This window comes from Electrophorus electricus, chromosome 13, assembly GCF_013358815.1.
Source record: "Electrophorus electricus isolate fEleEle1 chromosome 13, fEleEle1.pri, whole genome shotgun sequence".
In the NCBI taxonomy this organism is placed as follows: Eukaryota; Metazoa; Chordata; class Actinopteri; order Gymnotiformes; family Gymnotidae; genus Electrophorus; species Electrophorus electricus.
The window spans coordinates 19478659-19549668 of record NC_049547.1 but is presented as its reverse complement, the minus strand read 5'-3'; the positions used below and the strand labels follow the sequence as shown (position 1 = coordinate 19549668).

Genomic DNA, 71010 nt, shown 5'->3' with positions numbered 1-71010 from the left:
TAGCCACGAAGGGGAGTGGTTGTTCAGAGAGAGACTGGCTGTAATACGTATGGGTACGGGTCAAATGGAGCCACAATAGAGCAACACGGGCCCGCTAAAAAAACTCTGCTATATAAAAATAAAAGGAATATGATGGCTGTGAATAGTATTTGTGGATCGACGCGTCGGGGTGACTTTGAAACGCCTCAGTGAAAGAGCCACGTGATGATGCCATGGCTGAGAAATTAATGTGCGCCTTTTTTTGGGGGCGGAGGGGTCACGTGATTCGGCTACACTTAGACGTCAGTTGATGGAAAAATACAAGATTTTGTGTAGGCAAACTAGTGTAGCCGAACAAAGGATCAAATCGTCTTGCCCCCATCACAGCAAACACTAATCACTTCAGCTTATGCTGCACCTTCAATAAAAAGGCAGGACACATTACAAGTGACGAGGGATGAAATATTGTTCATGCATTTCAGGTGCCCGTGTGTAATATGCAAGTGTGTATTGCGAAGCACAAATCAGAGTTGGCACGCAGGAAGATATATCTTAAGTAAACTGCATGTGCATAGGCCTACTTGAAAATTTTGTGAAGTAACTTTAGAAGTGATGAAAGGTTCCCCTTTTCTTTTGCAGCTGATTTGGTGTCAGTGAGACTATGGCTCTATGGGTGTACAGGCAGGGTCTGTTTTTGGTGTGTCTGCTCTGTCCTCTTTGGAGACAGCATGAGCGCAATAAAGCAGTAATAACAGAGATATGAGCGAGAGGTTGTAATAGCTTGTTCACATTGACATTGCCTGGACTGGAATTTCTTGTTTACCTCTTCATTGGGCAAATTTTCCCTGTTAATGTTAGTGCCAGAGGGCATCTGTTCTTCTAGGAACTCAAAGGTCTGTTTCCCTGAAAATCAAATATTTCAAGGATTGAGGAATCTGACAGATGAGTTTGAATTTCAGCAATAATTCTAGATCTTCTGGGGCTGTTATTATGCTGGGACTGGTATTAGAAGCATTGACTGAATGGTTAGAAATAGAAGTCAGATTATTTGAAGTTGTGTTGAATATGTTGCCGTTTATATGTAGAATAAAAGTGGACTGGGTTATATCTGACTACATCATAAACACATTTTTCTTTATTCATATCAGACATTATCACTTGTGTACCAACCATATGTAACAAACACCTCAAATCTAAACTTTTAAATGCTAGAGCGAAGAGTTAAGTGAACAATGAGCCTGTTTGCATTGGGGTTGTGTGTGTGTGTGGGTGTGTGAAGAGGTAGGTTGAAACAGCCAGGCAGGATTTGGATTTGGTGCTCAGACTTTAGCCCAGAAGACTACTGAATCGGTGCTCTGCTAAGTCTGTTCTGCTGAATCATTTCTCTGCTTTGCTGAGTCTGTGTTCTGATGAATCCTTTCTCTGCTGAGTCTCTGCTCTCCTGAGTCTGTGTTCTAATGAATCATTTCTCTGCTGAGGTTCTGCTCTGCTGAGTCTGTTCTGATGAATCCTTTCTCTGCTGAGTCTCTGCTTTGCTGAGTCTGTTTTCTGCAAAATCACTGCTCTGCTGAGTCTGTGTTCCAATGGCCATTTTGAGCTACCTTGTGTTGCTGTACTCTGGACTGGCTATATACTGATCCATAGGATTGCCGTGTTGTTGCAACACTGAGGCTTGTTTGAAGTAGGCACTTTAACTGTCTAGCCAGAATTCTGAGCAGCCAGAATTTGATCTAACTCATTTTGGTCTGGTTCGCAAGATTGTATTGAGAAGCAAATTAAAATTATTCAGTCTGACTAATTAAGCACTTCTGGGGATTTTTGAACACTACTGAAAAGTTGTGTTTACTCAAAAAACTACACGTTTGCATAAATTAGCAAACATAACGGGACTTATCAAAACAGTTAAGTGATCCTATCTTATCTGAAGGCAGATAAGCGAGTTATTTTTCAAACTCAAACTGTTTACAAACACTGTGGTATTTATTCTTGGAGCAGTTGAGATGCGAAGTGTCAACACAGCGATTAGAACAGTAAGAGTTTCTTAAACCTCCTCCACGCTTTTGAAGCCTCATTGCAGTGTTTTTGTTTTTTAGCGAAGAGGTTGAAGTTCTGATCACACAGCCTGGAGCTGTTAGAGCACCCTAGCACTGCAGTGTAAACTGTTGCGTGTATGTGTGTGTGTATGTGTGAGTGAGTGTGTGTGTGTGTGTGTGTGTGTGTGTGTGCGCGCGTGTGAGAGAGAGAGAGAGAGAGAGAGAGAGAGAGAGAGGATGGGGTGGAGCACCAAGTTCAGGATTTGGCCAATCTCAACTCGATCTGGCTGGCCCTGCCCACCTGTTTACATACATTATCATGGCATCAGGTCAGTGAGCCACACTTGGCATGGCACCCTGGTTTGGCTCAGTTCTGGACTGCAGGAGAACGCACTACTATGCTATCATTGTGTTACATGTATGGTAATAATTTCACTACCATGCTAGTTATTAATGGGTATTTTACTCCTGGTATGCAATAGCCAGCCTTAGAGCTTGGAATAGTAGGAATGGCAAATCTCTGGACATGAGAATAGCATAAACAGAAAATTATGATAAACATATTTGAAGTCTTTGTTTTGCCACAGTGACCTGCATCATAATTCTCACATATTTTGAATCATACAAAGTCCAAAAATGCATAATGCATCTGTAGAAATCTGTGTGTGTTTATAGTCTATGGCGTTAGCCTACTATAAATAGTGGTGCCCTTTTCTTGGAGGTGAACTTTAAAAGCAAGAATACAAACAATGAGGAGGAGTCAATTCTTTGCAGGATCACCGAATGTACGTATAGGATTGAAGAGCTCCCTCTCGTGGCTAACGTCCATCATCTCAAGCGCAGAATTTCTTGACTTGGAAGCCTGTCACATCTGTTAAATTGTTTGTGGGAATTTAATATGCATTAAGCTATCAATGCCCTGCTGCACCAGTGGTAAACTTACTACAAAAGGAACAATTAGATTACCTGTAAAGACATGGAGAACATGGTAAAACCCAGTTTGGTTACTGGAGCGTGTTATTTACGCCCTCAGGGCTCTGTGCTGTTGATTATAATGACAGTGAGAAGAGAAGAAGCTTTCACTGCCAGGAACAATAAACAAAGGAGCAGCCAATGATATGACCTATGACCCTTCACATGGAGAATGCAACCACTGTTTACCTTTCACTTGTGGCCGTGTGTGCGCGTGTGTGAGTGAAGCATGTGTGTATATACAGCTTTGTTCTGCTACACAAACAACCACTATTTTGCTCCTGTCCCAGTGTCCATTGAATGTCAACTTTAAACACACGGTTCTACAAATATCTTTGTTCAGCATGTTCAGGATGGTATAGATTCCCAATTTGCCAGTTATAACTCTGAATAGAGAATACAAATGAAGACTCAAGAATTAGTTGAAGAGAATAGCAGGTCCCATTCTCTATTGCAGGTTAACCGTAACGTGCATTTGAGGTAACCTCTGGAGAATGTCTGAGTTACACACACTCATTTTTATAGTTTTCAGGTGCAATGAAGTAATTTTTTACATTCTAAGTTTTGAAGTTACCAGCAATATTTATTATGCAAATTGAAAATGGACACTATTATATCCCAGTGAAAGGTTTTCCCTTTAAAAAAAAGATTTTGCCCACCCACAGTTGATAAGATTGTTTCCTGTAACACCTGTCACCTGATGCTATAATAAACCAGAATAATCCACTTTGCTCCTGCACAGTGGCCTTGAAGCTATGTGCACCGTGTCCCCAGATGCCCAGAAAGGCATTATTAAAGGTTTTAATTAAATAAACAAATCTTTATGCCTTCAAACACGCTTCTGTATCACTGTGCACCTGGTAGGCCCACAGAGACTGAAATTTCAGAGGCCATTACACTGAGGTCACCGATCACTTTATGAGCATAATACAGGATAATAAACAGTACTTTTAAATTTTTCCTAAAAACATTACCTCAATGTTCTAAACTCTCTAATGTAAAGTTCACATTCATTTGTTCAAATAGTTTTAGTGTTGCATGTACTGAATATGTAGAAACTGTTTTTGAAATGGTTCATTATTTGTGAAAAGAAACACTTTTGAATATTTTACTTGTGTAAGCTGTCAGACATGTTTCAAATCTAAATCTATTCTATGTAGTTTTGTAAGACCCCAGCCCAATTGCTGAGCAGTGTTTTGTAAGACCCCAGCCCACAGCCTGTGAGTAGTATTTTGTAAGAACCAAGCCCACAGCCTGTGAGCAGTGTTTTGTAAGACCCCAGCCCACAGCCTGTGAGCAGTGTTTTGTAAGAACCAAGCCCACAGCCTGTGAGTAGTATTTTGTAAGAACCAAGCCCACAGCCTGTGAGCAGTGTTTTGTAAGAACCAAGCCCACAGCCTGTGAGCAGTGTTTTGTAAGAACCAAGCCCACAGCCTGTGAGCAGTGTTTTGTAAGACCCCAGCCCACAGCCTGTGAGTAGTATTTTGTAAGAACCAAGCCCAACGCCTGTAAGTAACGCGAAAAGTGACACCAGGTCTGTGGTTGCTAATCTTTGGAAAGAGTACTCAACTTTCTGTCAGCTGTAAAGAGAGAGTTGTATTCCTGTAAGAGAAAAAAAGAGAAGTTCAAAATGTCACAAATGTGAGAGACCAATGTTAGCTTGACAAATAAAAAGACGATAGAGAAAGATAAAGACGTGAGTGTAACATGAACACACACACACAGAGAGAGAGAGAGAATTTTGCGTGATGTGGCTCTGGTTTCTGTTGTCACTGAGGATATTAACAAGCTCATTTTAGCTGGAAAATGGCAGAAGCTCCACTGCTGTAGCATAAACAGCCCGAGCTCAGCCAAACAGTGACTGTCCCATCAACCCCCAGCAATGATAGCCAATCCCCATCACATTCCAAAAATGTGAGTTACAGCCAAAAGCCTGTAACTCACAGTCACACCATTAGCTTAGTCACTCACAACATGTATCACCCAATCAGCAGACATATCTCATCACTTCCTTCTAGAATGGTATGAAAATTTCTCATCATTATCGCAATGACCAAAATGTTCCATTTATTGGAATTCTATAATTATTGTTAACATGAATATGGTAAAAAAAAAAAAAAACACTTTAAATAAACCTTAAAACAAGAAGTGTGTTAACACATTGTAAGCAAAATTTCCAAATGTCTTTTTTTTAAATTTTATTTATTTCGACTTGTCCTCCAACTCATGAGTGCCAATACCTCTCATTGCCATGGTTTCCATCACCATCGCCATCCGCATCGCCAAACTACCTCAACCCCCACCAACATGCCCAAACTACCCCAAATCCCAATGTCATCCTAAAACTACTCCATACCCCATAATCATCAAATTACCCCAACCCCACCATCCTGTAGAAACTACCCCAAACCCCACTATTATCTCTAAACTACCCCAAACAATTTTCTAATGTACTATGAAACAGGACTGGTTACCAGCTGAGCTGATGTTCGCTGCCACGGCCTTGTCTATAACTACAGCCGCTAGCCAGCAGACTGAGTTCAGCCTCGTGTTAAGGTTCAGGAAAGTGAAGCGCACACTCCTGCAAGCTCCGCTCCATTCTTTATTCTAGATTGAGTGCGCCAGGTTAGTAAGACAAGCCCGCTTCTCGGAGCCAACGCTGGCTGCAAGTTTAATGCTCACCAGCAGGGGTTGGTGTGTTAGGACAGCACAAAGTGCAGGTTACTACAGGGGCATTGGGAGGGGTGCGGTTACATCAGGTTTATGAGCATGTGAAATATAACAGGAGATGAAAGAATCAAAAAGAGCAAAGAAGCGGCAAAAAAGATCACAGGGAGAGAGAAAGACAACATCCGTGAGGCTAGTAGCACCGCTAGCAATGGGGAAGACTGATTCAAATGTTCATCACTGCTCGTTGTCCTCTGGTGGTTCAGACAATGGGATACGGGTGAAGGAGAGATGGAGCGTCTCTCATCTGTCTGAGCAGTCTCAGGAGTCTTCCTTTCACACACCGCTCAGGTCATCTTTCATTCCTCTTCTACGTTGGCCTAGATGGCCCGGAGCGGGTCTTCAGCCTACAGAAAGAAGCGGTCGATTAGTAGATGCTGTGTGTAGTAGATAATGTTGTCCATCTCTTCACACGGAAAACCAAGTAATCGTCAAGATGAAAAAACAGCAGTCAGATTAATGTATGAATAGAACATATGCGCGAGGCTGTAGTAGTGTGTGTGTGTGTGTGTGTGACTATGGCAGTGTGTAGTCATTACACTGTTGAGTTGTGGGGTGTGTACCAAACAGCTTGTGCATCTAAATGCTGGTGTGCAGCGCACACTTGTGCTTTACATGCTGTAGCATGTGTGCGTCATACCGGAGTGTTTTGTCTGAGCTGTTATGTTTGCCACTTGACTGAGTACAGCTCTTAAACTGGGCCTCTAGTCTGGAGTAGATACCTCCTGCAAGCTTGACACACATCAAAGAACATAATAGTCACTTACACAATATTATACATCATATATGTATGTAATATGTATATATTACATAACATGTGATTTACATGTTATATGAATAATATGTATTATACGTACACACATACAACAGTGAAGGTGGTTCTTCTCTACCTCTTTAGTGTCTTTTGACTTGATCTGTTCCAAGTCACCAAAGCGCATTTTGGTAAGATGATCAATTACCTCCACCATTCTCCTCTGGTCTGTAGGGAGCCAAGGCAGACACAACAAGTTATTTACATATACACATAGCAGGTCACACACACACACACACACACACACACACACACACACACACACACACACACACATATATATATTCATTCCCCATTCCTTCACCAGACGGTCTTTTTCTTTCAAGCTTGGTGCCTGTGAGTTTGCCTGTGAGTCCTGCGTGGTATCTTAGCTGTTCCCCGGACTGCACTCTTCTGGACGGAGACTTTGGATGTTCCTTGTATCATGCTGGAGCCACTCTCCCAGTTTGGGAGCTAGAGCTTCTATCCTTCTTTTTACCAGAGGAACCGATGTTGCCTTCATCTTCCGCATCTTTCCTAGCTCTTCTAGCGATACTAACCCACTATCTGCCGGTGCTACATACCATGCAGGGTTTTATCATCCCGTTATCATTTCTGCTCCTCTTTATTCCCAACCTCCTCGGGTTTCTGCTCTCTGAGGTACTCACCGAGCGCTTCACCAGTTCGGGCTACCATCCTGGCATACTCCTGGATTTTTGATGTTTCATCCTGGATAGTGGCACTCATGCAACCTAATCCTTGGCCCCCCTCCTCCCTCTTAGTGCAGAATGCTGGATTCGGGATGAAACCCTACATGCACTGAGAGGAGTTTCCTTGTCTTGAGGTCAGTGGCCTTTATCACCTCCTTTGGCCAGGTAGAGCGTAGGTGTTGAGAGCCCGGATCTTGTTCCTCCCATTCAGCTGACTTCTCAGGACTTGCTTCACCTTTTAGGTATTTGTCTGTAGCTGCTTCCCTTGTGGTCTCTTCATGATTCCCATTTGCCTGTGGGATTCCAGGGTACTTGTAGCCACCCTAAACATCTGCTATGTCGCCTTCCGTTAGTGCGACCCATTCAGTTCTTGTTACCTTCTCTCTCCTTCTAACCATCTGATGACACTTATCCAGTCTGAATGACATTCCAGTGTCGTTGCTGTATATACTGGTGAGATGGATTAGTGAGCTGTCTTGTTCACTTCCATGGGAGGAGTTGGTTGATGGTTACTCCTTTTCATATCTGGTACTTGATGGTGCTGTTGGCCTCTAGGGTTGTTTTCCACAGTCCCACTGAGTTCTTGATGAAGGCTCTTCGAATCCTGTTGATGTTGCATAGCCTCAAGCTTTCCAGGATCCATTTGTGGGGCACTGAATCATAATCAATCCAGGTGGTGCATAGATTGGTCTGTCTTGTCTTACAGTCTCAAGTGAGTTTTTAAATCCACCAGTAGATGGTGCTTGGCTCCTCTGGTGTTCTTGCTGATGCCTTTCTGTGTCCCGCTCAAGTACGGAGCCATGTGCCTCTACACATCTCAGATGCAATGATGTTGTGCAGAGGCAGGTTGTCAGCTGGTAATGGGATGGAACCGTCCTCTTCCTGGGGGTCCTTTAGGATCAGTACTGTCTGGCCTTCAGTTGACCATTCACGGCGGGTTCCATCTGTTAGTGGGTGAACTCTTAATGTGCTGCCAGGTGCTCATGGAGTGCAGTTAGCTTCTTCAGCCAGAAGCAGTTAGCTTCTGCAGCCTGAACTATTATTGTTTACTTACTGTTCTTTAATCATGTAGCCAAGCATCTCAAGTATTACTGTTGCTGTGGCACACACTTCGGATAGCTTGTGGGAGAACATCCTGTTTATTCTCCTGGCTTCCTCTTCAGCCAGGGCTGTTAGTCTTTGCTTAGCAAGGTCTCAGATCTCCAAGGTCTCAGGCATGGACAGCTTGTTGTATTTCTCAGATACCTTCATCACACCATTCTAACTTCTCTCCATGTTGCTCCTCTCTTGGCTTCCAAACTCGTTCTCCACGAAGGATACTGTTTCTCGATGATGTTCATCTTTTAGCCAAGCATCTTGAGTATCGCCTTTGCTGTGGTGTGTATCAGGTGGTTGGTCTTAGTGATGGTAGTAGTGGTGAATGTTTGTCTTGCTACATTCAAATCTTCCAGCAGCCTTCAGGTACTTCACTTGGTCTTGGTAGTCTGCTATGACTGGGGTCCAGCTTAGTCATGATCTTTAATCTCAAATCATGATCTTTAATCTCAGCAGCTCTGGTGTTGAGCTTGGTACACGGGTTGATGATGATGATGATGATGATGAGGAGGAGGAGGATGATGATGATGATGATGATGATGATATCGCCCCTCTGACCTGTTGTCCTGGCTCCCCCTTGCCGTAGCATTCGCATGGTTCCTCTTCAATTTCCAGTTGTAACAGCAGTTGCAGCTTGTGGAACCAAAGTGAATGGGGCAGGCTGTGTGGGGATAGGGGAGTGGTCTGGGGGGATAGGGGAGTGGTCAGTGGGATAGGGGAGTGGTCAGTGAGATAGGGGAGTGGTATATGGGAGGAGTTGAGGTTTTAGGGCTTAGGCCAGACAGCTGGGTTAGAAAAGAACTTCAAACTCTTAGTGTGTACCTTCCTCCCTCTGAGCGTCCTGGTTAAACCTCAATGAGCGAGTGCTGTCCCATTTACTCATCTGCATGCTTACTCTGAGTAGAGACAGAGACAAATCAGACGAAACAAAGAAATGAAAGACTACAATTTAAGGATTCCAGGGAACTGAACTAAAAATGTGATTTTTGTCAGGTAATTGATCCAGTTGTGATCCACATGTGATTACCGTAATACGAATTTGAATATTACGTGGCTATAAACAATAAAAGGAGCTATAAACACTTCTGGAAGAGACAGCAGAAAGACGTACGTGAACGGGGTTGAGTCCCGTGAAGGAACCTTTAAAAGGATTAAGAAAACAGTGAGTTTGAGGCTGACTGCAGAAGTAAATGAAGGGATAAAGAGTTAGGGACGGTAAACATTTGACTCACCTTGTCTACAGGCTTCTCTCTGTGCTGTATGCTGGGTGAGACCACTTGTCTTTTCAAAGGCTTGCCTGGTTTTTGTGCTTTCTTTGCCACTGTGCAAAAAGAACTAAATGTCCGTCTTTAAAGGCTGTTGTTCAAGAGCATTCACTTTTAACAGTAATTAGCTGCCACCTTCAGGCCAAAAGCAATCACTACATTCTAAAGTTTCTAATAAAGTTCCTAAAGTTCCTAATAGTTTTATTAGAGGTCATTACTACAGACTCAGTCAACCTTGTTTCTTGGAAGCGTCTTCTTCATCCCCAACCTCATCCTCTGTAACTTCTGACCCTGTGGTATATTCCTCATCCTCAGACAGGAGAGATTGCTGTCTCTGAGAAAAGTCAAAGGGCACTGAAAATGAGAAGACCAGTGCATGCACTACAGTCCCTGCACTAAAATGTTTGATTTGAGGGCATGAGAAAGAGTGTGTTGAGTGTGAACGTGTATCGGTGTGGTTGTACGACTTCTGCATATGCGTGCGTGTGCATCCTTCTGCGTACGTGTGTGTGTGTGTGTGTGTGTGTGTGTGTGTTCTCACCAGCTGAAGACTCCAGTTCTTTAACAGCGAGAACTGAAACAGATGGGGACACATTAATGGAGACATTTTTAGATCCCAGAACTCTTTTTTTCATTGCAGGATATTTCTGAACTTGAATGTTTTGTTCATCTGAAGCACACAAACTAAAACCATAAAAATATATCAGTGGTGAAATGCAGCCTCCCGCAACCATCCAGAAATCTGTGAGCATTTCGCTCTGACTTTAGTCTGGAACCGTGCGCCGCTGTGAAATTGTGTGTGGGCCGGTGTTGCCCCCGGATGGGATCAGCTGTACATGCTCTGGCCCATAGCACGGGCATGTTATCTTGTAATTATCACCCAAACAGGATCCATAATTCATCAGACGATGCAGAGGGTACAGACAAGCTATCAGAAACTGCAGGAAATCTCTGTGAGGCTCACAGCAAGTAACCTTTTGAAACAACAGACTAACTGTGTGTGAGATCAGTGTTTATACTGGAATGGCGTAGCGGGTTAGACTGACGGCGGTGATTTCTCTGCCACTCTGAACATTTAGAACTCCAGGCTCTGGCATAATGTTGCAGTCCTGCACACGCACGTCCCCAGCAGGCGACTCCACAGAGCTGCATCAAAACCACAAGCCATCACAGCACAGTCAAATCCAGCAAGGAGTTAAAACTCAAAATGAAATGTCAAAATGAAACACATCCTTGTTAAGGAAGTCACACACAGGTGAACATTGGTGAACATTGATGCTGACCTCTCAGACACCGGAGGGCTGCTCACACACACAACGTCTCGATGCAGGAGCAGGTCATTCAGAATTCTGGTCTGGACGGATTTCATATTGTCCAAACAGTCCTCACTATCCACTGTACACACTACATGGTCCCTGAGCTTACAACCCTGCAGTTACACATACACACACACACACACACACACACACACACACACACACACACACACACACACACACACACACACACACACACACAGAAAGTCTCCCATGTGATTACAAGCAGAACCCCTAGCCAGCATAGCTCTAGGTCACCCTGGGCAGGATACAGAGTTCTAGGCAATTCTATCTTACGTGGGGCATGGCGGCGGGGTCGAACCGAAGAGCCCTCCGGTTGCAGCAGGGATAGAACCCAGTACCATGCCAGCTGCGCTCTGCACCCACACCGGGGAACACCACAGGCTGAGGGTGGTACCTGCACTGGGCCAGCTCATAGCAGAGGAACACCTGTAACAGAGCAGCACCTCTATAACAGTGGAACACCTCTATAACAGTGGAAACATCTCAATAACAGAGGAAACATCTCAAAGGTCAATTGGATTGAGACCTGGTAGCTGTGGAGGCCATTTCAGTACAGTGAACACACTGTTATGTTCAAGAAACCAGTTTGAGGTGATTTAAGCTTTGTGACATGGCACGTTATCCTGCTAGAAGTAGCCATTAGAAGATGGATACGCTGTGGTCATAAAGGGATGGACATGGTCAGCAACAATACTCAGGTAGGCTGTAGCATTTAAACAATGCTCAACTGGTACTAATGGGCCTGGCACCATTATCCAACCACTATCAGCCTGAACCACTGACACAAGGCAGGATGGATCCATGCTTTCCTGTTGTTTACGCCAAATTCTGACTTGACCATCCGAATGTCACAGCAGACATTTATCAGATCAGGCAATGTTTTTTCAATCTTGTCCAATTTTAGTGAGTCGATGTGAACCGCAGTCTCGGTTGCCTGTCCTTAGTTGACGGGAGTGGCACCGGTGTGGACTTCTACTGCTGTAGCCCGTCTGCTTCAAAATTAGACATGTTGTGCTCTTCGGCACACCCGTTGTAACGGATGGTTATTTGAGTGATTGTTTCCTTTCTGTCAGCTCGAACCAGTCTGCCACTCACTGGATGTTTTCTCTTTTTTGGACCGTTCTCTGTAAGCCCTAGAAATGGTTGTGCGTGAAAATCCCAGTAGATCAGCAGTTTCTGAAATACTCAGACCAGTCCGTCTGGCACCAACAACCAGGCCACGTTCAAAGTCATTTAATCACCTATCATCCCCATTCTGATGCTCAGTTTTACTTCAGCAGGTCATCTTGACCATATCTACATGCCTAAATGCACTGAGCTGCTGCCATGTGATTGGCCGGTTTGTTATTTGCATTAACGAGCAGTTGACCAGGTGTACCTAAGAAAGTGGCCAGTAAGTGTATATGCCGTTACTATCCTAATTATATGTCACTTTCTTTTCTGTTCATAGCCCAGACAAGCCCGACAAGATGACTTCTCAATAGGCCTGCTCACACTTTGCCTTAACATGTATTTACATTTATGTTTACGGCATTTGGCAGACGCTCTTATCCAGATCGACTTACAAAAGTTCCTCTTCATCAACTCAGAGAAAGCATCCTAGCCAGCGCAATAGGTTAGAGTCCAAGATACCATTGAACTAAGATACTGCTAGATACAGGAGTCAATGCTAATACCTAGAAAGAATTACTGAATGAGCACAAATGCCATACCAAACAACAACAAGCAGTGCCAAGACCTGGGAAGAAGAAACACAGCAGTGCAGTTCAGGATGTTACAAGAGGTTATTGTTCCAAGTCCAGATTGTATCTGAATGTACTTTGGCCAGCTTTCACTCACACTTCTCACTAAAATGTCTGTCGTGTGGCCAGATAAGCTCCGACTTACAGAGAGACTTACACTCTCTTGTACAGAAAGCACAACATGTCATTTCTGTTTTATTTCCTACTGTAAATGTGGTTTCTCACCCACTGCTACCAGTGCCTTGGAAGAAGCTACATAAAGCTGACAGCAAGTCGTCTGCCTCGGTGGAGGGGAAGGTTTGGTCTTGCAGCTGCTGAGGGGTCAAAGTCAAACAGCACTTTTAACAAGGGCCATTGTTACAGAGCAGCTTTACAGATTTTCTGCCATGGTCAGCGCCACTTCTGTCTGGAACACCCACACACTGTGAAAACAACTAAAATGAACAACAGAACTAAACAAAGTCTAACAATTGTGGTACCGGTTATAGTAATAATATAAAAAGCAATTCTTTATTCACATGCATTCACAAGTGAATTCACACACACACAGTCTTGCTGTGTATCAAAATCTAACTTGCAAAGTGGCAAACAACAGCTACACTGGAGCTGTATTTGATTTTCATTGGTACCTTGTTTCTAGTTCTCATTAAGTTTATCTTGGAAGTACTAGAAGTCCATCCAAGTGAACATGTTATGAACTGAAACATTTTCACTACTACAAACCCTGTAAGTAGCCCGTGTACTGACGTAGTTTCAGCGGTGCCCGTACAATATCATGGTTTAACCGTCTGCTGCAAAAGACAGTTGTGTAAATAAGTTACCGGATGTCTAGTAGTTTAAATATTGTACACTAGTTCTGTAAGCTCCAGTAATGAACTGCACGGTAAAGTATGCGTCTACTGCCACTAACTGGGTTTGTTAAATTAGTGGAGTAAAAGAGTAGTATGCATTTAATACAGCATGTATTATGCATGCATTTACATATCTTAGTATTATATTAATCTACATGTAGCATTTATATCTTGAATACTGTAGGTCTAAGTAACTAAGATGTATTGAAAATGAAAAGAAAGACGGAAACTTGGACAATGGAAGTTCTATAACGTGGAAAAACTCTGGAATTCTATCCTATATTCACCAGCGCTCTCCCCACCCCTAGTATGGCTGGGATCTAGAGCTTAAATATGTCATCATAAATGATCCCCCTCCCCAATTCTCCCACTCTGAAAACCACTGCCTTATACAACAGAAATCAGAATATTTTCAGACTGGGTTATCGTTAACAATACGAGCAGACAAGCGTGTGCTGGTCTTTTTACTGTAGGTATGGACCTGTTCCATCTTTAAAGTATGAGCAGATTAGGGTGTGTGTACCTCTTTTAATACAAGTGAGGATGTGTTTACCTGTTTAGAGTCTAAGCAGGTCTGACTGTGTTTACCTGTGCACAGGGTGAGCAGGTGTGTTTACCTGTTTACAGAATGAGTAGGTGTGTGTTTACCTGTTTACAGCATCGGCAGGTGTGTGATCACCTGTTTACAGCATCAGCAGGTGTGGGTTTACCTGTTTACAGCATCAGCAGGTGTGTGATCACCTGTTTACAGCATCAGCAGGTGTGTGATCACCTGTTTACAGCATCAGCAGGTGTGTGTTTACCTGTTTACAGCATCAGCGGGTGTGTGTTTACCTGTTTACAGCATCAGCAGGTGTGTGTTTACCTGTTTACAGCATCAGCGGGTGTGTGTTTACCTGTTTACAGCATCAGCGGGTGTGTGTTTACCTGTTTACAGCATCAGCGGGTGTGTGTTTACCTGTTTACAGCATCAGCGGGTGTGTGTTTACCTGTTTACAGCATCAGCGGGTGTGTGTTTACCTGTTTACAGCATCAGCGGGTGTGTGTTTACCTGTTTACAGCATCAGCGGGTGTGTGTTTACCTGTTTACAGCATCAGCGGGTGTGTGTTTACCTGTTTACAGCATCAGCGGGTGTGTGTTTACCTGTTTACAGCATCAGCAGGTGTGTGATCACCTGTTTACAGCATCAGCGGGTGTGTGTTTACCTGTTTACAGCATCAGCAGGTGTGTGATCACCTGTTTACAGCATCAGCAGGTGTGGGTTTACCTGTTTACAGCATCAGCGGGTGTGTGTTTACCTGTTTACAGCATCAGCAGGTGTGGGTTTACCTGTTTACAGCATCAGCGGGTGTGTGTTTACCTGTTTACAGCATCAGCGGGTGTGTGTTTACCTGTTTACAGCATCAGCGGGTGTGTGTTTACCTGTTTACAGCATCAGCGGGTGTGTGTTTACCTGTTTACAGCATCAGCAGGTGTGGGTTTACCTGTTTACAGCATCAGCGGGTGTGTGTTTACCTGTTTACAGCATCAGCAGGTGTGTGATCACCTGTTTACAGCATCAGCGGGTGTGTGTTTACCTGTTTACAGCATCAGCAGGTGTGTGTTTACCTGTTTACAGCATCAGCAGGTGTGTGTTTACCTGTTTACAGCATCAGCAGGTGTGTGTTTACCTGTTTACAGCATGAACAGGTGAGGAAGTTGATGGTACCCCAGATCCTCCAGTAAACCAGCACCCAGGATTTCAGTTCCTCATACAAGCTATTCAGATACTCATGTACATCCCAACCTTTATGCCTAAGGGGAGAATAACCAGCAAAAACCAAAACAAAAAATATATATTTGTATTATATATAAATATATTCAAAGAAAGCTCTGCCTTAGATCAGAAACTTAACCTACTGTCTGCAGATGATGATCAAACACTCAACAACTCAATACGAAGACAATGATCAGACACTCAACCTGCTGTGTGCGTAGACGATATTCCCATGAGAGTCCACATTGAGTTTGCCTGGGACACACGGAATCTTCCTTTCAGTGTCTTTGGTTAAAAGCTTCTGACAAAGACTACACCTGGAGGGAGACAGGGGGCGATGTATTAAAATACTTATTAAATATTAAAATACTTATTAAATATTAAAAATATTAAAAATATCAAGGCGTGTGTGTGCGCGCGCGTGTGTGTGTGTGTGTGTGTGTGTGTGTCCTGCGTTGTGCTGTGGCACCTGTATAGCGTAGCAGCACATCCGGGAGAGTCCTGATTCTCACCATCAGGATTGAACAACTTCTCAATCTTCTTCTGGAACAACTTACTGAGGGTAAACACACATGCAATTATTTTTTTAAATACTTCAAAAACACAGACAAAAAATTTCAAATACGAATATATAAACAAGTCAAAAATGATTGGGAAGAAAGGTGCATCAGCCATACGAGTTCCTCTGAGAACTGATGTAAAATTGACGTAAATTTGCGCTCACCTTTTAAACTTGTCCTTCTTGTCTTTGATGTCGTGGGCCTGGTTGTGCGTGAAGAGCTGGGTGATGCGCGATACCAGCATGCTGCTGATACAGCTCATGTTACACTGTGTTGCCACGACAGCACTCATGTGCTTATGGCAGAACTGGATACACTCCTCCACCTGCGGGGAAGGACGCCAGAATTTAAACGTTCGGCCACACACACACACTGACACACAGAACTGGATACACTCCTCCACCTGCGTTGGAAGGAGTTAACTCCCCCCAACAGGCGTACGAGAGCACAGAGTGGCCGATGAGGAGGCCAGCAGGCCACGGTTCAACCCATAAATCCACAAACCAGAGTCCACGCATTGCGACGTTCACACAGCAGGTTATAAAAAGCCAAATCCAGATCTTTTTCTACATATGCGAGACAGATTTGTCATTTGGATGGCAGTGGGAACAGAAAAAATCTGTCATTTTCAATTCCAACACTTCCATATGCGTTACTGACATCTGATCCTTATCCAATACGTGGCAAAGCGACTCAGTCTGAACAGCCAGATTGAAATTCCTGTAACTGCTATGTCAAGCCCACCTGACATTCGTCATAATTTTGCGCTGCTGAGAAGGAAAGATGGACGATAACAGTGGGCTCAGGTTTCACATCCAGATATTCTTCACCAGTGAAGGAGCTATTGTGACATCACAGAGCTCCATCATTCAAATCTTGGCCATCTTTCACCTCCTCGCGCTCAGGATAATATGTTTCTGAATTTGGAGCCTCCGTTTCAGATTAGCAGAGCACTAACTTTAGGCTAGTAGCCGTTACTGTTGACTCCATTTAGATTTACCTCTGGAGGTACGTGACACGTGAAGCTCTTTGCACATGTGTGTCACTTTAGGAGCATGATCTTTAATAAGATTTTAATACATTTTTAATAAAATACAGCTTCTGTGCACTTTACCTTTGTGTTACATGAAGTCTTTAAGTACGTGAACTAAAATGTTACCAGTTTTGAAAGCTATAGGTATTTGCATATACCTGGTCATGCTCTGAACACTCACCACACTACATTAGTTCACACTTGTTCACACTTACTATCTGTGTAAGTATTTATTATGTATTTATAGTCACTGAAAATTTCACACTTACTAAAGTATCCATCTTCAAGAATTCGGATGAGATCAGGATGGAGATGACATTGCTGGGTTCTGAAAGCAAACACCATGCACCATAACCAAACCACATCACAAACACATAAAACACCAACCCCACACCATTAAACACCACACAGCATGACCAAGCACAAAATAAACACCAAACCCACACCATTCATCACCACACACTACGACCAACCGCCAACCCCACAGAAACAAAACCATGACCAGACCACATCACAAACACAAACCCCACACCATTAAACACTGCACAGCATAACCAAGCACAACACAAACACCAAACCCACACCATTCAACCCCACACACCATGACTAGACCACATCACAAAACACCAACCCCATACCATTCAACACAATGCACTATAACCAAATCATATCACAAACATGCAAATATCAACCCTGCACCATTCAACACCACACACAATGTCTAAACCACATCTCACACACACACCAATCCCACAACATCACATACCATGACCAGACCACATCACAAACACCGCAACACCAACCCCACATCATTCAACACCACACACCTTGACCAACCCCATCACAAACACCAACCCCACACTAACCACACCATGACCATACCACATCACAAACAGCCAAATAACAGCTCCACACAATTCACTGCGGCACATATAGTATATAGAAAATGCTTGTCACACACATTCTCTCAGAACCCCAGTCATTGTAATGAGTGCTAATCTTATTAGCTCACACTCACACACACACACACACACACACACACATACACTGACCCAGCTTGGGCCTTTCGATGTACTTCTCAGATTCAGGTTCCTCGCAGTTCCTCTTCACGTAACTCATTAGCCAGTCGAAGATCTGGATGTCACAGTGCACGGAGATGTCCACCTCCTCCCACCGCTGGACATCCATGGACAAGTACTCTGAGAAGTAGCGCATCTCTTTCACCAGCAGGTGGCGTGGACATTCAAAATCCTGCTTCAGGTTCTTTGCTTCATCACACACGTGGATCACCATGGTAGGGCTGAGATGAAAGACCCAAGATGAGCAACTTAACCAGTGATATGACCAATAACATAAACCAGTAATATTACCTATGACATAAACCAGTGTTATTACCAGTGAAATAAACTGGTGATACTGCCAGTGAAATTAACCTGCAATATTACTAGTGACATCAACCAGTGATATTACCTGTGATATTACCAGTGATATAAACCAGTGATATTACCTGTGAAATAAACCAGTGGTATTACCAGTGACACAAAGCAGTGATATCACCAGTGATATAAACCAGTTATATTACCAAAACACTGTAATGAATAGCACATGGTACAATTATGCTGATTTATATGCTGATTTACCCAGCTCTGATACTGGAGGTCCACTAGCAATGTACATCTCCAAGTTCTCCAACAGTGGGGGTTGAGCTAAACTCTGCTTGGTGGCAGATCTCCAGGAGCAGGGCTGAAGCTAAACTCTGCAGGGTGGTAGATCTCCAGGAGCAGGGTTAGGTCTAAACTCTGTAGGTGGTAGATCTCCAGGTGCAGAGTTAGTGCTAAACTCTACAGGGTGATAGATCTCCAGGAACAGGGTTAGTGCTAAACTCTGTAGGTGGTAGATCTCTTGGAGCAGGGTTAGTGCTAAACTCTGCTGGGTGGTAGATCTCCAGGAGCAGGGTTAGTGCTAAACTCTGATGGGTGGTAGATCTCCAGGAGCAGGGTTAGTGCTAAACTCTGCTGGGTGGCAGATCTCCAGGAGCAAGGTTAGTTCTAAACTCTGCAGGGTGGTAGATCTCCAGGAGCAGGGTTAGTGCTAAGCTCTGCTGGGTGGTAGATCTCCAGGAGCAGGGTTAGTGCTAAACTCTGCTGGGTGGTAGCTCTCTTGGAGCGGGGTTGGTGTTAAACTTTGCAGCGCAGGGCAGATATGGCTAACACTCCAGGGTGAGTGAGGTTCTACCTTTTCCCACCATCTTCGTTCTCTCTATCCTCTGTAGCCGATGTGATCTCATTCTCAGCTCTGCATCCTCTCTCTGCAGGGGTCACGCTCAGTCCTGAAGAGAATCAGAGGCACCCAGTACTGAAACCTATCTGGGCCACTTCACTGACAGCAGTTATCACACCGGAATCTGTCCCCTTGCTCCCAATTTCTGTGGGGTCTAATTTTTTTTCGGTAACATGGCCCTACAGCACTCAGGAAACACGACACACAGGAAGGTTGACCTTCAGCAGGAGAACAAACTTTCAAATCACTCCCCATATTAGTTTCCTTGTATGTTGTGAATTAAAGAAGAGTGTGGTACCCTAATCCCACTCTACCGACTTACCGGATACAGAAAGTACGCTCTGATTGGTCCGTGGCTCTGCCGTGTCTCCGGTGAGGTCCAAGAGTGTGGACCTGATGTAAGCGGAGAGTGGTTCAGACGGAGAGCCGCTAGTCACGGTCAGCATGTTACAATGATCATCCACTAGAGGAAGACTCCCGGTGCTCTTCAGCTCATCGAACCTGCGTGCGCACTGACCACACACACATGACATTAACAGCTCCAACATTTCCACTTTTTAGACAGTGATTCATTCTCTCGAGAGCCATGTAAGGGTCATGTTTTTATCAGGCGGTCACACACCAGTCCTGCGGGGGCAATGCTATGAGCAGCTTAGCGGCGATGAACGCTATGACATACTCAATTTGTGAAATAATCATAACAAAATTTACAAAATAGAAAATCCTCAGCTATTCACAATGCCAATTCTTATGACTATGAGAGTTCACAAAGTGATACTCTGCCACCTTACACACACACACACAAATGCTCGTGCTCTCGCAACTGTAGAGTGACACTCGTGTTCCCAATACTCAGAGTGACAGTACTGGAGACCTGACACACTTTCTCCAAAAATGAAGGAGGACTTCCAGTGTAATGGGACACCTATAATGAGCCACACTCAGAAACCAAAGCAAAAGCAACATGTGGCACAGGTACACAGCTGGTTTGACGCTGGTTCTCTTTAAGGTTGAGCACTTGTGCCCATATATTGTTACTTGGACTTTTTATATGCAGAAAACGGGAACATATAAGAGGCTTGTGGTCATATCGTGGGCCTCTGAGGACAAATATACTGTACTGTACTTCTGCAGCCTGTAAACAGCGGATTACATACAATAACAGAGTAAAAGTCCTGTGGAGAACTGGGGGAATTATTTGCTAACGCACAAAACATTAGAGTTTATGAAATCCCATAAAAAATAAAACTGTATTAAAATAAGAGACCATCGTTGGCTTTAACCCCACATAGGAGGTGATCTATGAACAGTTCAAACTAGCAAAGTCCTAAACTTAAATCATAGGAGCAATATTAGAGCAGATCTAAGCATCAGTAAGCTCAGCTTTACCTCTTTTGGGGTAAAGCCAGGAACGAGCCTGGCAACGTTCTCCCAGTTGACTGGCTGTGGCACCGCCCAGAGAGAGCTCAGAACCATGTCCAGGACCAGGAGGTTGTTATCGCATGGGACGTTATTGTTGACAGAACAAAGGCGATTCATTATCTGAAACCAGAAACGAAGTGAATGTGCAGGCAGACGTCGTTTAACATGCGAATTAAAACGGTGCGACCGGTTTTAGGAAGGACAATGCACGTTTTGGAACAGAAAAAAACCCCCCAATCTGCACAGGTTCGCCTGCCCGCAGTATTTTCATAAATATGATCTTGTTAATATCTGTAACCATTTATTTGATCCACTGTGCAGTTGTCTGTAGCTGAATACAGGATCCATATTGTGTTAAGCCGAATAACCCTCGCAGCGTACAGGGTTCCGTCCCAATATGCCTACGGCGCATTGCTGAACAATACACTGTGAACAGGAATAATTAGATTAACTGTCAACAGAGCTCACCTACATTCGTCTTTTTGGCTGTCTCCTGGCGTACTGGTGCTGTTGTGTGCCGGTAACCGAGATAAAGCTCCTGGGTACCTCCGGAACAGATCTGCCCAGCGATGCTGCGGCCGGCGATGCTGGACGTTTGCTGACCTACCCAGGCAACCGGTCGACAACGTCTCGTCTATCTCCAGCGTCTAGCCAAGCGGCTACAGGACTAAACGCATTGTTTAGTTGCGGCTGTATACATACACGTGTTTTCTGTCCTTTTCCCCAGTTTAAAATATCCGGATTCGTTCCCCTTCCGAGAGGAAGAAAAGGCTCGCTAGTGATGGGAGTTATCGCGTCCAGCGATGCGGCAGCTCCTCGGCGCCTCCCATCCGTAAACGGCCGTGTATGTGAGTGGCGGCTGAGGAACACGACCAGCCCGGGCCAGATGACTAGGCCGTGAAGAAACGTGTTCAGTGTTAACCGACGATAGTTGGCAGGTCGCTCCGTTTCGTAGCGGTCAGCTGCTTATTTGGGTTTGTGCTCTTCCGGTGCCGCAGTGCAGCAGGTGCACGAGGGCGTCTCCGTTGCTTGGTGACAGCGGCTCCTTTTTTTCCCCGTCGTTATCGTTACCAAATGCCAGGCCGCCATTATACGTTAATGGCTTAGATTAACGTATTTTACTAACTATTAATAAACCACGGCGTATTTTATTAACTATTAATAGTACTTGAAAGGTAAAGACCATTTTACAAACTAAAAAGCAGCGTCCAGTGTTTATGCCCAGAAGCGACTGCAAAATGAACATACATGAATTACAGATATAGCTACATAATTCTTCAACTTCCTAAACTGACTAGGAATACGATTGATTTTTTGAACAAAAAAGATAAAGGATATCAGTTTGTGAAAAATATTTTAATGTGAAATTTCTTTCTATATTTACACAACTGCACGTGTTAATGATTATACAATAACAATCAGAGGGTACAAACAAACCCATAGCACAAGACAGTTAAGAAATAGACACAAGTTTACCATTTGCCCAAAGATATTGCACTCACACAACCTGTTTCTGCGCAGAAGATTAGACTGGGCACAGCTATGCAAGGCCAATGGAACATTCCCCTTAGGCTAGCTGCTTGTTCACAATAATACGTCTCAATAAAACATAACGCTGCAGATCTAACGTTTTAAATATATCTACATGATTCTGTCAATTTTAAACAGAGATGAAGTCAATTAAACCCAATAAAGGAACAGATTTCTTAATTACTATGCTTTTTAACTCTAGTCTGATGTTGATCAAAAGGACCCGAGGAAACAAAAGCATTATTTAAAATAACAGCAGTTCAAAAGCAAGGTCAACAAACATGTAACAATAATATTTGCCCTTCAAGGTTTTGAACTGTTATTTTTAATTTTTTTGGAAGAAGGACAGATATTGGAACAAACAATCACATGGATTTAGCAAACAGACAAAATGTGTTCTGTGGGGAAAGATCGATTGATTCAAGGTAAACCCTGCCTATGGTACATTCTGTTGCTTTTATAGCCATAATCAACATTTGACAAGGAGACAGACTCTGGTTTTTAAAACAAAACAGGACAGTTTCTATTCACATGGTGGTTTTCCCTTCGTTTGTGGTAGAAGGCGAGACACATACCCAGTGAAAGCAATGCCATCACTAATGTCTCTCTACTAGACATATACTGCACTAGTTTCCAGTATTCCAATACCACCCCTATAAAAGACTACAATTGATGAACTGAACAGGGTGCTATCTGTAAATGAGTGTAGTTGAGCACTAAAAACATTCCGGTTATACCTTTACAGATAGTTTCTAAGTGCAGAGATGTAATGTCCCTGCAAGTCTCCATGTCATGGGCTTTGCTCTGTCAGTAAGGGGAAACACTCTTCATATATTGTCCCAGCCTGACGCATGCCTGCAAGCACACCCTAACTTTTCCTCCCACACACACGTGGTCACAGATGAAGTGATTCACACCCTTCCCTTGCTCACACATGGTCACACACCTGCCTTCTTTTCTCACATTCACAAATCGACCCTTTCAGAAGTCCCCAGTGCAGTGTTTGTGGCTGTGGTATTTGTGGAGACCACTGGGTTGGTGTATGGCACTGGAATTTCCTTATATGCAACCTCCAGTAGCTCCTCCGGGAAGGGGCGGGTCTTTGACGTCGCCACACCCCCGGTGCTCAGGGAGTGGCAGGTCTCTGGGGTGGCGACGCCCGTCGTGCCCAGACTCGAACACAAACCCTGCTGACCCTCCTGGAGCTGCGCCAGCCTCTCCAGCTCCGGCTGTCTCTTGCCACGCCTCTTGCCCAAGATTTTGACGTGGTTAGCAGGGACAAGTCCCACCGCCTGTCCGTCCAAACTGGCCAGCAGCCAACCACGTACCCTCGGCTGTTGGTCTGATTGTGGCGAGAGAGTCAGACCACCCGCAGGACAAGAGTTCTCAGTGCGCAAACAATAAATGACTCACAACATACACAGCGAATTGCAGCAGAAAATTACACATAAATAAACTGCTTTGCACTTCATCAGTAAATTGCAGGCATTTCTACTGTAGCACAAAGTACATTTCCTGCTACAATTTGCAACTATAGAACTGATATAGTTAAGAACAAAAGCAAAATATGTATGACTACTCATAACTGGTTATTTGGCAGGCATGCAGGATGCAAATAGCTGTTATAGTGGCGGTTCAGCGTCACAGTGCATGCTTATTGATGGGTGTGGGGTCTTACCCTTTGGGGCCAGATTGAGCATATCTCCAGCCTGGAAGGAGATCTCCTCTTCAGAAGCAGCAATGAAGTCATACTCTGCTTTAGCTACCACATGGTCATCCTCCCCACTAGCCCAGTTAGTGCCTGGATACAGAGCAATCAGTCAGGGAGGACAAGGCTACATAACCACACAAACATCACATAGGACACTCTCTAAAAGGAACATGTCCTGTGTTCATTGCAGTTTCCATGGAAGGGAATTGCATCTCTTACGTGGCACACATAACAAAGACACAGATAAAGTCCAATTAAAGTTGACAGCCTGCATAAACTCTATAGTAAATGTTTCATTTGAAATTCAACGTGCTGGTATACACAACCGACAAAGCCACCAACAGCCTCGGCCCAGCTACACAAGGAAATCCCTGCGGTTACATTCCTATGCTAATCAGTCAGAAATGCAGGGTGCTGAAATTAGAAAGAGAGAAAGGGAATGGGGAGGAAACACATGGGGGAGAGAAAGAGGGAGCGAGCAAGTGAAAAAGAGATGCGAAGAGTGGAAGAGGGAGAGAGGGCTGTAGAGAGAGAGAGAGAGAGAGAGAGAGAGAGAGAGATGCCGAGGAAGCACAGGAAAGAAGAGGCGGATATACAAACAGAGGAGACGAAACGGAGGGCCGTGACACACGGACAAATGACGTCTCACCGCTCTCCTCTACGCCTTCCTCAGTTCTCAAGAGCTTCCAGATCAGGTACGGTCCTCCGAAAACGACAGTAAGAAACAAAAAGATGGGCCAGGACTTGACCCTGGACTCAGACCCGCCAGCTGTCCCAGTCCCTGCCGCCGGCACCAGGGAGCCCTCGGCCGCGCTCTCCGCCCAGAGGTCCTCCGCGTCCGCGTGTGTCCACAAGCCCAGTGCCCTCTGCAGACGGCGGTAGAGGTAGCGCAGCGTGCGTATCAGCGCGAAGGCTGACAGCACCTTGGAGAAGTGCACTCGCAGGCGGGAGAAGTGGTTGGCTACGTCCAGCACGGCGCGGAAGCTGTTGTAGACGGCCGAGAAGGTGGCGTCCATCATCATGCTGACGGAGGCAAAGGCGTGCACGATGCTCTCCACAGACTGGAACGCCCCGCGGCTGCTCTCCTCGGCCTGCTGCACGAAGCGACTAGGCGGCACGTCCTCCAAGCGCGGGCGGCCGTAACCCAGACCGTAGCCGCCGTAGCCGTACGGGCTGTAGCCTCCGTACGGAGAGCTGCCAAAGGTTCCGTAGGAGGACGGGAACGAGCTGTAGGCGGGCCGGTACGTCTGCTGGATGGGCCGAGGAGGGACGGGGGGCGCCACCCTCGTTAGAACCGGGGGAGCTACTACAGGAGGTGGCGTGCTGAAGTCAGGAGAGCTGAGGGGAGTGAAGCACCAGGCATGAGGAAGAAAGACTGGGCAAGACAGGCATCATTCTGGCTGATTAGAGAAGGACTCATTGAATGAGTGAATGACGTTATCTTTATATAGTGCCTTTCAAGGAACCCACGGTCACGGTGCAATTAACACACACAACGGAGAGAAGCGGCAGCTAATTGTGCGTCGTGTACTCTCAACCAGAAACCTCCACGCCCTGGGGGACTGAATTGGGTAGAGGGAGGGAACAGCGGACATCTCCCAGGACAGAGCACCATCCACCACTGGGCATGCCGAGACAGAATCATTCACACACACTCACACAAGGACAACTTTATAAAACATGCAGATACACACAAACACACACACATACACTCAGGACAATTCATTTAGGATAGCCATATAGACCCATGTAAATTATACAGGGTATAAAGTTTTATATTTAATCACTACACATAAAAAAAAAAGTGGTGAGTTGTTACAAAGTGGTAACAATCTCATAAGATTTCTAGTGGCTTCAATCTGTGAAAAAAAACATGAAAATATTTTGGGTCCCTCAAACACACAGTGACTACACAGATACAAGTACAGTGACTAGCAAGCAAACAATAAGTAACTTGCAAAAATACTTGGATACTGAAATGGGGTCTCTATCTCCGGTCCTGAGCACAGTTTCATAGGTGTGTAGGAGCAGGACAATCCCTAAACAGCAGTGGGGCCCTGGGGAGTGTTCCACAAAGCTGGTTTAACAAACCTTAGACTTAACCTTAAACTCAGAGTCAATTCACCTCGGCATGTCATATCCAGAGCTGTGAGATCCAGAACCCCTGATCAGTATTTCAGTAATCAAGATCAGTCAATTCTGAGTGGCCTTGATTACTGAAAACAGAGCACCTATAAAAGTATTTGTCCAAAATGGAGCACCTATAAAAGGATTGACCGTGGACGTGAAGCGTCGTATTTCACACCACTGGCACTTAATTTATTTATTTCTGCATATGCAGAATATAGCATATATTTAGACACAAAAGTAATACAACAGCTTGTGCAAAGGTACAGCAGCTGACATGGCAAATAACTGCTGGTCTAGTTAATGCAAAAGTTAAAATGATATTTTAAAAACTTTTTGAAACGTTTTCTAAAATCAACATCCAGCAGCTGGATAAATCAAAGCAATGTTTAAAATGTTGGTTATAATATTTGGCTTGATTTCATACAAGCTGCTTTTTCTTTATACAATTTACTTTATCTAGGTGTAATGTAATCCAAGTGGGTAACATATGAGTGCTTTTTGTACATGAATACTTAGCCTACAGGATTGACATATTATCCTGTAATCAAAGTGGCAGTAATTTAAAAATAATGCAACATTACATTGAATATGAATCATACACCTATCAGAAGTGCCATAGACCTAGCCCGATCAAATCTGTTGTATTGCGTAGACCCCCGAAAAATCAGTGAATCTTGGACAGCGCCTGGCTATTTGGCTTTAATGTTTTGGATGACGTGGGCATCGTCACATATAATTAGAATAATTAAAAAATGACTTATTGCTCGTTTAATTAAAGCTGTTAGAAAACAGGTTAGCTTCAAAGCATATGTTGCCACAGGAACTGACACACAGTCAGGTTTTCATGAACTCTAGAGTTAGTTGCTTAATCAGCATAATATCTCAGTGGACTCCAGTCCGGTACTCGACACCTCAGCTCCAACACTACCAGCTGATCATCACTGTTTGTAAACAGCAAAAGCTGACACAGATTTTGATCGTTGACCCCTTATGCTACAGTTGCTGGTATAGTGTTGGTATAGTGTAGTGGATAACAATGTTTCCTCTCCCGTGGTTAACTAGTGTTCAGTTCCCCGCCTGGGAAAGAGTCCCTGGGCAAGAAATGGAAGTTGCTCTGGATAAGACCGTATGCCAAACATGTAAATGTAACCTGCTCCTAAGATATAGGCTTTCATCTATGTTTAAAATCTCAACTGAAATAGGCCTCTCACAACGTCTAAGATAAGTGCAGTGTTTCTGAATATGCAGCGCACATGTCAGCTGAGACAGGAGAGTAACTTTGGTAACTAGCTAGTCTAGTTGCTGACTTTGCTATGCTGCTTATAACAATAAGGCTCACCTGATAAGACCGAGCTGGGTTTTATTACAGTTTAAATATAACGTGTCCTGTACTAGAAGTTGAGTTATAACTATGCTACCCTTGCTACTTCCATATCAGAGGATCAAGGCCTCTAAGCCTTACTAGCTAACACTAGCTAGTTGATGCTGGAAAGCTAACTTGCTTCTCACAGAATTATGTGGGGAAAACTGCACAATTTGAATAAGTATTTTTACTGACCGATAATTTAGTGGAGCAGTTATGGTTCCAGGAATTCGTCTTTCCCATGGTTTGGGAGGCGGCTGAGACATTGTTTTGGGTCTATTAGCTAGCTGGGCTAACTACAAAAACCGACGTTCGCTTGGCAACTAGACAGCCAGGTCTAGCTGCTCGCGCTAGACCAAAGCAGCGGAGTTTGGTCTAGCTGCGTGTGCTAGACCAAAGCAGCGGAGCGCACGCATGGATAAGACCCCGTCCGGCGGAGCAGATTGTGTGCGTGGAGTCTATCGGTCAAAGTCTTAATCAGGACGGTCCGGATCGGTTGTGAATATTGGGTTTTAAAAAGTAGATTTTGGTTATTTCATTTTTTGAACATAAAAACGACTCAGATATATTGACAATAAAAGTTTAATTTGCTCTGATCATTGACTATAACCTACAATCGATAGTCTAGATTTTGTGGCTTCGATAGCACACTTGTTTCACAAGACAAGCGATACGGTTCGATTCGATTTTTTTTAATCGTGTAGGTAACAAAAATAAAATAAAAATAATTTTCCATGCAATCACGCATTTAAAAAAAGAAATGTTGTTTGCTTATACCCTAGGAGTAAGTGACAATGGGTCAAATCATCGGTGGCGCTCGCTGATCTAAATGTAATACAGTAATGTAATATAAAAGCACTCGCAGCTAACTATAGGGCTATGACTTTTTAACACTAGATGGCAGTATTATGCCACTTTCAGTGTTATTTTATGCCGTATGGATACTGTGAAGGCAACTTAACGCCATTTGAGTACATATATTTGCGTTTGAAAGTTCGTGAACTCTTAAGATGTTTCTATATTTCCGCGTAGCTTTGATCTAACACTTCACCAGATTGTCACACACGTCCTAAAAGTAGATGAAGAGAACCAAATTATAAAAACGAGACAAAAATATGTCTCTCTTTTTTATTGAGGAAAATGATTCAATATTACATATCTGAGTGGTGAAAATGTGCAAAGTATGAACCTTTGCTTGCAGTATCTGTTGTGACTCCTTGTGCAGCAATAACTAATAAAAACTAAATGTTTCCAGTAATTGTTGATTAGTCCTGCACATTGGCTTGGAGAAAGGTTTAGCTATTTCCTCCGTACAAAACAGCTTCAACTCTGTTATGATGGTAGGTTTCGCTTCACGTCCCTCCACAACATTTATATTGGATTAAGGTCCGGACTTTGACTTGGCCATTCAAAAGCATTACTTTTCTTATTTAACCGTTCTTCCGTAGAATGACTTGTGTGCTTAGGGTTGTCATCTTGCTGCATGACCCACATTCTCTTGAGATCCAGTTCACAGACAGATGGCCTGACATGGCCCAGATGCAGCAAAAGAGGCCTGCACCACGAAACTACCACCACCGTGTTTTACAGAAGACATGAGGGTCTTATGCTGGAATGCAGAGTTTTCCTTTCTACAAACATAATGCTCCTCATTTAAATCAGAAAGATCTGTTTTGGTCTAATCTGTCTACAAAACATTGTTCCAGCAGCCTTCTGGCTTGTCCATGTGATTTTTAACAAACTGCAGACAAGCGACAGTGTACTTTTTGGAGAGAAGCGGACTCCTCCTTGCAACCCTGTCACACACACCATTGTTGTTAAGTGTTCTCCTGATGGTGGATCCAGAGACATTAACCTCAGCCTTTGTGAGAAAGGCCTTTATTTGCATAGAAGTCGGAACCTTGGCTTCCTTTGGGACCTCGCAGACAATTACATGCTTTGCCTTTGGAATGGTCTTTCTTGGCGGACCTGGGGAGGGTCTTCAGTAGTGGTCTTTAATTTCCTCCATTTGTCTATTTCCTCCAAACTCTTTAGGTATGGTTTTGTAACCTTTATCAGCCGGATGAGCATCTACAACTCTTCTTCTGAGTTCCTCAGAAATTTCCTTTGTTCATATTACGATGCACTTCCGTAAATGTGTGTTGTGAAGATCAGACTTTCCTGGGATCCCTGTTCTTTAAATAAAACACTATACCTACTCACACTCGATTGTTATGCCATTGATTCACAACACCTGACTCAAAATTTCATCTTCAAATTATCTGCTAATCCTAAAGATTCACATACTTTTGCCACTGACAGATATGTAATATTGGATCATTTCCATCAATAAATAAAGTGTAATATGTTTACTTATTTGTTTGATTTGGTTCTTTTTATCTACTTTTAGGGCTTGTGTGATAATCTAATAAAGTTTTAGGTCAAATTTATGCATAAATATAGAAACTTCGAAAGGCATCACAAACTTTCAAGCACCACTGTAAAATTGATTGCATATTTTAGAATGTGGGTAACTGCATACAACCTAATTTGTAATTGTATGTCTGGAGGTGTGGAAGTTATGAGAAACTGGTTGTATGAGAAAAAAGGTTTTTAATGCTTACCCAGGATTACAGACCAGTTTACAAAGCATTGCCAAACAAAGCACATTGATGCATCCAGGTCCTAGAACAACACTGCTGTTTTTAAGTACACCTGCCTTATGTTGGCTTTATGATGTTTTGTCTACAAGCATACATTGCTGAAAACGAGTTCTTCAGGATGTTTTAAGACAAGAAGGGGCCAGTCCAGTTCTTTCACTGCATTCTTTACTCTTGCATAGTAGTTTGTGAGATTGTAATTCCGTTTCTCTAACTGACCAGATCTTGGTGAGCTGAGCAGCAGGAATCTCCAAACCTCCTCATAGAGAATGTCCTGCAGTGTTTTACAAGTGATCTGGGTCATTAAGCACATCATAATTCTTTAATTGTCTAAATCAGGTGTGCAAGGTGTGAGCTAGAGCAGGGGGAACCCTAACCTGTGTAGCCCAGTGATCTTCCAGGACTGGTACCCACCTGTGAGAGGGCTCACAACATTCCCACTATGTCTACAGCAGGGCTTTCACGACTGATGAAGGACCTCTGTCCAAAATGTTATGTTTCACTGGAAACCTTTAACTACACTGGAATTTTTACTTCTACATTTTAACTACAGTACACTGTAATTGCTCCAAAATAAAACATTTTTAAAAAATAGCAAAAGAAACATTATCATTTGAATGACATTTTAATGCAGATCTTAGTAGATAACTTTGTAGAGACATTGTAGTGCAGACCTTTAAGAAATCTTCTGAAATGTTAATATCAAATGATTTACTTTTTGAGTATGCCATCATTTATTTTAACTAATGACTGCAATTCTCTGACTCACATTTTTAAAACTCTTTTCAAACAAGAGTCTGTTATTATAGTAACAATTATTATTATTATTAACCATGCCTTAGGGATCTTTTGGAGTTAAGTGGGGTTAGAGCCTTTCTGTAAGTTCGGCGTCCGGGATGTACTACCCCTATCATGCTTCTGTCGCTGCGACAAAGCTCAGCATTGCCACCTAATTCTGCCATCCTTATAGCAAGATGTTTCATGCATGGTGACCATATGTCCTCTTTTTCCCAGACTTGTCCGCTTTTTGGGACCCAAAAGATATGTCCGGTCTGGATTTCTAAAATGCCTAAAATATCCAGGATTTGGCTGTCCTTTCATGCTGACATTAGCTTTATACACTGTGTGGTTATTTTGAATTACTTTGACCATTCATTATATGTCCCGCCTTCTAGCACGCCACAGTTCGTCGATCATGTACACGCCCTACACTCAACGATTTGTCAGACTGCTTCTCAGTGTGTGTGCAGCTGTTTCATAGACACGTACGGCCAGAGAGGATACCTGAAGTTTAACTTTTGTATGAAATATGAAGTCGATATTTTGTATGGCACCTTAACAAGCTTAAAAATGTCCAGACACCGACCTGATAGTGATTTTCTGATAGTTGGGCTCCTTTTTTTGTGATGTCCATTTTATCAGTGTATAGCATGCATGTGACAAACAGCTCTGACATAATCAGTCTCTTTATGCTTAAACCCCAGCACATACACTCCGATTAAATTACTTTTTAAGATTGTAAGACAAATGAAATAGAGATTAAAAACAAATCTGACAGCATTCGAGATATGAAGTGGCCAGAGTATTAGACTGGATTACCACATGTGAACTGCACATCTGCTTTATTAAAATGGCATTTTTGTATGTTAAAAAGATTTATCTTCAGGAAAGTATACATGGGTACATCAGAACTACTTAAAGCTTTTAGTGAAGTAGTGGATTTTTATGGAAACTGATGTTCATTTATTGTATTACACAATTTTAAAGATAATTTTATTTGTAAGGAACAGCTGAAGGGAGAGGAATAATATTATCTGGCCATATAGGCACTGAAGGCAATTGTTGTTGATCCTGTAATGAAGTCTAACAAATAAATTTGTTAAAAGTATTACTACTTCATATAATCTGTCTATCATTCCACACACACTTCCATTGGTTATTAGTGCTTAGCAAAGATTTTAGAGTATGGAATAATTACATCTTAGTCTTCTTAGACCTACATGAACTTTAAGCAATTTATCACCCTATTTCAAAGATTTTTATCAACTTGATTAAAAACGCCAAACACATTTTAAATCGTCTTCGTTTTAACATACATACATACATATATATATATATATATATATATATATATATATATATATATATATATATATATATATATATATATATATATACACATACATACATACATATATATATATATATATATATATATATATATACACATACATACATACATATATATATATATATATATATATATATATATATATATATATATATATATATATATATATCATATACACACACACACACACACACACACACACATTTTTTGCAGTGTAAACTGTAGTATAGACACAATAGTGTCAAAATGATTTGTCCGGTGACTTTTAATCAACTGAACGATTGTGCTTCCGGTCACTTATACGTTCATCAAGTTCTGGCACCGACGTAAGACAGCAGTGCCGTCATCACGCACCCAGGGCACGTCCGCCCAATCAGCTGTGGCCTCCGGAGCCCAGGAAAAAGGCAGATGATATAGCAGCTTTGTGAGCGGCCAGGTGGAACTCGCTTTTATTTTGTTAATTCGCCTAAGCCGTGAAACATGAAGTCGGTTTAACGAGGTTACAGCGACGGGGACACCGGAGAAAAATGATTTATTTGATCTTGATTTCAGCGTTTTGCGGCGCTGTTGTCACGCTGCTATTGCAGCTGGCGCTGCTGTACCGGAGGAGCCCCGAGCGCGTCGGCAGGACGGTGCAGTATGTGAAAGCCGCTCCCGATCCTGCGCTGAAAGATTACTTCAGTAACCCGCACCCGACCGAGTCGCTCCAGCAGCAGGAAAACACGACCGCCACCGCGTCCCGACCGCAAGAGGCTACCTCTCCCAAGCAACAGGACGCGAATGCCCTCGGCACCGGTGGCCCAAGACAGCCCCCTTTCCTAAACGAGCCTCTGCAAACTACCAAAGCGGAGACGTGCGGTTTCTTAAACGCAATCATCTTGTTTCTATTCCGGGAGCTCCGGGACACGCCGGTGGTCAGACACTGGATCACGAAAAAGATACGAGTAGAATTCGAGGAGCTCCTCCAGACCAAGACGGCTGGGCGCCTGCTGGAAGCGCTCAGCCTACGAGACATATCGCTGGGCAATTCCGTGCCGGTGTTCAAAACGGCTAAACTCATGAAGCCCGTCGCTGTCAACGAGGACGGCATGCCAGAGGAGCTCAATTTCGAAGTCGACCTGGAATACAACGGGGGCTTTCATCTGGCCATCGACGTAGATTTGGTGTTCGGGAAGTCCGCCTACCTGTTCGTGAAGATGACCCGGGTGGCAGGCCGTCTGAAACTGCAGTTTACCCGCATGCCTTTTACGCACTGGTCCTTCTCGTTTCTGGAGGACCCTCTGATCGACTTCGAGGTGAAGTCGCAGTTTGAAGGCCGCCCTCTGCCCCAGCTCACATCCATCATAGTGAACCAGCTAAAACGAGTCATCAAGAGGAAACACACACTGCCCAACTACAAGATAAGGTAAAAAAAACAACAACCCCTTACTGAATGACGCATGCACAGGTGCATAAGACCTACTTGGTTACTGTAGTCATTTTCGCAAACGGTCTTGTAAATCTCTTGTCTGTCATCGATTTTGGGGACGCGTGAGGTTTCTTCCGAGGTCGATGAGAGCAATTCCCTAGACAGGATTCATGCACAGGTTTGGAGAGACTGGATCAAGAGAAAGATACTAGTAGAATTTGAGAAGCTGCTTCAAACAAGCAGAGGTTTGTTTTGCTTTTTTTGTTTTGAAAAACTTTGGCTTCTCTGCTGTTAAAGTAATACAGACTCCTGATCCCAAGATGCTAAATGTCAAAGTCAAATTTATCTCTATAGCGCTATTTCCAACAGTTGTTGTAACAAAGCAGCTTTACAAATGTCCAAGTCCAAGCCCCCAGTGAGCGAGCCAAGCATGAGAATGGCATTCAGACAGAGACTAATGTGCAGGATCTCACTTATCTGCCAGCATGCAGCCTCCCTGATGTTTATTGTTTTCCCTTTATGGTGCTACAGTAGATCAACTTTAGGCAGCCAAACATTTACAGTAAAAGATCTGAATAAAAGCATTTGTAAAAAGTTTTCCTTTCAAAACCCTCTGAGTGCCTTTTGCTTCCCAATCTTTGTACAACTTTGAGCACCTGTTGCTTCTGTAAGCCTAGTAACACTGTGAGCACCTGTTGCTTCTGTAACCCTGGTAACATTGTGAGCACCTGTTGCTTCTGTAACCCTGGTAACATTGTGAGCACCTGTTGCTTCTGTAACCCTGGTAACATTGTGAGCACCTGTTGCTTCTGTAACCCTGGTAACATTGTGAGCACCTGTTGCTTCTGTAACCCTGGTAACATTGTGAGCACCTGTTGCTTCTGTAACTCTGGTAACACTGAGTGCCTGCTGGTTTTTCCTTGCAAGGATTGGTTGTCCAACCTTAGGAAGCACATTTTGGGCTGCTTCACAGCCTATGTACATTTCACAATTGTAGGGAAGTACAGAGTCTCCAGAGAAACCACATGTTTTGTGTACTTCACTACCATTTTGACTATCTACGTTGTGGTAAACTACACCACAGGGCTTTGCAGCTAAGATGTAATGGTTGTTTTATAACTTCGTGTTTCTGTCTATATGTATAGGATGTGAGTGTAGATAAGAAGCAGGAAATGCAAAGTTGTGGCACTATTCTTTCATGTTTTCTCCCTTTTCATGCAGGTCTGCTAAAAAGAAGTTAATATACAAACTCCATGCAATAATACTCACAGTGCTAAGAGTGTGGGTGTCAACAGTATAGTTTAAATATGTAAGAGTATACCTTTATTATATGCAACAAAAACAGAATAACTTTATATACGTGACAGTACAAGTACACCTAGGCTATCGGCGATACAGAGAAGAGACGGATCCTCCCCAGGATCTGACTACAGGCGCGCCAGGGAATGGGGAGATGTGAAGAGTTTTTCTCCCAAGGGAGGAGAGGTGTTTCTCTTTCTCTGGAAATCCAGAGAAAATGCAGCATGAAGGGCAGAGGAATGGCAACTAAAATGCCAAACATTTCACAGAATATGAGACATGACTTCATCTTGGGCAGTAGAAGCAGTGCAGAAAGTCTTGCTGTTTATTTCAGTAGTCTACTGCCGAGGAACAGCCATGAACACACTTTCTTGTGGTTATCTTAGCAGAGAGTAAGTATGTTTTTATTCTTTTTTTACATGAATGTGTGAGTATGTCTGCATGTACACGTGTGCACATGCAGATATTCTGAGACCTTATATTAGAAGATAGGATATATAATACAATATAGAAACAACCTACTCCGACATATATTAAGCTATATAGTAAATATTAAACATATTAAGCTATATTGTTATTGTTTTATATGTATATTAAGCTGTACTTTTGTTGCTTATGTTAAGATGTAATGTTATTCTTATGCATGTTAAGATATTAAAGGCTGGGTTCATTTGGACGGTGCGCTTGTGTGTTTCCGAAGGCCCTTTTGCTGTGTCTGATGATGCATCAGGCCACTGGCCACAGGGCTGGTCTTTTGGGTCCTTCACACCACGTTGTACTTTTGAGATGTGTTTCAAGGTTTAAAGATTATTTCTGAATGGGTAGAATCAGTTGCTGACTGAGTGGTTATGATTGCTCAGAGAGCCATAGGTGTAATCAAATTGTTGCCCAATTTGTCATTTCCTTGTGTTCTTTTTAATTATTAGTGCATTAACATAGTGTGGCACAGATGCACTTGCTGTGTAGCGGATGTTCTACCGGGTCCTACAGTGAAGTGGGGTCTGGATTCCTGATACCCGACTTTTCTTTGAACGACTACAGTTTATGTGCTGCTGTAGTCTTTTTGCTCGACTGCTGGAAGCGAAAGTGTGAACCGTGTGAGGTTTTAATGAGAGCCCAGGAAGTGCAAGCTAAATAATTTGCATCAATACTGAATATTGGACTTTATTTGAGCCCTGCCTCGCCCCGCGCCTTTGAGGATGGTATCTGGTTCTCTCCCTCCCTTCCTTTCCTCTCTAATGTCTTTGCCGGAGTTAAGGACATCAGTAAGGTAGTAGAACACCCCCCCCCCCCATCAACTCTCTCACTCAACCCTGTTCTTCATCCTGCAGCTACCAATGACCTTGTGTGTAGGCTTCAAGCACTGTGTAGTATATCTGCAACCCCCTCTACTCACTGATATCTCTATCGCGATCTCTCTCTCTCTCTCTCTCTCTCTCTCTCTCTCTCTCTCTCGCACACTCTCTCTCACACACTCACACACACACACACACACACACACACACACACACACACACGCATTCTGCATTTCAAGCTCAGCATTTAAGTTCTAACTTCAGTTATACAGTACCCAGACCCTTACAGCACAGAATCAGTGTTGTTGACTCGCTCTCTCACAACCAGTTCTGCAGATATTAGCTCCCTGAAGCCAAATGCTTTATAGATTTCACAGGACAACCAACTTGCCAATGGCCTGAGCTCAGTTTCAGTGCTACACTCCTCCAGTTTTAAAACACACACACACAGACACATGCTGACGTGATCACTGGGTGTCAGGCATGTGTTATTAGGTCAGTGGTATTGACATGTTGTCTCTTTGGTCTTGCTGAGCTTGTTGGCAGAACATGCTGGAGCACCTCGGGACTTTGTGCCGAAGTCATGCGAACATTCAGGTGTTAAAAGTTTAATGGTGTTTACGGCACGCAGCCGATAAGAGTCTCGCACACACTGCAGGTCAGCTGGCACAGTGGAGTCAAAGATTTCCTTTAAATGCGGCAGTACAGCTCACCCCCAACACCCAGAGGCTCACTTTATTTGCAGTGCCTGCCATGTGAACTTGAAGGGTGTGTGTTTGTTTGGAGAAGAATTATCACACAGGAAAGCTTCTGTTTGGGCTGGAAGATCGAGGCAGAAACCACAGTAGACTTTGACATTTTTTTTCCTTTTTTGGTTTTAGCCAATCAGATATTGTGAATGATTGATTGATTGATTGATTGATTGATAGAAAGAGAGAGGGAGAGACTTAAAAGTGCACAAGTATAAAAACATTTTTTTTAACTTTATTTTGAGATATATTTTAGCTATTTTTAAGATGTATTTTTAGCTATATTTTATAAATGTAAGAAACTGTTTTTAAAATATATATCTATTTTTAACTTTGTGTTATGTTTCCCAAGGTTAATGAGAATGGATTTGCCATAAATAAACATCGCTCATCATTGTATCAGTTCTTCCTCAACTCAACTCAAATATGCGTCCTGCCTCAGCTCAACTCAACTCGCATATGCGCCCTGAATTAAATGAATTAATCCTGAATACCATCCAGTACCAAGTCACAGAAGGGCAGAGAGGAGTCACCCAGCGTAGAGTCGATTCAGAGGTGGAGTAGTATGAGTGGAGTTCGGTGTTGGGGAGATCTTCACGTAAGGAAGTGGAGAGTTATTAAGCGATTTCAAACTGCTTACTTCTGTAGTTTCTCACCCTGTATGTGCATAAAAATGGCTAAAAATGAGCAGAAGAGAAGCCTCGCTACGAAACGTGTCGAGACTCTGCTCCTGAACGAGGGCACAAGCACTTCGACCACGTGCACATGAAACCGGCTTTGCCAACATCCCCATCAATTTGTTGAGCACATGCTTTGGCCGTAGTTTGTTTTGATTAGCAGCTCATTTTGATAGTGCAGTTTGTTTTGCAGTTATTATAAGCATGCAAATGTAATTTGTTTTATTTCCCATAGTACGCTGCTAAATAAATAAGGTACTTCATCATGGGGGTTACTTTTATATTATTATTATTATTATAGTATTTATAGGCATGCAGGCATACTCCAAATAGTGAAATAAAAAACCAGACAAATTGTTTAATAGCAGTTATTTGTAGGACAATGAATTGTCAGCTAAAATGTCGTGATAGTGACAGGCTTGCCAGCAGTGCAGACTACAGGCTAGTGGGGTCAGAGGTATTTCTTTGTGGGGACTATAGGTGCCGATCACCCACGTACTCCACTAAACTGCTTTATTTCTGCTTCAGTTTTCCGCTATTTTTGGACACGCACTTACTGTCTTCCTCTTTAAAAAAAACCAAAACAAACCCTCCCCCTCTTTCTCTCGCTTTCGTATGCTGTCACTCTCTCTCCCTCTTTTTTTAATTTTGCCTTACTAGTCATCAGGACGACGGTTTTCTTTTCCACTCGGAAAACGGGACGTCACCGTGACATTTCAGCGGTGCGGATCCATCGCATCACGAAGCCTGTGACGTAACGGCACGTATTCGGTTCGCGACTGTGCAGTCGAGTGGTAACGAAACGGTCTGATTTTTACGCCCCTAATTAAAAGGTCCGTCACGCCACTCCCCGTCTAATGAACAGTGTCATTAGATACTGGAGCTCCTTGCGTAATGATTGTAAACAAAGCGTGATGAGCTAACCCCTAGTAAACAAAGGCAAGAATCGCAATGAAGTTCCATGTTTGTTCAAAGCAATTGTAAGAAGTAGCTACCATAAAGACTACAATAGTTGTAAGTAATTGTAAATAATTGTAATTCTAAAACTGTAATTATATGTATTGTATCAATAAAGTTTCTAAGGCTCAGCCTCTCTACTACTGATCTCTATGGCCCCCCAGTGCAAAGATGGTCTATATTTGTTACTTCCTTCTTAATCGAAGACGTGGTACGCACTCACAACAGTACCGGTATATCTACACACACATGTTAAGATACTAGAGTTTGCTTATCCTCATTACAGTCTGAGGAACAATCGCTGTTCTTGGCAGCGTAGTTAAGGTGTTGGGGGTTGTAGTTGTTATGGTGTAGATTATGTTGGGGTCTAGGCCTTGAGAATACAGGTGTACAGGAATTGGGAGTTGGGGTATAGGGGTTGGGGGTGTAGGGATTGGGGTTGCAGGAATTGGGGGTTAGTATATAGGGGTCGTGGGGGCATAGGGATGGGGTGTGTAGAGATTAGGGATCCTGAGTCTAGAGGGCAGGGGTATAAGGGTTGTGGGTATAAGGATTAGGGCTCGGGGGTGTAGGGATTAAGGATATACTGGTTGGGCTATAGGGATTACATCTTGTGGGTATGGAGTTGTAGCGGTTGGGGGTATAGGGATTTGGGGTTGGGGTATAGGAGTTAGGAGTTCGGGGATTAGGGTTGGGGGTAGGGTCGAGTGTCCGGTACTAATATGGAACTTGTTGCTGCACGATCACTATTTACTGGACCGAATTGCAATGCAGATTTTGGTGCCTCGTTTTGGCGCTAATTAAGTGGATTGTTCAGTACATGATTTTTCACATACTCGGGATGTGTTTAACTAGCCAAGGCGTGTTTGGAAATTGGCCCACGACACTGGCGCTGATAAGGTTGCTGTCCTAAAGGGGAAGGATACATGAAGCTACAATTGGAAGTTTATTCTCAAACTCAGAAAGATGCTGAGTTTCTGGGAGAGGCATGCTCACCTAGCACGCTTATGGAACCTAGCATGTACCCGTCTTCGGGTACTTTTTCCCCCGCTGTGTCCACCTAAACGACCCCTAAGCGGACAGTGAAGGGCTGTGAGTTGTTTCTAAGCAGGGGCGCTATGAATCATTCAGCAAATGTGGCGTGGAAGGAAACCAAAGAGATGAAGGATATGCAACGATGGGTTAATTTGAGACTCAGGACAATAAGGTAGTGTGGAGTTGCCGTGTCACAGTATTCCTTAACCTATATGCAGTGATCTGTTAACCAGTATGCAGTAATCTCATAATCTATGCAATAATTTGTTAATGTATATGCAGTAATCTGTTAATGTATATGCAGTAATCTCATAATCTATGCAGTAATTTGGTTAATGTATATGCAGTAATCTGTTAACCTATATGCAGTAATCTCATAATCTATGCAGTAATCTGTTAATGTATATGCAATAATCTGTTAACCTATATGCAGTAATCTCATAATCTATGCAGTAATCTGTTAATGTATATGCAATAATCTGTTAACCTATATGCAGTAATCTCATAATCTATGCAGTAATCTGTTAATGTATATGCAATAATCTGTTAACCTATATGCAGTAATCTCATAATCTATGCAGTAATCTGTAATGTATATGCAATAATCTGTTAACCTATATGCAGTAATCTCATAATCTATGCAGTAATCTGTTAATGTATATGCAGTAATATGTTAATGTATATGCAGTAATCTGTTAACCTATATGCAGTAATCTCATAATATATGCAGTAATCTCATAATCTATGCAGTAATCTGTTAACCTATATGCAGTAATCTGTTAATGTATATGCAGTAATCTGTTAACCTATATGCAGTAATCTCATAATCTATGCAGTAATCTGTTAACCTATATGCAGTGATCTCATAATCTATGCAGTGATGTTAACCTATATGTAGTGATCTCATAATCTATGCAGTGATCTGTTAACCTATATGCAGTGATCTCATAATCTATGCAGTAATCTGTTAATGTATATGCAGTGATCTATTAACCTATATGCAGTAATCTCATAATCTATGCAGTGATCTGTTAACGTATATGCAGTGATCTGTTAACCTATATGCAGTGATCTCAATCTATGCAGTAATATGTTAATGTATATGCAGTGATCTATTAACCTATATGCAGTGATCTGTTAACCTATATGCAGTGATCTCATAATCTATGCAGTAATCTGTTAACCTATATGCAGTGATCTGTTAACCTATATGCAGTGATCTCTCAAAACACCACAGATCTCTTTACACACCTTTTCACTTTGTGGCCCCGTTGTACTGTTCATCATAGGGGACGGCGTGGCGTGTTGCTGTGTTGAGGATGCTGTGTTGCCATGATGGGGATGGCCTGTTTCTGTGATGGGTAGAACTTCCATGCAGGTAGACTGCATCTTTGGTTGTCCCCTGAACTCCAGGCTTCTGGGGGATTTTCGGGTCTGGCAAACTGTACAGCTACACGGGGAAATTATACGGTAGAGTTCTACGCCGCGTTCTGCGCTGAAGTGGTAGTGGTCCAAGACTGGTACGACTGCACCATGTCCACAAAGAACATTTAAACCCTGCAGTGGTGACTCTACCTGCTCAGTCTGATGTTTACGGGCAAAGAAGCTTCAAACTGTGTGACATTCTGCAGCCATTTTGCCATGGAGAATGGAACACCACTGGGTCAGCCTGCAAGAGACCATTTCTCCCACTCTTCTCCCGTTCTCTCTCTCTCTCTCTCTCTCTCTCTCTCTCTCTCTCTCTCCCCCTCTCTCTCTCTCTCGCTCTCTCTCTCTCTCTCTCTCGCTCGAGCTCTCTCTCTCTCTCTCTCTCTCTCCCGCTCCATGCTTCCTCCCCCCGGTGGTGCCTGACACATCCTAAATGCTTGTATGAGTATCTGTGTCTGTGAGTGTTGCATTTTTAATGCTGTGTGTGTGTGTGGAGAGTAAGTGATAGGGGCACCTAGTGTGGCTTTCATTTGCTCTGGAACAAACAGCTGGTTCAACTTCACTACAGTGTGTGTGTGTGTGTGTGTGTGTGTGTGTGTGTGTGTGTGTGTGTGTGTGTCAGCAACCCTATGGGTAAACTGTCCTCCCTCTCATGTAACCCACACTCTCCTGTCACTGTATCCTGAAGACCACTGACCCACACCGCCCCCTGCTGGCTGCTGCCCAAACTACACTTGTCCCTCTAATCAAGAGTCTTGCAGGGCAGAGAGGTGCAGCTGCCAGCCCTTACACAGTGGGTCGAATTTCGGGAGTGTGTGTGTGTGTGTGTGTGAGAGAGAGAGGGAGGGAGGGGGGGTACAATCTTTTGTGAAACATCTTTTGTCCTGAGTTTGGAATGTCTGATCCATGATTCAAGATGAGGTCACTTCCTGCTTCCCTCTGAAGGTCCAAGTATTACGTACCCTGGCCTCTTCTGATAATGGCACATTGCTTCCAAACTGGAGTTTTTTTGTGCCCTTGTTGATGAGGATTTTGTTGGACTTCACCAACACTCACATTAAGATGATAACCTATGAGACCACACACACACACACACACACACACTATGAGGTGAGGTCTGGATTTGGGTTACAGTTGTTATTTGCTTTATGTTAACTGCTAATTAATGGAGCTGGGCTTGATGTGTCTAAGGTTGCTGTGCCTCTCAGGCTAATAAAACCATGTGACCTGTGTGTAGGGTTACTCCAGATCCCCTTCAGTATTTATATGATCAGGAATTTACGCTTTGTAAATGTCATCATTTGAAGCCTCTTTCAGTATTCTCATGATGCCTATAGAGGGGAACTGGAGATGTGATAAAACAGACTATTGCTTACTGACCTAACGACCTGATGATGTAAACGATAATGCTCTGGATAACCCACATTACCCAACTCAACCCAATAACCCAAAATTTTCTTTCTGTGGAATAAAGCATCTGTTAACTGTAGAATCTTACCATCAGACAAGGTATTTATTATATAAATGTATGGGATTTAATGAGATGAGATTGAAACAACTCTCTGTGCAAAACTACAGGAAAAAGAATTGGGGGTTGCTTTGCCTTGTCCTGTTCATTTGGTAATATGTTAAATTATTAAACAAAACATTTAATTAATTATGTAAAGCACTTTCCATGTAAAGTGGTGCCCGTGTGGCTAGAGTGTGTGGGTACTAATGTGGTGGGGGGCTTCCTGTTTCCTTGTGTTGCAGGCCTTTATGACTGCTAAAACAGCAAGAACTATGCGGTTCTGGTTCCGTGTACAAGGCTAATGAACAGCTCTCCGTGACGGCACTTGAGTTTTTCTTGTGTGTGTGTGTGTGTGTGTGTGTGTGTGTGTGTTGTTGGGTGGTGCTCTGGTCAGTGTGTTTGCTGGTAATACAGAGTGGCCACTGTGTGTGTGTGAATGTGCTTGTGCGTATGCGTGTTTGTGTTTGCTGGTCATTGTGTTTGTAGGCATGTGTGATGATCAGTGTTTGTGTATAAGTGTGTGTGTGTGTGTGTGTGTGTGTGTGTGTGTGTGTGAGAGAGAGAGAGAGAGAGAGAGAGAGGGAGGGAGAGAGAGAGAGATGAATTACATTACAGAGGTGCTACACCCTCTTAGAACACAACTAATTGCATAAACTGTTTGCCAGATGTACTTGGCTGTGTGACTTGGCCATCCAACAGAGGAAGTTACAGTCATTGCTCAAGGACCACAAATCTCATCTGATCATGTGAAAGGCATTTACGTAACTTCCCTCTAGATCGAAAAAGTCAGTTGGCTGCTATGAGCGATCACTATTGAAAGGGATTGTTTCGGTTGTCCTTAATGATACTGTTGGGATTACTGTGAAAGATACTGTAACACAGCCACTGAAGCCCTGCACGGTTGCCTGCTGTTTTGTCACTCTGTGCAGTTGTTTGTCAGACGGATGATTGACAGCAGTCTGCCTCTTTTTGATTGACAGGTACAAGCCCTTCTTCCCATTCCAAGTGCAGCCGACACCGGCGTCGTCATGTGAGCCGGCGTTCTCGATCGGAGACATGCGATTGGTGGAAGGACGCCTCCGTGTGACCCTTGTTGAATGCAGCAGGTAGGAGGAGCTCCGGCTCTGACGCAACAGAAGTGTGCGGATGCTATGCTAATGAGAATTCCACAACCTCGCAGTGCCTGAGTCTTCGAAGGGTTCTAACTCTCTCTCACATGTGGTTGCACCAGCCAGCACTCTGACAAAACAGAAGAATATTACTTGCTCGTAAATCACTTAGCAAAAGGGTTAACATGAATCAGCACCACTTTATAGTGATGGTTAGTCATCATATAGTCATATGCAGTCAAAGCGTCCGTAGTCAAAGTTGAGTGGGTTCAACTACAAAGCTGGATTGCTAAGCAGAGGATGATGTAGTGTATGTGTCTGTGTGTGTGGGCTTAGCTAAGCAAGGCCCTGGACTGGTGAAGTTATTTTGGCTTCAGCCCAACACCTTATCATTCACACAGTCTTTTCAAGCGACGTCTATCTGGATTGTATCCTGATTCGAGTCTAATCACATCGCTTAGTGAGTGCTGTTTACAGCAAAAAGGCAAATTCGAAGCTTGTGTTTCCGCTTTGTGGGTCCTGGTTTGCTACAAGGAGGAACGTGATGTGTTGGGAGGGGTTTTGGTTTGCAACTGTGGCTTAAACAGACAGCTCCATTGACACTCATAACATCTGGCTAGAATGTGATTCTGACCATGTCTTGAAGTGGTGTGTCCCCACTATTAAGTATTTACACAGTTCTGGGTCAGAGCCATGCTGACTCGGGTTTCGTAGGCCCTGTTCATGCCTGCTAATGTGAGCTGTGTGCTGGAGCTTACCTGCTGGTGAGATCAACTTCTGTTGCTGTCCTATGCTGCCACCTGGCAGTGAGCCCCAGTTACTGCATACTATCACCACATTACCTGTGGGTTAGCATGTAAAGTCTTGGTAGGCTGTTTCTTTGTTTGGTGATCTGATGAAATTCTAGAGAATTTTATTATAGAGCATGTAATGTTTTTTTCTCTCTCTCTCTCTCTCTCTCTCTCTCTCCACACACAGACACACACACACACACACACACACACACACACACAAACTACCCCACCAACATAGGTATCTGTGTGGTGGTAGAAAGAGTCGCTCATTAATAATGCATGTAGTCGGCCATTTATGAGGTCAACCCTATCCTGACACACACCCAGGGTGTGCGTGTGTGTGCGAAACTTTGCTGTTGCTGTGTGTCCACCTCTAGCTGATGCAGCGTGTTGACATAATTGGCACAGAGTAGCTTGCTGGCTGCAGCCAGAAAGTTTGAATCCGGTCCAGTACCGAATGTCCGAGGTTCCGTCTTTGTTGAGCTCACGATCGTCGAGGTCTCCTCTGTCGTGACTGTGTTCACCTTTACCCGTTTGTTCTGTTCTGCAGTGCCTCCAAAATCATGTTTTGCATTTGACTGAATCAAGTCGCATGTATGCCGATTGACCCTGGCTGTCTGAGAATGGAGGGAAAGTTTCCTCTCTTCAGTAATGTCGGGCCAGCAGACTGCAGACTATAAGTGGGCGTGTCTTCAAGGCCTTGTATGGAAATGTAGGCGGAACTTTAAGGCCATGAATTCCATGTAATTCATGGAACTCATAATTTTCAGCACTACAGTGTGCTTTTATTTATTTTACATTTATTGATTTATTTTCCTCCTTTATCTTGGCACTTTATAAGTTTAATTTGGATTTATGAACTTTATATCTTTTATTAAACATAATTGAACTTTTTTCTATTTAATATTTTATTTCTTTAAATTTACTTTAGTTTGATAAAATACATTAAAAGATGATTCATTCTTTTATTAAAATTTTTTTTAAATTCATTTTCTATTTAAGCCAACTATATAACTATATTTTAAAATATTGTTTTTGTAACTTTTTAATTATTTCGGCGAAAATCTACCAGAGATGATGGATCTTGAGATGTAATAAACTTTATTATTCCTGTTATTTTAATGTCTGTGAAAAGCATTTTACAGTTGCCACTGTTTATTACAAGTGCTATATAAATAAACTGGCCTCGCCGTGAATTTGACGTTATAAATAAACATAGGGTTAGGGTTAGTCCATATGTGTACTCCAACACCCCCATGAGTTACGCTTAACGACGGCCGTCCTGTCTGTGGTCTTCAGTCAGGCTTGTGGTATACAGTTTCCTCCACTAGAGGGCGCTGGAAGACCAAAGGAGACAAACGGCGTCTTTGCTGGTCATTTAAAAGGAGAACTGATCAATATCTGAGAGCCAGTTTTAACACACTCTCTCTCTCTCTCTCTCTCTCTCTCTCTCTCTCTCTCTCTCTCTCTCTCTCTCTCTCTCCCTCTCCAGGTTGTTTATTCTGGGTTCGTATGAGAGGAAGACATACGTTCACTGCACTATCGAGCTCAGCAGGCAGGAATGGCGGGAAAAACCCCGCAGCTCCATTAAAACGGTACACACACAAACAAACAAACAAACAAAACAAATAAATATTCACCTTTCTTTTATTTCTCCGCCTCTCTCTCCATGTCTCACACACTACCCTAACCCTAGTTTCCCCACACAACCACTGGACACAGATGTAGGATTATGTCCCAAAGTGCCATTGTTGAACAAAAAGGCAATAATCCAATATGTTCCAATAATCCAGTTTGACATTTATAGCTAAATGAGATGTAGAGCAAACATTTACTGATTATTGCAATTTAGAGGAATTAACATTCTCAAATGGTTTTCTCTCTTCTTCCTGACACTGAAAATGGAAACGTTAATGGTTTCATTTTGAGCCATTTTACACATCCACCTTCATCCCCTTCCTCCTGTGTGTAATGGAAAAATATAACTGTATATAATAAACATTATTTGTATTATATTATTACAGTAGTATATAATATAACTTTCTTTAATTCATTAACCATAAGCTAGGTTTTACATAATGTCTTTTAACATTTTTTTTCCTGTGCTCAGATGGCAAAAAAAAAACAGTGTTTGTCATCCACTAGGGGGCAGTAGCACCAATGAAATTGTAAATGAGCCTTACCCAGCCGTTTCTGAAGCTTACGGCGTACTTATTTATAAGAGTAATCAGTTCTTCACTTTAAGATGATCTATAAACGTGAAGATTTGCAGGAAAGGGAGTTTAAGGTTCAGAGTTGATGTTCCATTATGGTGAAAAGGCGTAAAGTAGGCGTTATGGTGAGAGACACGATTCAGGCAGCAAAATGCTACTGTGCAGCTTCATTAAACCAGCCACAATAGGCTTTGTGTACATGAAAGGGAGTGTGTGTGTGGGTGTGCGCATGCGTGTGTAGAGTATAAACCTGTGAGCGTGTGTGGTTGTGTGTGTTTGGGGGGGGGGGATTGCTTGTGTGTGTGCTTCGGGTGGTTGTGTGTGAATGAGATGTGTAACACCATTGTGTCTGATATGAACAATGCATGATTATCCATTATTCATTCAGTTAATGATAAAAAAAAAAGGAATCTTTGATATTATGAATTGGTGTGTGTGTGTGTGTGTGTGAGGTGTGTATACTTGTATCTGAATTTGCAGGTGTGTGGGTGGCACAGCTATTCAGATGCAGATTGGGGTGTGTGTGTGTGTGTGTGTGCGCACGTGTGTGCAGATACATCTGTGTGTGTGTATGTGCGCACGTGTGTGCAGATACGTGTGTGTGTGCGCACGTGCGTGCAGATACATCTGTGTGTGTGTGTGTGTGTGTGTGTTTTATCAGGACCTTCCAGACTTTGGGAATAGGAGTCCTCAGCAGGGTCTCAAACAGGGATTATTACTGTACCATCTGGAAAAGGTCACACACTCTCTGTTTCTCGCTCTGTGCTGCTCTCCCCCTCTCTATCTCTCTCTCTCTCCCCCTCCCTCTCTCCCCTTTCTCTCTCTCTCTCTCTCTCTCTCTCACTCTCTCTCTCTGTCAAGTCAAGATGGCTTTATTGGCATGATTGTCCAAAGCAACACTGGAAGTTCCATTTCAGAAAATTAATATAATTTAGCATATTCAAAAGCTGATGAGTAACTGCATTAATAAAACAAGCACAACCACCAGTAATAATAGTAGTAGTGATGATGATAATAATAATGATAATAATAGTAGTAATAATCATAATCTTTGACAGTAAGAAGATACTCTACCAATTCATACACTCTGTTTAGGGCTCTGGGACTGGTCTTTAAATGCTGTGTTTCTCTGGGACTGGTCTTTAAATGCATCCAGGAAAGCACTTTTTTGTATGTTTATTGATGGTGTAAATTGGCTTAATTCTGCCCTGAATAGAATGTCCCTCTCTTGTACGGTGAGTCCAGGGGATCTAGACTTGCTACTTTATAAAGTATATAATGCAGTTGTAATGTAATCCCTCATGCCAAATGGAATCAAATGCCTTCTGAAAAATCAATAATACCGTGTTACAGAGGCAGTTACCCTACCCGGGACTCGAACCAAGGCCTGACAGGCGGTAGACGTGAGCTCTGGCCACGAGACCACAGAGCCAGCTCCCTGAAAGAGAGTGTTGCATGTTTATTGCACAGGGTGTGCAGGATGGAAATGAGCACTCATTATTTGACCGTTATTTGGAATTTGACTCTCACTGGGGACATTTGTGTTCCTTAAGGAATGTGAAAACCCTCGTAGTTAAAATGCTACTAAACATGCTACTAAACACCTTCCCCAGATTCCCCCCCGCCCCAAACACACACACCCACACGAATGCCTCTGAATTTGTTCGGGTCAGTTAGTCTCCATTCTTGTGAACTGGGGTTATAAGCCCCTGGCTCCAGACGTCAGGAGAACAGAACAAAAGTAAGTCATATGTAAAAAGGGGTCAAAGAAAAAAATGACTTCCTGTTCCATTTCCATTAGGGCACAGGGGTCTCTTCTCTCTTGGTATCCATGTTTTGTGGTGTCTGCCTCTTTCCACTTCCACACTGTGGTCACTTGTTGTAGATTTAGCTACAAAGGTCCCTGCTTCAGCCCTTCAGCTGGTACAGTTGTCGTGTGTGTGTGTGTGTGTGTGTGGTGTTTCCATGCATGCGGTTGCTGTGTGTGTGCAGTGGTTGCCGTACGCAGTGCGAGTGCCAGTCCAGCTCCTCTTTGGTGGTCTGCCTTTGTGCTAATGCTCTGTTGCCCCCTTGTGCCCCACGGGCCGGGAGCAGAGGTGGAAAATTCCCCCAGGGGTTGTGGCTGGTGAGTGTGACCTTTTGACCTCCTTGAGTTGAGCTGTCCCAGGCAAAGCTCTGCTCATGTGGTCACATGTCTCTTTTACATGTGTGTGCGTGTGTATGTGTTAATGCATGTGTGTATGAGTGCATTTGTGCATTTTTATTTTCACCTCTGTGTGTGTGTGTGCGTGTGTGTGTGTGAACAGAGATTTGAGCTCAGATTAGGACTTTCTCCAAAGGGGCTAATGTTAACGGCCGTTCTCTCAGATAGTGAGGCTTACCCGCCCTGCAGTTTTAGAATACATAATGCGCACGAACGCATACACAGGGCAGTTTACAATACACACAACCAAACACTCAACCACACACACTTGCACACTCTCTCACCTCGGATAATTCAATGGGGTTAAATTTGGCTCTTTTCCATTACAGCAATGTTGAGGGTTTTATTACTCTGAGTGTGCGCGTGTGTCCGTGTGTGTTTGCACACCTGCTCTGATTGCTGACTACTGATGGTTCTGTCTTTCTTCACAACCTATTTGTCTGTGTGTGGTTTGTGTGTTTTCAACTGTTTTGCAGTGCGTTTTGTATTTATTCACCTTTTTGATCTCTGCACACATCAGGCTGTGTGCTTACAAGTAACCAGCGCCCGTGTCTACACACACTTACTGAGAAGATGGAGAAACTCTGAATGTTCACCTTTTTTTATGCACTCAATCACTCAAACGAGGTTCCTGTAGTCCTGGCTTAGACGTCCTCGCAAGAGTGACCAGAACGGTTTCTTCTCTCACTGAGCTGTTTGGCACCCATAGTTCCTCATGGGAAAGATTAAATGCCAGAAGCAGAACTGGAGAGAGAACATTGAGAATAAACTTTGAGTTTGCATAGAAAAGCCCAGCTATGTCCCCTTTTAAAGTTAAAAGCAAATTCACGAATGGAAGTCTAAAACTGATAGGAATAGGCCTCGTTGCGATTGGAGGCCGAAGACTTCTCGGATTGGCTATGGTGGAGAGTACTGGAACTGTGCTGGTGGTTTTTGTGGTGGTGGAGCTGGTGTTGGTGTGCTGGGGCAACAATACTTGAGGTGTTTTCGTCTGTGTGAGGTCCGCCAAGTCCTATCACCAGCCAAGAGAACATTGTGGACTGTGTGTGTGTGTGTGTGTGTGTGTGTGTGTGTAGTGAGAATCTGGTCAATTGTTGTGATCTTTCCACCTTAACTGGGGGACCACGAGAGGGTCATGACCTCATTTAAAGTCAGCTACTCTCTGGTTCTCCCAGTCCCTTCTACAGTTCCTGCTCTCTCTCTCTCTCTCTCTCTCTCTCTCTCTCTCTTTTCCTCTCCCTCCCCCTTCCCTCATTTCCCACTCTCATTTTGCTCTCTCTCCTTCAAATTTTAGATTTATGTAATTTACATTGGTTTATCTGCACTGAGGAGTGTGTGTGTGTGTGTGTGTGTGTGTGAGACAGCTGGCACCGAAAATGAGAGACCGTATGTGTGTGCGTGCATGCACTGTGCTGTTGCTAGCACACGGAGGCTGTTTGTACATGTGAGCCCACACACACACACACACGCACGCACGCGCGCGCACTGTAGGTCTTTGCAGTATTCCTCGCATCCTGTTGCACACGGGCGGTCGGACGCGTTTCCTACTGTGGCTCCTTCGCTGGCCTTTCATTGGGCCACATAGGCCACGTGGGTCAGGGGGTGCTGTGACCTCAGTCTGACAGAGCTCCAGTTCCACCCAGCACCAACATGTGGAACTGGGGTGAGCCTTCAGGCTCAGGCACTGTTCCTAAACATCTAGCTCTGTTCACGTCATTCCTACTGATACGCACACAGAGCTGGAAACCCACAAAAAACACTAACATGGATATAAACGCAGCCATTACAAACACTGACATACATACCTGTGTGTGTGTGTGTGTGTGTGTGTGTGTGTGTGTGTGTGTGTGTGTGTGTGTGTGTCAGTCAGACTGTGTTTTTGCTGTTCATGGGTCTGTGAGCAGGCAGCTGGTCTCTCTCTCCCTTGTTTTGTTTTGATCCAGACTGAAGTGCTGAGACTAAATTTCATTTTTATGCACTTTATTGCGTTTCCTGTGTGCAGGGGCGTGGAAGGCGTTGGGGGGGATTTGGGGGGATGGGGGTTTAGGGCGGCCGGGCGGGGTACAGACACAGAGGCTGTATATCTGCTTGAGCTCTGAAGGAGCTGTTATAGTTGTGATGGTGAAGATTACTGGGCAGCTATGATGTTTTGGTGAACTGTGATGGTGTTTGTAGTGAACGGCGGTGGTGTCTGTTAGCCCTTTCTCACCAATGAGGAACCGGAATCGTTCCAGGTCACGCATCTAATTTGGAACTTTTTGGCACGTTTCCACGAACATAAATAGGTCCCAGAACCCCAAAGTCCCAGAAGTCCATTCACAGCTGGAACCAAAGAATAGTTGTTTCTTCAGCCTGAACTGTGCCAAGTTGTAGAGGAAAGAGTTATCACAGCGGAGCTGGATGGGGTAATTGGCGAGCACATCATGGTGTACTGGCAAACCAGATGACTCGGGTGCTGAATTCAGCTACAGTATCGCTGGAAGCTGAACCTGCTTCTCCATCCTCATTAATGATTATCGCTTGATTACGTTATACTTAGCCTACATTATTAATATATTAAATGTTATTAATATTGTCATAGTCCATTATCTCTCGTCAACTTATTAATTGTTTGTTGTTGTTATCTGTCTTCTTAATCACCAGTAGTTGATCCGAGCTTGCTTTTCAGATTAAAAACAAATATTTCTAACAGCAGCACAAATCTTGGCAGGTAATCCGTATGCTCCGTGTTGTTACTACACTTTCCTTCCATTGTGCACTGTGCCACGTCCTCCGTTGGTGACCCATCCAAAATTGGTGCAGATGTGGACCGGTTCTCAGAATAGCAACCAAGGTTTTTGGAAGCCTGAACAGGAATGGAGCCCATTTGTTGGTGGGAAAGGGTTATGCGGTAGACTATGGTGTTTGCCGTGATGAGATATGATGCCGTCTGCGGTGAGCTTTGGTGAACTGTCGGTCTTTGCGTCTTGGCTCACACACAGTTATAGAGCCTACCTATGCGCTCTTTACCTACACGCTCCTTGTTTTAGATTGTCTTTGTTCGATAAGGTGTCGGTGGTACCAGATTCCATTTCAGCATTGCTAAGCGCCACGGGAAGCTGTTAAATGCCCTTCTGTATGTTTCCCACGTTTCCAGTCATTATCTGAAAGTAAATGTCACCTGTTGATTACTGCCCTCTTCAGCGAAAGGCTGAAAATCATCTCTGACTCCTCGTCTCTCTGCATGTCTGTCTCTCTGCCCGTCTACCTCGCTGTATGTCAGTCTAAGCCAGTTTTTAACTGGCTGGCAAGTCGGGGCCTGATAAAGGCGGAAACGAATACACGAAATGTCAGCGTGATAACGGCCTGGAGCGTTTTTATTCCGCTCTTTCCTCGAGTCAACTTTGGAGTTGTGACGGCAGAGCCTCCAGTGCTCCCCTGTAGTGAGTGTCGCCCCCTGGTGGCGCTCCGCCCGTCCTGAACGGACGAGCCTGCGCGTAACGGCGAGGACGCTGCGAGGTCACGTTAGCCCGGGCGGCTAGAGGAACGCTTCCGTGTTTTCCCGAATGGAGTCGAGAAGGGCCGTGTTTTCACGTCCCTGTCTCCCTGACAACCCCTCCTTTTGTCTGACGCTTGATGAAACGCGAACTCCTATCACAAAAGCACACCGGCAACATGAAAATCGCAACAGTAAGGGAGGCGCATCTGCTTAAGCAGTGCTTTCACACACACACGAGCGCAATCATTTAATGAAACAAAAACGCACATTAATAATAAATAATAACCCCAATAAATAGTGGTTTCACTTATTAAAGACCATCATTAAGTGTTTATTTGGAGGAAATTTCACGTTGATGGATCCCTAATGCCAAGTGTGTGAATGAATGCCCGTCAGTTGTTGTTTTTTTATAGCGCTATTCACAAAGCAACCTTATATTTTACACGTCTGAGTCCAAAGCCAGAGGCGACAGTGGTGAGTAAAGAGTCCCTGAGGCTGAGAGGAAGAAACCACAAGAGAAACCAAGATTCATAATAGGGAAGCATCCTCTTCTGGTCGACATCCAGCAGCGTAAGGATGTGAATGACACGAACAGCAAAACCTCAATAATGAATCAAGGGAACAACAGAGAAATCCGTTAGAATGAAAGGACAGTAGTGGTCTCTTCCAGGAGGCGGGAAAAATCGGGCCTCCAGGAAATGAAACGGCGTGTAGCGATGGTCAGTGTGTCACTAGACTCACAGACCCAAGCCTACGCGGGGACAATATATATGTATTTTGTTTGTGCGGTAGTTTAGTGTCAAGCCACTTTTAAGGAGTGAGAGCATGTTCTAAGGGGTTACGGAGCCACGCAGGGTCAGACGGAGTGTTTTTGCGCCGACAAGAGTGGAGGAGAGCAGCGAGTGATCGAATTGAGCGCCGCGCGACGCGTGACGCGAGCCAGACGTCCGAGACTCCGCGCGCCAAAGTTGCGCTTCCCGCTCACTTCAGATCGCTTCCTTTTTTTGGGGTCTGGCTGCGTGGCGTCTTAATCCGCTTTCAACGCAGCAAAATGAAATGATCGTCTCTGCTCCCAAATCTCCCAGATTATCCTGGGTTTAATCCCACAGTGTTGGGAGTGCGTTTCAGATAAAAACTGGCATCTTGGTTAGAGGAAGGTCTGTGGCATGGGATTACGTTCCGGGGAGAGCGGATACCATCATACTGACAAATATACAATACTCTCTGGATTAGAGTATCTGCCAAAATGCTGCCCGTGCAAGCTGTAACACACACATGACCAGCTCCTTAGTTACTGTGACTCTGCTTCCCAGCTGAAATATTCACAGATCGGTGTGTTCAATTCTCCGTTTGTCTTGCCAGTTTTCATTCCATTTCTGTCTGACCTCCCCCCCTTAATTAATCAGTTATTGTTTTCCTTCCCTGCATTGGTTGTCATTTGACTTATGTCTGCGTGTGTGTATATTTGGCCGCGTGCGTGCGCGCGCGCGTCTCTACGTGTCTGTGCTCATGGCCTGTGGGGACGGCTACCCTATACTCAGACACTAATCTCTTTGACATGTGCCTGATGATTAGATTACTGTCCGGTGCAGTTGGGAAGAGAGAAACACTCGCTGGACCAAACCCTTCTGCCACATTCACCCAAGCTGTGGGGGGGTGGGGGTGTGTGGGTGGGGGTGTGGGTGTGGATGTTGTTGATGCTTGCGAGGTGATGGAGCTGTTGGAGGTGTTGCCGACTGTAGCTGACGGAGGTGTAGCTGTCGCCTGTGTTGTTGATGAGCGTAAACAGCACTGTGATAATTGGCAGTGGCTAATTAGGTTCTTGTGTGATTGTGCTCCTGGTGGTGAGGGAGAGAGAAGACAATCTGTCGTGGCTCCACTATTACGGCCGTTGGGGAGAAGCCACACCACTACCACCTCTGCTGTCACGGATGTGTGTTGTCTGAGTGTTTTCCTCCTATCACTGTTGTCCAGCAGCTTTACACTGTATAATGAGTTCTAATAAATAATAATAACGATAATTTTAACATGCCTGTAATGCATCGCACACCATATAATCATAAACTAACACTCAATGCATTGCCATTCTGTGTGCATGCGTATGTGTGAGTGCACGTTTTCTCACAAGCACAAGAACAAGTGACCCAAGGGGTGTGTGTGTGTCGGTGTGTGCGTGCGCCTGTATGTGCACGTGCGTGCGTGTGCGCACACCTGTGGTCGATCTTAAACTCGTTAACTTGCCTCTGTAGCTCAGAGCTTGGCTAAACCTGCAAATAACAAGAACAAATGGAAAGATTCGAGAAGGCAGCAAATGGAACAGCCTCTCCAAGTCAAAAACGCCCTCGCCCCTTAAACCCCAGGAATGAACCCACAGGGCATCAGGTTAATCTCCGCCCCGTGTCGCTGTTTCCAGCTGGGAGAGTTGTCGAGGCCTCTCTGGTCTTCTGAGGTCATGTGTGATAAACGAGTCCATTGTTTGGTCGGAGTTGAGGGAGCTTTTCTTCTGCTGTGTCCTCGCACCCTCGTCTGGAGCGGTGAAGCTGTTCTAATGTTCGCACCCGTTTATCAGGTGCAGGGGTGGTGTTTACGTTCACCTTCGTCAGAACCGTCGTGCTCTGTGGCGCGTAACGTGGAGACTACAGCTCTGCGTGATCAGATTTCTTCTCGGCCTCGATGGTACTAGGTGTGTCTGTGTGTGTGTCTGTGTGCGCGTGTGTGCTTGCACTTGTGTGTTCTTATTGGTTTAAGTGTTTTTTTTTTTTTTTTTTTTTTTTTTTTAAATTAAAGTGGAAGTTGGGAGACTGGCTTTGTCCACAGCTGTGTGAAATCAACACCCCCGTGTATACTAACCTCGCCGATAGAGAAAAGGGTTTGGCAGGGGGGTGGGGTTGAACAGTTACTTCACCACCAACAGGTGTCCACACAGAGCAACTGTCCCCTGTCACAATGGCTTCAATGGATGTCTGTCACCATGATGACTAGCGCGTGGGCATACACACATACACCCCCCCCCACGTTCTAAACACACGCGCTAGCGAACACACACACACACACATGATGCCTGCATGATTGTGTCCCTTCTCTCTTACACACACAGATAGCCTCTCCTACCTCTGTGTTTACACTTCAAAAATGCATGCATTGTGTGTGTGTGTGTGTGTGTGTAAAGCTGCTGTTGTATAGTGTATCTTCTTTTTATCTCTTGAAGGTAATTTGTCTCTTTATAAGTCCCTTTATCCAGCCTGTCTCTCCTACACACACACACACACACACACACACACACACACACACACAAACTGATGCTTCTGCCTTCTGCGAAGAGGCAATTTCAGCCCAGCCAAGCATGATGTCTGAAGAGAAATGTGCTTGATCTTGTGTGTACATGCACTTGTGAGTGTGCGTGCATGAGTGTGTGTGATTTTTTTTCCTGCACTGTTCAGAACAATACATGATTGACTAGGTCAGTACCCTGAACCCGCGATCGAGCCGGTCGGTCGGTACCCTGAATCTGCGTTTAAAGCAGGAGATTATTATGCCAATTTCCCTTAAAGGAGATGTTATTGTTTGGTTGCAGGAGTAGGTGAAAGCTTAAGTGTGTGTGTGTGTGTGTGTGAGTGTGTGTGTGAGACAGACAGAGGACAAAAGCCAGGTAATGTGTTCGAGAGGTGAGGTGAAGCATAAATTGTCATTTGGATGCCATCATCACGATCCAGCCACAGGTCGTGTCAACATCCGCTTACCTACACTTATCTCTCTCACACATACACACACACACACACACACACACACACTGCTGTTGTGTGATTACCCTGCAGACACTGTTCAGCCTCTTAAATCAGATTGTTACTTGTCACCAGCAGAAAAATATCTCTTGAATATTTCTTTGGGGTTGGTAGTCGGGGGTTTGGAATGTGTGAAATATGCATACGTGGGTGGAGTGGTTGTGTTTTTGTGTGTCCGTGTGTGTGCACGAGTATGTGTGTTGTTTGTGTGTTTTGTGTGTGTGTGAAGAACCATGTTATATGATTGGATGATAATTATTGCAATATTGCCCTTTGCAGAACTACTGTCAACATCCTGGTCTGAGTATGCGATATAAGACGTGTGTTTCATAAGCATCCTGAAACAAGGGTACTGTAAACATCCTGAGCTGAGTTTGCTGAAAATGTCCTGGCCTGGGTGTGCTGTCTGACCAAACATCCTGACCAATCTCAAAAGTTCCAGGTGTGTCCTGTGGCTGTTTTGATAAATCAAATCCAATCCCACAATCCATCATTTTGAGCTTTGAACCCACAAACCCCTCTGAAGCAAGGCCATGCCAGCCAGGACTGAAGCCACGCTGCACGTACCGGGTCGTGATGCTTCTGACTGTGTTCTTTCTCCACATTAGATGCTAAAGCGAGCAAAGGGGTTCATGTGAGTTTACGTGAGTGAAACTGAGGGGCTCGTGTAAGCTCACGTGAGCGAAACGGTGAGGCTCGCCTGAGCAAAACCGAGCGGCTCGTGTGAGCTCACGTGAGCGAAACGGTGAGGCTCGCCTGAGCAAAACCGAGCGGCTCGTGGGAGCTCACGTGAGCGAAACGGTGAGGCTCGCCTGAGCAAAACCGAGCGGCTCGTGGGAGCTCACGTGAGCGAAACGGTGGGGCTCCCACTGCCTTCTTGACTGCACACACGCATGCGCTTTTGACTTTGATCTCAGTTTTGTTTGAGTAATCTGTGGTAAAGACAGATAAAAGTGTGGCTTACATCACAGCCTTTTCTCCCTTGATTTCAGTGACAACTACAAATAGGGTTTGTTGTTTGCTGTGATGCATCCGCCAGTCTCCCGGAACAATAAAAACCTTCTTTATATATTCATTCACTTATTTGCATATGCATGTGTGTCTCTATTCAAATTCGAGGCAACTGTGTGACTTTTCTTTCGCGTGGTGGTGTATGATCGCTGGTCTGTCGGATCTTCTCCATCTGGAGGTGACGGAACGACTTTGTGTGCGCGTACCGCGGTTGTGCACATGCAGCGGTTGTGCGCGTACCGCGGTTGTGCGTGCACTGCAGTTGTGTGTGTGTGTGTGTACCACGGTTGTGCGTGCACTGCAGTTGTGTGTGTGTGTGTGTGTGTGTGTGTACCGTGGTTGTGCGTGCCGCGGTTGTTCTATATCCGGCAGATGGTATCTGTGGACAGTTTAATATTGAGCTGTTTCTGAGTGCTGTTTTCACCGGGTTTATATACAGCGGCTTTGACCTGCACTATAAGAGTAAAGAAACAAAGGCTGAAATGAGGTTGTTTATGACTTCGTCCTCTTTACTCCTGTGGGAGTCGCGCTCTGGCTGGTGTGTCTGACTGACTGAGTTTTTTTTTTTTTTTTTTTTTATCAGCTCGACTGAAAAAATCATTTGTACTTCAGTTTTTCCTGATAGGAGTACAAAGCCCTGACGACAGATGGAACAGGTTATACGTTTAGTAGCTCAGGAACAGAAGGAGGAAATGATCGCTTGTGCTAAAAGAAATTCCTCCCTCTTGATGTTCTTCCGCAAAGGTTGTTTAAGCTCATTTTCACTGTGTGTGAACAAAGACTTAGTTGACGGTTTAGTTCCGTCGTTCGTTCGTCCGGCCGCGTGTCTGTAAAGTGTTGCTTTGAGTTTCACACTTATTCTTGCACAGGTACAATCAAAAGGGGTTTCTCCCCCCCTTCTAGTCACGAGTTCCAGTTTGTGGAGATCAGTAGTGGCATAACTAGTGAAGCATTACATGTAAGGTTATTTTTCCAGTTTATTATTTTAATGGTCAATATTCCCATGGATGTGGATCCAAAAGGTTGCGTTGGGCTTTTGCTGTTGGAGCTGACCGAACTAAACTGTGCTTCCCTTTGAACCATTCAGCCTTCCGTAGTTTGTGTGTTGCGTTCTGAGAACTCCTGATAAGGTTCTAGAAGGTTCTTTGAGTGAGTCATCAGAGCCTGGTGCCCTCCCCCTGCCCGCTGGCGTGCATAGATTGCCTGGTTCTTCGCTCCCTGTTTAACTCGATCAGTGCCCTTCTCAAGATTATAACAAATGACGGCAACAAAATTACTGTCATCCATCTCTGAGCAGGCAGAAGTGTTTCATATGCACCCCCCCCAAAAAAGTAAAAACAGACACGAGGGAGAACGATGAAGCATGAAGGGGGAGACATGGATAAATAGGAAATAGACTCAGACTGCATTTATTTACTTCGGATTACACACACACACACACACACACACACACACACACACACACAAAATCATATATAGATGTCCAATTGAGAAGTTCGTGTGAACTTTACGCATTAGTGCGAATTGGATGCACCTCCACGCGATCTTCCTCGGCGGCTGATTCCTGCTCCGGACCTGCTCATGTGGGACTTCTGTAGCCACGAGCAGGTTGAAGCAGGAGGGGGCTGCACAGAGGCGGAGCCAGCACCGAAAGCCACCAGACCACCATGTGTGTGTGTGTGTGTGTGTGTGTGTGTGTGTGTGTGTGTGTGTGTGTGTGTGGCTTTAATTGCCAAGCCATTCTCTCTCTCTTTCTTTCTCGCCTTCCCTCCCTCTCTCGCAGACTCCCAGTTCATTGTTTTACGGTGATGAAAGCTCTTGGGTGGGGTAGGAAAAGCTGCTTTTTGCTGAGATTGATGACTGCCTCGTAGCCATCAGAATTTAAATACTCCCCCTCTAATTATGGTTCAGTATTGTTTGCCGCCCACCCGCCTGTAGGTCTAACTGCTGGTGCTGTCACGTTGGTGTACAGTGCTGTCTTTAGAAATTTCTTTTTTAAAAACAAACAAAAAAACCCTTTGTCTCATAATAATTGATATATAGCCATATAAAAATGTTTCCTCTTTTAAAACACAGAAACCGTACATTTATATAGTACAGAGTATTATAAACAGCTGGGCATGCTTTGAAAATCTATTTACTTTAGCGTCTGCAGTGCACAATGCCCAACATGCACTGCCAAAATGCCACTGCTGATTTTTCTTGTCTCCGCGTGCTCTGTGTTTTGCAGACTGAAGTCATTAAGGGTCCAAACGGCAGCGTTGGGATGACGTTCCGGCATGTTCCAGCCTCTGACGGTGATGTGGTGCACGTGAGCATCGAGACCGTAACCCCCAGCTCCCCCGCTGCCCAGGCCGATCTGCAGAAGGGAGATCGCCTCATTGCTATTGGAGGTCAATGTTAATTAATGTAACTCCCAATACAGAAAGTACAGAATGTACTTTCATCTTAGTGCTATTATACCATGTATAAATTTTTATACGCTCATCTAAAATTTCACGGTTTATTTTATTAAAGTTATTGCAAATGTTTCATAAAAAGAGCCTGGTATATCTTTGGCTTATCTGTAATTGTTGTCTTTTGACATACTGTTTCTACTTAGGTTTGAAACATGAATTTAAATAACACCTTTCTGAGGGTGGTTTGGTATTTGGTTGACGTGTTCAGTGATGGAGATGGAGCAGTTTTAGGTCAGGCACCTTTACAACCACATAGAGTAGTGTTTCTCATGGGGGATTGATTTGAATCACGGGAAACACTAATCCCTGCAGGGTAGTTGGTCCCCAGGGGTGGTATCACCAACCACTGACATAGGAAAAATATTCTCATTTTACAATCGTAAAGAAATTACTCTATGTCTGTGCAGGAGTCAAAGTAACATCATCTGTCCAAGTTCTGAAGCTACTGAAGCAAGCAGGAGATCGAGTGGTTGTCCTGTACGAGAGGCCAGTCAGACACCAGGTCCCAGCCATGAGCTTAGGACCACTCCCGGAGACCCTAAACCCCCTGGAGGATCCTGGATACACCCCCGCTGGAGGTTACGAGGAAGACCCAGCCCACATTACCACCATGGACATAACTGATAGCAAAGACAATGACTCTGAGTTTGAGGAACTGATAATGGAGTCCAAACCAGCTGGAGCTTCCGCCAGTGTAGAAGCTAAAGATGATTCCTTACTGTCCATTAACCAAAGCCCTAAAAAGACTGTGGCCAACCTGGCCTCCAAGCCCCTGGGCACCATCTCCCCAATCCTCAACCGTAAGCTCAACCTGGCCGGCCTTCAATCTCCGCTCAAACCCCAGCCTAAGGAATTGCCAAAGCCGTCGCCTCACAAGAGTGCGGAGCCATCTGAACCACCCCAGAGACCAACGGTGCCCCCCCCTCCTCCACCTGCTCGTCCCCCTGTCCCGCCCAGGCCCCACATAAAAGTGACATCAGCTTCATCTGAATCCCAGAACGCATCGGAAGGAAATGACTCGGCAGTGGAGAAAAGTCCGGAAAAAATCACGCCTGCCGCAAGCAATGGAGACAAACCTACATCTGAGAAAATGGCCAATAAGGCTCTGGAGCCAAAGCCCATAAACAAACTTCCAGAGGCCACCGACGAACTTCTCACAGCCCCCGTCACCAGTAAGCAAGATTCAGCCAAAGAAAAAATTGTTGAGAGCGCCTCTACTAGGAGAGACAGTGTGGATGAGCAGAATCTCTGGGAGTCTGCTGAGGTGATGTTCGAGAGCAAATCTGCTTCTTGGAGCAAATCCTCAGTGGTGTTCGATGTGGAAAGCAACCATAAATACCTTAACGTAGCACTCTGGTGCAAGGATCCCTTTAAGCTGGGTGGTCTGCTGTGCTTGGGGCACATCAGCTTGCATTTGGAGCACATAGCCCTGGAGTGCTTGTCCACTTCCTCTGCAGAATACCAGAGCACTTTCCGTCTGTGTGCCCCAGAACCCAGAGCCAACGTCAGCCGCACTGCTCTGCGCAGTCTGAACACGCACAAGGGCTTCAGTGAGAAGCTGTGCTACGGAGACGTCACCCTCAACTTCATCTACCTGGAAGAGGGGGAGTCGGACCTCTCCAGTGGGCTCACTGAGCGCGAGGGGAGCTTGCATGACGAGGAACTGAAGGAACGTGAGAAGGATCGAGACCAGGCGCCGGCAGTAACCCGGGATGACCTGAGCTACAACCCCATGCAGATCGGTGAGGTCCGGCACAATTTCCAGGACACGCAGTTCCAGAATCCCACATGGTGTGAATACTGCAAGAAGAAGGTGTGGACCAAGGCCGCGTCGCAGTGCATCGTCTGTGCCTACGTTTGCCACAAAAAGTGTCAGGAGAAGTGCCTTGCCGAGCATCCTTTCTGCTTGGCGACTAATGACCGGCGCAGCACGGACCCTGAGGCCAAGTCCACCATCAACCGGGCGACCACTGGCCTGACACGCCACATCATCAACACCAGCTCCCGCCTACTTAATCTGCGGCAAGTACCCAAAACCCGACTGGCAGAGCAAGTTCCAGAGGTGGGACCTGGACCGGCCGAGCCCTCTCCAAAACACACCCCCAACACCTCAGACAACGAAAGCAGCGACACGGAGACATATGTCGGAGCGAGCCCTTCGAAGCAGCCGCCCGGAGGCGGCGGCACCAAACTGGCGCGCAAGGAGGGCGGCTTAGACGACAGCGTCTTTATCGCGGTGAAGGAAATTGGCCGAGACCTGTACCGCGGCCTGCCTCCGGATGAGCGCTCGCAGAAGCTCGAGCTGATGCTGGACAAGCTACAGCAAGAGATCGATCAGGAGCTGGAGCACAACAACTCGCTGATGTCCGAAGAGCGGGAAGCCGCTGACGCGCGACGCAAGGCCCTGGTCACGTCGGCTCTGGCCAAGTCTGGCGAGCGGCTCCAGGCCCTGACTCTGTTAATGATCCACTATCGTGCTGGCATCGAGGACCTGGAGTCCGTGGAGAGCACCTCGCCCTCCGAGCAACATGGCTTCCCCAAATCGAAAGCGGGAGGTCTGGAGGAAGACATGATGGGCACGGAGGTGTACAGCAGTGAGGTTTGCAGCCCAGTGGACGTGCAGATGCTGGATGAGATTAGCGACGAGCAGATATGTGTGGAGGCGTTGCCGCGTTAGCTGACAGAAGGCTAGCCTCCAGGGGCTTGAGATTCACAGCGACGCATTTTATCATGGGATTGCTGGAAAAGACAAGGACTCGCCAGCATTTGAATTTCATACGAAAATGAAGTTAGAAAGTTGTTTTCCAAAATACCCAAAAGACTATAACCCCCTCCCCCCGCACCCTGCTTTTTTATGTTTTATTTTCTTTTTTTCCCCCCTTCTTCCACTGTCATTTTGTTCAGTATTGTTCTCAATCCTAGGAGTATCAGCACAAAGTGTCAAATATCAAACAAGAACAACAGCTTTTACTTTCGGGGCAGTACTGGAGTTAACCTATATTGTCCTCGTTCGGGACCAACGTAGAATCGTAGATCCAATAGAGGTTTGTGTGGTAATCTACAGCACCAGGTTTTGCAACGAAATAGCCCTTTTGGAAAGCCTGATTCCAAAAAGTTCTTGTTCCATTTCGTCTTGCCTAGACCACAGGTCCACAGGTGCTGCTGTCAGTAGAAGTTGGGTCAAATTTTGTATTGCTGGCAAAACCTGCAGTAGGAAATGCAGGAGCAGGCAAGTCCACTTTGAGAGCTTCGAGACCTTTAGCTCTCGATTGCATTCTTCCAGTAGGATACTAAAGTAAGTACTAAAATGTAACCCATAATATGTGATCCACAGTTATTTGTACACATTTCATCTCTGCATGTGAGCACTTTTTATAATACTAGATGTTTTTCTTTTCACTTATATAATAAGTATTTGGTTTATTTATGTTTTTTTTGTTTTTTTTAAAAATGTCTCAATATTGCATTACAAGGGAGTCGTTTTGACATGGATAGTCACCAGGTTATGATATGATATGTATTTTTGGACCAATTTAGTTTTTCTTTAGTATTGTTAATATGTTGCAATGACATGCCAAACAAATGTGACATGATTCTTTGTAGCGGCATTGTTTTCAATTATTTATTATTAGTCTTATTGCAGGAGGAGTATTCTTATTGTATTAATAATTGTGTGTTTTGATTATGGAATATCTTCTCTCTGTCCCTTCACATTCATTAGTTTGGGCCTCTGTGACTTTCATCATTATGACAAACCTCAGATACTTGAGAAAAAATGGTTTGAAACCTTAACCCAACACATGATGCAAAATGGCATTTGTCATTTTGGTTTATTTGAACCAAAATGGCAAATGTTAGATCATTTTCAGACGTAGTCATTGGCTTTTTGTTTATCTTTTCTTTTCTTTTTATTATTGTTTTCTTTCTTTCTACTGTTTTTGTTTTGTATTTTTGATATGCGTTTGTCACCCATGTTTGTTTCTTTATACCCTCGAAGCTGATACATTAAATCGTCATGAAAAGATATTTCCCCAAACAACTTAATCTAGTACTACCAGTGCAGAGGGTCTTGGCAACATTGCTTTGCTCTCTAGTTCATTAACGTTACACAACCTGAGTGGTCATGCACACCCTGGTCCCTCTTCCTTCTCTCCCATTTGACTGAAACTCTACTTGGCAACCCCCGAGTATTGTTTCGCTGCTTCTGTTCCTTCGGCCCGCATATGGCTTTGTGTCCAGCAAAGCATCCGCATTCATTAAACACACTATCAAAAAGCTTTCCATATTACTTAATTACCGAGGTTAATTAGAAGAGTATTGGGGCTGCGGTTGAGGACGCGCACAAGGTATGATGGGAATTCTGAGAACAACAGAGCCAGGTTGCGAACAGTATATGTGCTTCTGATATATGCTAGTGTGGAAAGCAGACGCTTACAGCCACAACTGCTCTACAAACTCACTTTCACTACTCTGCTTCCGTGCACTGTTTTCGGAGGAGATCCACAGTAACGGTCAGGAGGGGATATTATGGTCTGTATTTCTTTAATTCACTCAGAGATGTTTCCAGACTCTGAGCTCGAGCGTTAATGGGGAAACCTGGTCGTTCTTCTGTCCTGTAGCTGCTGTGTCTGTAACCCTGTGCTCTTCAAACACCAAAAGCTCCTGTGCAAATTCCTGCCGTCTCGCCACGGCGACAGAAACCATGTCCGCCTCGGCTAGTTATGGTGAAGTGTTTCCGCAAGCGCTGCCGTTCCTCGTCGGAGGCTGAGTCATGTTTCTTAAGCTGCGTATAGACAACCGACTCTAATCGGATTTCTCGTTCATGTTCCTGTTCCTTAAACCTGATTCGTGTGGTGCTCGTGTAACACTGTGCGCTTTGGATGCTTCTGGTTGAAGTTGAACCGAACAGACTCGGCGCACTCAGAGTTGACTGAATAGATCAAATGAGAACAGAGGAAAGCCGATTAGATCGGAGTGTCTGTACGGAACCTTGGCGCTATTGTAAATAGCCTGACCACAGATGGACGCTGCGCTCTCGACCCCCTCAAACCCTTTCGCAGTAGTGCGCCGTACGGTGGTTAATTTTTGTTGTTTGTATCGATGTCTTCATTTTCGTTTGTTTTAAACATGGTTATGGACAGCTGCTAAAGCACTGCACAGCTTTGTGTAACGCTGTAGTAACTACACACTGACATATCATATTTGCTTATGCACTTGATACAAATAAATTATTTAGAAAAAGTGTTGCTCCCTACCTTCTCCCGATGAATCCTGTGTTCTCTTCATGTTTTAGAGGGCTAGTCTGACTGAATCTAGCAGCATGGTGGATGTTGAGTGAACCGCAGTGTCCACTATTAGCATATGAATTCTAGTTGTGAATTTGTATAATGAACTTCATCGCGGGCAGTTAGTGTAATTCTGATCAGCTGCTAGCGTTCATGTATTTACCATCTTGGCAGTTCTGGTAAGTTACTCTTCAATACTTTTTACATAACTAAGAATGGGTTTTGTATTTATTCGGTGTTGGTCTCTTCATTAAAAGCTTTATTTGTTTGGAATTCACCTTGCTATGGTTTATGGAAATGTAAAAAATCAAACGTAAGGTGAACTATCCGTTCCCATGTCTAAACTCAGATTTAAGTTTAGTCATTAAGGAATGCTGTGAATGTTAAATGAAGAATCAGGAAACGGCGCATTATTGATCTGTGACCAGATGTCCACCTGTGAAAACCGTGATGCTCTGATCAATAATTGGAAACGCTTATTTCCTGTTTACTAAAGGAAACCTGAAAAGTATATTAAAACAAAAACAAAAAATCAATACAACATATTAGCACGAGTCGATTGCGTTATTCGAGCGTTGTGGAAATTGGGCCTCTTCGTGTGGCCCTAAACTTCTCCCTAAACTGCTAAAACCAAAAGCAAGCGATGACACATGCACAAAGGGGCCTTTTTTTTCAAACACATCGTTCAACATTTTATTTCTATTTTTCTTTTTTTTGGTGTAGGACTTTGGTCCCATCCACTACTTACAAGAACCTTATAGAGTTACAGTCGTACGATCTGAACCCTGACTACAGGACTTTCCACAGGATCTAAAACTGCTGAACCGCTGTCTCCTTGCATTGAGGAGATACCTTACATATGCACACGCACACACACAAGACACATTTATGAAGGCACAGACCAACATTGGCGCACACACGTTCACAAATGAAACCGTTCTTCTAAAAAGCAAATAAAATGAAATGACGTGATGGTTTCCACTCTTAACTGTCCGAGTGCTGGGGCGGGTTAAAGAGCTGCGTGGTGGTAATTAACGCCGAGTGCTTCCCTGCAGGGATGCCGGCTTCCGGCAGAATCCCAACTTGTCTGATGTTTCTCTCAGATTATGGACTGCGGCCAGAAGCTCTCATTTTAACGAGTACGAGATGCAACTTGACGAGTAAAATGAATCTCGCCACCACCGTGTGTGGGGAAACTACTGCTGGCAAGACCTATTAAATGCTGCATCGACTGTATGCCAGCGTCCGCTGCACGGGTAGTCCGGCTGGAGGCTGTGAGGGGCAAGTGGTCCTCAGTACTGGGATTGTGAGACCCTTGATGTGAAGGCCTAGATGTAGCCAGCATGACGGCACTGATCCGTGATCAGCCTCTGCTGTGCATCTGTGTGTGGCTGAACCCCTACCGTGTGTGTGTGTGTGTGTGTGTGTGTGTGTGTACGTGTTCGTGTTTAGCCGGATAGCACCACCTACAGCTTTCACCACACACAATCTCGTTACGTGATGGTAGATGGTGCTGTTTGAGGCTTCGGCTCTAACCACATCCCAGCTGTGTTTTGTTGAACTCTGCTATGATAATAGGACAGGAAACAGGAAGTAATCCAGCAGCAAACGAATGCAAGAGTGGAGGGAGATTGTTGACAAATGGGCTTTGTAATACACGTATTAAAAAATAAGGACATTTAAGTGATATGGCTTTTTTGGGCATGTTTAAAATTTCAAAACCATATCTGAGACTGAATTTAAGATGCCTATTTGAAAAATAAACACATTTTAAAACACACAAAAAAAAGATTCACACACATCTTTAATAAGCTAAACATTTTAACACATTTAAATTATTAAAATATAGATATTGGCGATCGTATATACAGTTTAAAAGTCAAAATATATTCTACTTAAACTGACATACTGTCACAGTACAATAAAATAATCTTTTGGCAAATGAAAAGGGATTGATTTGTCAACATAATGTGGGCGATGTTGTCTTGAGCAGCCTGGTAATCTCAGTGGTCGACCCTGTTCAATTTGGCACCGATCCTTCACAAAATAAACCATACCCCTTATCCTATAATTCACATAAAAACACATCTCTGAACACAAATGAATTTGATTGGACATGCTGAAGGGGATCTTTCACTGTGATGTAATGATGTGCTCCTCATGAAAGAATAAAATGAATCTTGATTCATTTTCATAATGAATAATACAGCAGAAACATCCCAAACCATAATCGACGTTCATAATAAATCATGGTTTGCCTGTGAGGGCTGAGCTACTCCTGTATCCTTCTGCACACTAAGCTGCTCTATCAGTGTCTATTCTCAGCCTTCAGTGTAGGACGCGATTTCAGTCGCCTTTCAGTGTGCAGCGGAAAACATTTTAAGGCCATTTCATTGTAAAACTATGATCATTTTTAAGCCAGGTAAATCATGAAAATCAAACTCAGAAAGGTGGATATGTAAGTGCACATTGTCTGTGCGTGTACTCTGTTCAAAGCACTTCTTTAAAAGAGTTAATTTACAGAGTAGCTTTCCCTCCTACCAAAATCAACCAGCACACATCTACTGTGTGCTCTGTCTAGCTGCAATGCCTCTTTCTGATGTTAAATAAATATTAAACACAATCAAATATGATTAATAAATGTGATGAAATTTGAATTTTGAAGGTTTCCCGGTAGCCTCTTAGTGATTGTTTTGGTTGTTCGGGTTGTCCTGTTTCACAGAGTTTATATGCAAGAGTTTCAATATTTAAATGTTTATGCTGCCGTGGTTGTCGCTGATTTTTAAAGTCACAAACAGGCTTTTTCAGAAGAACAAAGTGAAAGCAAAGCCCCTGGATATCCTCAGTTGAGACAATTTAGCAATTTCAAAGCTTTAAATGGTTGAAATGGTTACTTGCAAACAGTGTAATTTCAGCTGTAAGTCGCTCATAAAGGAGCGGTCTATATCTGGAGTATGAGGCGTATAGAAGGTTTGAACTTTGCGACGGGAATGTAGTGTATGAGTCTAATAAAAAGGGCTTTGGCAGGCCCTCTGCGGGACCTGCAAGGTTGCGCTGACCCCAGTGCTCCGTCTGGAGCTGGGGCTGCTACCCTCCTCATGCGCTGCGCTTTAAAGGACGATGACAGCAGCTTTGGTTTCAGCAGAACGAACAATGTTGTACGGCACAGGGTGTAGGAGGACAAACAAGGGGACGTTTCTCACAAAACCAGCCACGTAGTCGTGCTCAAAGCCTTGGCCCCCATCCCAGCCCACCCCCACTTAACACAACATAAAAGGCCAGAAGGGCACATACATGGGTGGGGTGGGGTGGAGTGGGGTGGGGTGGGAGGGGGTTTATTCTGGGCTGTCCAGGTCCATGTCATCTCCCATCTGATAACTGGAGCCTTGGGTGGAGTAGGAACGCGTTCTCATGGAGCAGTTGGAGTCCATAAGGATGGCCTGAGAGAGACAGACAGAGACAGCCACTTATTTAATAAGCAAAAGTGAAATTAAATGTGATGAACTGATTATGCTTTGATTGTTCTGTAAGTGTATTCAGTTGTTTCACTATTAATCGTGGGACTTTTATTATAGCGTGGTTTCACTCTACTTAAATATGGCTTTGTAAACCCAAAACTCAAGTGATGAAGTGTTTCGTAAGATTTTCATTAATATTTCCAGACTATGGAGAAGGCTGTGTTTGTGTGTGTGTGTGTGTGTGTGTGTGTGTGTGTGTGTGTGTATCCTTGGGAATACTCTTGAGAGTCGACGTAGCGCTCTTGTTGAGATAGAACCCAGGAAGCTGAGCTTTGATCAAAGGCTGCATTTGAGGGCAATCACACTGACGCCCTCCACTCAGCATCCCTCTTTGATCTTTGCTTAAGGCCATCCTGCATCCTGGGTAATCTTTTGTTTGCATCTTTTATGTAATGTAATTTCCCATTTCGGTCATATTCTGTTATGTCAAAGGCTCTAAAGGGGACAGCATAGATAGTCTGTACATGGAGGTTGCGAAGAGGTTTACTTATTTTTAAGATCATTTTTGACACTGAAGTCACAAAGAAGGGGCAAATGCTTATGAACCCTGTCTCAGGGTTACTCTGCAACTGTCTCATTGTCTGTCACCTTCAACAGGGCTCAAAGCTGAACTATTTTTAAAGAATTTTTGCAATGTACTTGTATCTTATATGTTTTAGTCTTAAGAATCATTCTTTGATGGACTTGAGCATTTTGGAGTATTTTAAAGATAATACCACTGGCCAAAATGTTCACAGATGACTGAAAGCGAAAAGGGGAGTGTTTTTTATTTGTGAATCAGATTATGCTAATTGATCCACAGTAACTTTCTTATCCTTGTTAGATGTTCTTGATGAATGATACCTTGTGCTCAATTGCAGTGTAGCACGGCACTTATCATAACACTGGGCTGTTATGCCAAGAACTCACTCATTTGCATTTAAAATGTATAATTGTTATATAAGGAGCATTATTATAAATATCAATTTTGTAAACACTTATTGCGACACACAGCACCAAAACCACAGTTGTCCTTTCAGACACATGTTGTTTTTTCATGTTTATGTTGTTATTATATGACATAATTAGTATTTCTGTCCCAAACGTGTTGACATTAGATCAGAACAACCTCTTGATCCAGTTCAAAAGTACAGAGTGTAAACAGAATTATCTGGATTGCTGGTATGTCACAGCAACTGGCTAAAATGTCCTGTTCCTATATACTGTTGGTCGTTTCATGTCTCTTGAGTATCAGGATTATTATCGAGTCAGAATGCCTACATAAAAAGTGTAAATGTACGAAAAACACATTTAAAGCAGATTTAAATCTGATTGCTCAAACTTCATTAGGAAGTGGGAAAAGACGCATTTAATACAGATGGTAAACAGGTGTGAATTCATCTGTATCCTTCTCCAATCACATCACATCACACAATGTAACCACCCAGAAGCTTCCTCAGAGGACGTTCCGGAGATGTATTTGACTATGTAGCATGTGAATAGAATCTTGTCACTCTACCAAATCTAAAGAGGGTCAGGGTTAGGGTTCAAATGATATTTCAGCTTTGGCAGTTATTAGAATTGGCAGTTAAGGGTAATATTTCACGAATGTGGATCTACAACAACCATCAAAGCGGAAAAACGAGGATATGATGCCTGACCATTTTCTCCTCGTTGGCAGGGGGGCTGCGCAGAAAGTAACACAGGGGAGCGAAGAGGATATCCACCACGCCGATGATGGTCATCAGCCATGGAAAGCCGATACTGCGTGCGACAGCTCCACCGGCTGAAGGACCTGCACGTGCACACACACACAAATTTACATACATTATGTATTACTCCACTTGTTTGACATTGAATAAATAGTGTAACAAGACGCTAGTGTCATAATACTATTTCATAATAATATATACCATAGAAAAATAAACTCTGACTGTAACCTTACTTAGATGAGAAAAAAAAAAACCTTTTTATGGTAAACCTTTGTTTTAGGGTTACTTCAGTAATGATAAACCGCAAGTAATGTTAACAAGTAATGTTAACTTGTGTTTTAATAGACTTAAGTGCTTGGAGTGAACAGAAGTTAGAAGAAAAGAAGCAGTTACTGCACTATGGAAGGGCACACAGTGATCCAGGAAACACTCCCTTGAGTTTGAAAAATGTTGATGAATGTGAATACTTTATTAAAATGACTTATGGTTACTAAATAATGTCCAAAGTTGGTAGCTGATCTATCATTAATGTAATGTTTTCATTACATTATTGGTTGTAAACAGAAAATGTTGATAAAGAACCTCCAAATACCAGTGCTTTCTGAAACATGCTCCTTCTGTGGTTACTCCCTGCTCCCAGTCCTCACGTGGCTACAGCAGGTCCAGGATTTTCTTTCTTATTGCAGAGGAACTTTGGGGGTGTGGCTAAGGACTTTGAGGGCGTGGCTAAGGCCCTCTGGGTTTAGGAGACACTTTCAGACACTTTACAGCAACTGATATGAACTAGTATGAACTCATCCACTGATTTGAATGAGTTGAGGTTTGTTGAAGCCACAGTCCAGCTAATCTCTCCTGGACTGTGGCTTTCATAAACCATAAACCTAACCCTAATCTCTATCTCCTAACGCAACCCTAGCGTGCTTGCGGAAAACCCGACTGAATAAGCTCCTCACCAAAAGCAAAGCCGAGACAGAAGGCGACATCAGCTATGGCATACACACTCCCGTATACAGAGACATGTCTCAAATCCACCAGGTATCCCATGATTG

At 43.9% G+C, this 71010-nt stretch overlaps 4 protein-coding genes across 7 annotated transcripts in view; 1 reads left to right on the top strand and 3 right to left on the bottom strand.

Moving 5' to 3' along the window:
- Positions 1-5493: 5493 nt before the first annotated feature.
- Positions 5494-21532, bottom strand: kiaa1841 (KIAA1841 ortholog). Of its 4 annotated transcripts, none has more exons than XM_035533132.1 (21): positions 21025-21528; positions 20524-20676; positions 19457-19646; positions 19090-19183; positions 17907-18154; positions 17124-17182; positions 15986-16146; positions 15731-15817; positions 15468-15578; positions 15176-15299; positions 11185-11337; positions 10855-11000; positions 10618-10717; positions 10113-10145; positions 9806-9905; positions 9539-9627; positions 9418-9446; positions 9129-9202; positions 6569-6690; positions 6352-6443; positions 5494-6058 (listed from the first exon to the last, which is right to left on the bottom strand). In XM_035533132.1, exons 2-21 carry the CDS (start codon positions 20671-20673, stop codon positions 6022-6024), a joined length of 2199 nt encoding a protein of 732 aa, XP_035389025.1. In that variant the 5' UTR covers positions 20674-20676; positions 21025-21528; the 3' UTR covers positions 5494-6021. The 4 variants fall into 4 exon arrangements, 3 of the variants coding, with proteins under 3 accessions (XP_035389025.1, XP_035389027.1, XP_035389026.1); XM_035533134.1 differs by having other exon boundaries at positions 6602-6690; XM_035533133.1 differs by having other exon boundaries at positions 21029-21528.
- Positions 21533-21893: 361 nt separating this feature from the next.
- Positions 21894-27640, bottom strand: pex13 (peroxisomal biogenesis factor 13). The gene is made up of 4 exons (XM_035533089.1): positions 27486-27640; positions 24447-25135; positions 23765-23887; positions 21894-23428 (listed from the first exon to the last, which is right to left on the bottom strand). Exons 1-4 carry the CDS (start codon positions 27554-27556, stop codon positions 23052-23054), a joined length of 1260 nt encoding a protein of 419 aa, XP_035388982.1. The 5' UTR covers positions 27557-27640; the 3' UTR covers positions 21894-23051.
- Positions 27641-32463: 4823 nt separating this feature from the next.
- On the top strand, positions 32464-63491 carry pdzd8 (PDZ domain containing 8). Its single transcript, XM_027017826.2, has 5 exons — positions 32464-33465; positions 43399-43524; positions 45814-45916; positions 59239-59401; positions 59875-63491. Exons 1-5 carry the CDS (start codon positions 32588-32590, stop codon positions 62142-62144), a joined length of 3540 nt encoding a protein of 1179 aa, XP_026873627.2. The 5' UTR covers positions 32464-32587; the 3' UTR covers positions 62145-63491.
- Positions 63492-68087: 4596 nt separating this feature from the next.
- slc18a2 (solute carrier family 18 member 2) overlaps positions 68088-71010 on the bottom strand; it is a 21432-nt gene continuing 18509 nt past the window's right edge. Inside the window, exons 14-16 of the mRNA XM_035532883.1 lie at positions 70915-71010; positions 69911-70044; positions 68088-68192 (exon numbers count right to left, since the gene is read on the bottom strand). The exon at positions 70915-71010 is cut by the window's right edge and continues 24 nt beyond it. Coding sequence (XP_035388776.1) covers positions 68088-68192; positions 69911-70044; positions 70915-71010 — 335 coding nt within the window. The remainder of the gene's footprint in view (positions 68193-69910; positions 70045-70914) is intronic.

Excerpts from the sequence above, each read along its gene's own strand:
- pex13 (XM_035533089.1), bottom strand. The coding sequence starts at position 27,556 with ATGTCTCAGCCGCCTCCCAAACCATGGGAAAGACGAATTCCTGGAACC. Across the intron at positions 25,136-27,485 it reads ACTGCTCCACTAAATTATCG|CTCTCCTGACTTCAGCACGC; the intron begins GTCAGTAAAAAT and ends CACTCCCCTCAG. Across the intron at positions 23,429-23,764 it reads GCTCAATCTGGCCCCAAAGG|ACCAACAGCCGAGGGTACGT; the intron begins GTAAGACCCCAC and ends CGCCACAATCAG.
- kiaa1841 (XM_035533132.1), bottom strand. The coding sequence starts at position 20,673 with ATGAATCGCCTTTGTTCTGTCAACAATAACGTCCCATGCGATAACAAC. Across the intron at positions 11,338-15,175 it reads CCTGTTCATGCTGTAAACAG|GTGTTCCTCTGCTATGAGCT; the intron begins GTAAACACACAC and ends GCTCTGTTACAG. Across the intron at positions 6,691-9,128 it reads GGACGCTCAGAGGGAGGAAG|ACCAGAGGAGAATGGTGGAG; the intron begins GTACACACTAAG and ends GGCTCCCTACAG.
- pdzd8 (XM_027017826.2), top strand. The coding sequence starts at position 32,588 with ATGATTTATTTGATCTTGATTTCAGCGTTTTGCGGCGCTGTTGTCACG. Across the intron at positions 33,466-43,398 it reads CTGCCCAACTACAAGATAAG|GTACAAGCCCTTCTTCCCAT; the intron begins GTAAAAAAAACA and ends TTTGATTGACAG. Across the intron at positions 45,917-59,238 it reads CCCGCAGCTCCATTAAAACG|ACTGAAGTCATTAAGGGTCC; the intron begins GTACACACACAA and ends TGTGTTTTGCAG.